Below are 72,089 nucleotides of genomic sequence, written 5' to 3'. Positions count from 1 at the left end.
TTTTCTATTTTATGGCTTTTGATATAAATCATATTTATATTAACTCCTCCAGTCAAATAATAATGTATCAAATACATCATAGCAATTATATCATATATAATTCAAGTAATTCAACTATATCAATATATAATCAAATTCCCTCTTGTTAATTTGAACATTTCAAACTATCCCAAAAATTGATTCTCAACTTGAATCCATTGAGCTACCAAAGAGACCTTATGAACCTGTGGCTTGAAGCTACAACGATATGTGAATAACTGACTAAATTCTTTAATCATATTATCCACCATCCGTTGACTATCAGGCACTCCACTAAAGACCGACAGCTGCACTCTTCGCACTACAGATATATTTTTGTGTCCACTAGATATAACCAATCAACAGCGCGATGACCCTTCACAAATTGCTCTAAGTACAACTAGGCCAAATTACCATTTTCCCCTATAGTTACATCTAACTCCTTAAGTACCACTGATTCCTCTAATGAACAATAAGTCATAGTCCCACTTGACTGAGTCCTCTCTTACTAAGAGAGGGTGTGGCCACTATGTTCAAGACTCGGAATCAACCCTTAAGGAAAAAATTTATCTACTTACCTCTACATCGGGGAAGGAGTGAATTCCGTCTTGTGAATTCCGTCATTTGTAGCACTTTACAACACTTGTAACATCTACAAAGCAGGTCGTATCCGTAGTGTCACAAGGATAAGATACCTAACCTTATCCATCTACTATAGACCATTTAGGTTATTATTTAAACAAGATCCACCTGTATGTCTCTACATACTTATTTAAATTTACATAAAATAACCTCGGATCTTAGTTTATTGGATTGAGTAAATGCTTATAAAATAACACTTATTCTATTAATAACAATATGTTTATACAGAGTTTACAAACTATGAGATTACAAGGAGATTTAGGACACCATTCCCAACAACATTGATATTAATTAGACCATAGAGGTCTGAATGTACTAGCTCTAGAGGTTCTTTGGCCCTGTGACCTTTTCCAATAAAAGGTCTTTTAGTCATTTTGCCTTAAGGCAAGACTCACCCACAGGTAAAGAATTTTCTTCTAACTCACTTAGAAGTCCATTCTTCACCAACCTCTCAATCCTATTGAAATTGATGTGTTTTAGTCATAGATGCTAAAGATGAGTATTTTTATTAGGAGAAATTTTAAGTCTTTTATGTTGAGTTACTTTGTCTTAAACATTTCAGTGTTATGGAGTGTCTTAATAGCTAAAGGTCTTAGCACATAAAGGTTGTTTTCACCCGTTAATTTTTCAGTGGTGAGCAACTTTAGAGTAGCGGTAGCCATTGTAATAAAATTTGCTAAAACCATTAAGACAACTAATTAGTTTTTAGCAAAATATTTTAATGTACCCTAAGTGATATCTAATTTGCTAAAACCATCGTAGAGTGATCAAGTTCCCCTTCACTGAAATAAGACATTCTCAACCATTAGACATAAACAACATCTTGTCACTGCAACTAATAGCCACCATTGTTCAGTCCAAAATTTATTAACTTGCTTAACAATTCTTGTAAGTGTAACCCTTCATTTTAGGTTCTAGAGTTCCGCCCCAATGAGCCAACCGTAGGGAAAAAAGTGATTGGGACATGAAACTAAAAAAAACCCTATCTATTTCTGGAGATTGAATTAAGCATTATGCATAACTACCATCCTTTAGGGGGACACCCACGATGCCACAAGGCAATGCATGAAACTTTACTTCAACCTAATGAAAGAGACCGAGGGATGTGTTATCACACGTCCGCTTCCATTTACTATAAACACTCTCTCCATTCACCTTGATATTGATTTATACAAATTCCACCCGTAGGGAAACACCCATGGTGCCTCGAGGCCGAGTATAGATCTCATGATGTGAACTTTAAGGGAGAAACATGAAGAGGATGAAATGAAGTATCAAATACCCCATTTTCCTCTCACTAAGCGTTTTACCTAGGGTTAATTAACTTAGAAAAATCCGGCTACTAATTTTTAACTAAGTGATTGTTTAATTTATCCAAAAACAACACTTATCTTTAGATAGTTAAAAAATTTTGATTAAGGTCCATTAAACTCTTTAATAGACTTCAATTAAACTTGCATGCATGTAATGAATCTATCTAATTCACCTTTCCAGGTAGGTTTCTAGGTAGGGGTGCAACGTTTCCATCATCTTAAGTATCCTAGCCTAGACAAAACCCGCTTTAGACAAAACGTCCCTTATAGATACCTTTGTCACGTATTTAATATTTTATTAACAATAAATTTAATCCTATTAAACTGATTAAAAGATTAAACTAAGATTTCTAATCTTATTAGAAATATGATCTTAGGTCTATCTCAGTCATATTTTAAAACAATTTTAAAAGATGATTATAACCTAATATTTGCATGCAACTCTTAGTTATTGATTTTAATTCTAATTTAATTTAGTTATAACAATAATAAATAAATGAAACAATTAAAACATTCATTGCATGCTTGACATACTTTAGTTAATCATAATATTTATAAATTAACCTAAGGTAGTATCATGCTTCATGTAATTTCAATTCATTACTAACATATATAACAATTATATAATAAAGCAATGAATCAAACTATAGCATACATCCATTCATTCAACCATATATTATAACAATTATAATATAAACGATGCATGAATATGCTATAAATGCATGCATACATATACTATATAATGCATGAGCATACTATATAATTTAAATCATGCATATACATATATTATAACACTTATAATATAAAATGATGCATTAATATAAATGCATAACCTATGGTGGATTTTAAATCTATATGACATACAATATGACATATAAGAAAAAACATACATCACATGTATATTTAAAATCAAAGAGTTAATGGAGCAGGATAGGACACCTAAAAGGAATTTAGAAACTAATTATTACAAGAAAAAGAGTCAACTGGTTAAAATACAAGGAAACCAAGACTTGAACTGCTCAAACCGGACCAACTAGCCACCGAATCGAACCCGAATTGCCCAAAATGAATGAATCGCACGCCCGCCAGTGTCTGTCTGTTTCGGTATTCACTCTTGTAAACGGTCGCAAACGGAATCTATATCAAAGCTCGAATACTAGACTAACGCAAAATTGGAAAACAAATCATAATCAGTTGGTTCTTTTTGCATCGCAGCATTGCAAAGCTACGGAAAGAACATAACATTGTTCTTCATCGTAGCCTTGCAACGCTAGGGCACAACGTTGCAATGCTGCAAGACAGTCCCTTCTAGGCAGTGTCGAATTCCATCAAAATTTCATCGAAAAATGTCTCGTTTTCTCCAGAAAACCACCAGGGACATTACAAATGACTCGAGGACTATTAATACATACTCTATTGAATATAATTATGCTCAAAACAGGGGCCTTTACAAACGAATTTGTAAAAGAATAAAGCCTTAAAACTAAGTATCCTATCCCGAAACATCCATCAATCAAACCACATTCATCACAAGGCTATTCATCACATGAATCATGAATATAATGCAGAAAGGAAAAACCCACAAGCACTGTAAAATTTAATTTAAAAAAAAAAAGGAATTTAGGATCATAACCTGGCTTTGATACTAATTGAAGGATCCCATAGTAAAGTGCCCTTGAGCGAAAGCGGGAACATCCCAAATCCCATTTTTACAGAGAAAGAAGTTTTTCAAAATAAACAAACAAATTATACAATTATAAAATTAACTACAACATGCTCAATAACAAAAAGTTTAGGGTTTCTTGAAACTTTACCTTTGAAGACCTTCTTCAAGAAATTCAAGAAATCCCTCTATCTGAAAATCAAGAACAAAGCCAAAATTCCTAATTGGGACACCACCAATTGAAGATCTTGGTATTCTCAGGTAGAAAACCTAGGAATTGTGGGCTCTGGCTAATTTGGATTAAGGGAAGGGAGGAAAATGAGAATTTTAGATGAAGAGAGAGAAGAGGAATTCAAAGAACCTTTCTCTATAAAAGCAACGTTCTACCCTATCTCTTTTCTCTCACAGGTTAAAGATAATCAAACTCCATAAATTGCCCACTTATGTGGGTGGAGCGCAAAAGGGGGGCGGGGGTGGGGGGTGTTGTAACTCCCTCTCTCATTTAATTTAAATTAATTTTAAAAATAAAAATAATATATTTAAATTATCATTTAATATATATATAAATATGATAACTAACTTATCAAATAATATATATATTAAACTATAAGTTATATCAAATATAACATATAACCTATAGTTTTAATATTGTATCATATACAATATAACCTATAGTTTCTTTTCTCTCACATATGACATTTAATATAAATCACATTTATATTAAATATAAAAATTATGAATCCAATTCATATTATCAAAATTTGAATCATATTCAAATATTTGCTTCCTCTCATAAATAATATAAAGTTTAAAAAACTAATAATAATCACATATAATTAAAATAACTTAATTATAACATATATAATTAATTCCCTCAATTAATTTGAACATTCAAATTAATCCAAATACTGATTCTCATTCTATTGAGCTACGAACTCATGGACTTGTAGCTTGAAGCTCTAACGGTACGTAAATAATTAATTAAACTCTTTAATTAAATTATTCATCATCCATTAACTATCAGGCACTCCACTAAAGACTGACAGTTGCACTTTTCGTACGACAGATATATTTCTGTGTCCATTGGATATAAGCAATCAACAATAAGATGACCCTTCATAAATTGCTCGTAAGTACAACTAAGCCAAAATTACCATTTTTCTCCTATAGTTACTTCTAACTCCTTAAGTACCACTGGTCTCTCTAATCAATAATAGATCATAGTCTAACTATGATTAAACCCCTTTGGGCAAGGAGAAGGTGTGGTGCCACATTATTCTAGCCCCGGAATCAGCCCTTAAGGGAGTAATTTATCTACTTACCCCGACCTTGGGGAAAGAGTGAATTCCTTTTTATGTAGTTGTGTTCCGAGCTCTCCAATTAGATGAATCCCAAAAATTGTAGGCTTATTGAGTTGGCGATTTAGCCACTCTCACCCATACAAATCAAAAGACCGCCCTCATAGGCAGGAGTTCACAACTCACTCAGGATTCAGATCATGTTACCTATGGTCATCCTTTGTATAGAATATCCCCGCTCACATGTCTCCACATGAATGATTAGGATCAGATCATTTATAGCACTTTACCACAATTGTAACACCTACAAAGCGGGCCATACTCGTAGTGTCACCAGGATAAGGTATCCAACCTTATCCATCTACTACAAACCCTTTAGTTTATCACTTAAACATGATCCACCCGTATGTCTCCACATACATGTTTAGGCTACAAATTAAGCTTGGATGTTAATTTATTGGTTTGTGGTTAATACAACTAATTTTTAAATAAAATATCATATATTTTATTAAATAAATAATAAGTTTGTACAATACAATTACAAACTATAGGACTCTATGAGATTTATGGCATCAACCCCAACACACCTGTATGTCCCTACATACTTGTTTAAATTATATAAAATAACCTAGAATCTTAGTTTATTGGATTGTGTATATGCTCATAAAATAACAATTATTTTATTAATAACAATTTATATAACACCCCACACATTTTTTTAGTAATGATGTAATTTCAACAACTTTATTATTTGGAATTTCAGTAATTTTCATTAGTTGGAGGGGTTTTTTTTATGGAATTTTGGACTTCAAGTATAAGTGCGGGAATTTACGTGTTGGCGTGAAAATTATTCAATTTTGAAATTCAATTTAAAAAATTAATGGCAGGAATTAATTTTCTTTTGAAAAGGAAAGAAATTAAATAGTATAAAGTTGAATAAGGAAATGATTTAAATATAATTATACTATTTCCTTTTTAATTATTATTATTATTATTATTATTTTATAAATTAAAAAGGGAACTTGTCTTCTTCCTCATGCACACCTCACACACACCGAAACCCTTTCCCCCAAATTTTTCCTACCGTTCACGCGCCCTTCAGCTTGTCGCCTCTAGCCACGTGAGTTTTGCCACTACCAGTCCGAGCCGTCGAAGACCGTCGGTTTAAACTGCCTCCACCAGCCGTCGAAGGCCGTAGACCGCACGAGCCAAGCCAGTCGCCCGCGCTGCCGCTACCGCCGCTCCAACTTTTGACCGCCGCGTGTCGCACCAATCTCGCCAGTCGGAGGAGCCATCTGAGTCGCCACTGCCTGCTTTGCCCACATGCCGCTCGATCCGTCTAGTTCCACTGCTGACCGTTCGCATGCTGCCAGCCCAACCATCGATCTCCATCGGTCACTGCCTCCCTTCGACGGCGTTTGTCGGATTTTGGCTTGTGGTTAAGTTTTGGGTAAGATATGAGTCTTTTAGAATTTTCTTGAAGATTTTGGTTACTCAGTTGGTTTTGGCTGAAATTGTTAACACCAATTATGTTTGGGCCATAGATTCAAGCATTGAAGGAATTTTAAGGTCGAAGAGTGTTGTCAGGCATTGCACATGATTAAGTTGGGTTCGCAAACAGATTTGAGTTTGAAACTAATTTTGGACCAAACAACATTTTGGTAAGTACATTAAGCCTTGGAAGGATTGAATTAAAATGTTGTTGCTGGAATTTGTTTGAGGTTCTAACCATTATTATTGAATTGCTTAGATTAAGATATTTATTTGAGAGATTGAAGACAATTTGGAACAAACTACACTTTGGGTTTTAGATTCAAGTTTTGGAGAAGTTTTGAATTTAGAGTGAACGACATGAGTTTGATTCCAACAAAATTTTGGTGTTAGAACTTTGAGGTGATCTTGGTCAAACCACTTTTGGGTAAGTTATGCTAGTAATTTGGGAAGGATTTAATGTTTAAAAATTGGGCTTAAAGGTTAAGATCGATTTTTATCCATGTTCTAGGATCTCATTCAAAAGTTTCGGAAAGCTAGAAAGGAGTTTGTTCGCTTGACTTAACTTTTGGACTTTATTTGAGGTAAGTAATCTTACCACTGGAACTGCCCATGGGCCAGGCTTTAGTTGTATGCTAGCATGGTGAGTGTATGTTATGATAAATTGTTAGCATGTTGATTGATAGTTTGACCTGAATCAAAGTATGTACTGGCACGAGTTCTGAATTGTTTAAATACACACATAAGCACTTGATCGTTAGTATGTGATGGTATGTGTTTTCATATGTGAACGTCTTATTTGTTGGAGTTGGGGCATACTTGTATGTTGTAGAATTATGATGTAAGGTTTACATGAATGTTGTATAATATGTTGTTGAGGATTATATATATGTGATGGAGCCATGGTACGAGGATTTCATGTATGTTTTAGAATTGTACGGTGTTGATTCTTTGAACGTTGAGTCTGTGTGAATATCCTCATTGATTAGTTAGATGCTCACCAGTTTTGTGTTTCCTTCGGGATTCACCAGTTTGTGTTTCCTTCGGGATTCACCAGTTTTGTGTTTCCTTCGGGATTCACCAGTTTTATGTTTCCTTTGGGATTCACCAGTTTGTGTTTCCTTCGGGATTCACTAGTTTGTGTTTCCTTCGGGATTTACCAGTTTTTTGTTTTCTTCGGGATTCACCAGTTTTGTGGGCATACTTAACTACAATAGGATATGACTCAGTCTCTTGTCTGTTTCATGTGTTTATGTGCCATATGCAGGTATCTAGAGGACATAGATGCCTAGCCTGACCCAAGTGATGGGGCTACTTACTGAGTATTTCATACTCATTCTTTCTTATGTTGATGTTTCAGGAAAAGGTAAAGATGTACCGGCGATAGTGCAGTGGAATTCATGATCGTGTCACTGGGACTAGACAATTTCGCTTCCGCATCTTGAAATCTGTTATTTGGTTTTACTATTTAAAATTTATTACTAAGGATTATTTCTTTTATATGCCTTTGATTAGCCTTTAAGAATTCTAGGTACCCTATTAACTGTTTTAACAATTGCATTTAATAAACGTCTTTTGAACTTTTCTTATTTAATTAGCATTTATTTCAAATAACTGAGTGTCGTTTTAAATTCTGTGCATGCGTTTATTTTAATAATGGTCTTACCTAAGTCTTAGGGGGTCGGATCGTTACAATTTATTTATACAATGTATAAAAACTACGAGAATACAAGAGATTAAGGACACCAATTCCAACAGTCTCCCACTTGTCCTAAAGCTTGGGGAGCCTAATGTAAATTACAAATAAAGTACAAAATACAATAAACTAGGACATACACTATACCCTAGTAACATCTCCCACTTGCCCTAGACAATATGTCACACATCCTATAGACCAAGACTTTCTAGATAACCCGTGAACACTTTAGTTGTGAGACCCTTTGTAAACGGATCAGCAACGTTGTGCTCCAAAACAATCTTCATGACAATCACGTCACCTCGATGCACAATCTCCCAAATCAAGTGATATTTTTGCTCAATGTTTTTGCCTCTACGATGACTCCTAGGTTCCTTAGAATTTGCCACAGCACCACTGTTATCACAATAAAGTGTGATGGACAAAGACATATTTGAAAAAACTTCCAAGTCAGTAAGGAACTTCTTAAGCCAAACAACCTCTTTAGCAACTTCACAAGCAGTAACGTATTCGATTCTATAGTGGAGTCTATGATGCATCCTGGTTTGATGCTTCACCAAACTATAGCTCCTCCATTCAGAGTAAACACTGACCCTGATGTGGATTTTCGAGAATTTCGATCAGTCTGAAAGTCAGAGTTCGTGTTTTCTATAAGAATCAAATCCTTATCTCCATACACAAGCATATAGTCCCTCGTTCTCCAAAGGTACTTGAGGATTATTTTGACCATTGTTCAGTGATCTAATCCTGGATTGGATTGATATAGGTATGGATCATAACATTACATTCATAAGGCTACCAATAGCCGATGCATAGGGAATTCGTCTCATTTCCTTAACCCCTTAAGGAGTCATATGACACTGCTCTTTAGACGATACAATTCCTTGCCTGAAAGGTAATAAACCCTTTTTAGAATTGTGCATCGAATATCTGATAAACATTTTGTCAATATATGATACTTGAGACAAGGCCAACCTTTTGTTCTTACAATCCCTGATGATCTGGATCCCTAGAATAAATTACGCATCTCTGAAATCTTTCATTTGCAATTGGGTGGCCAGCCATTTCTTTACATCAGTCAGAAAACCTACATCATTCCCAATGAATAAGATATCATCCACATACAACACGAGGAAAGCTACTAAGTTGTTGATGATTTTCTTGTAAATACAAGGCTCATCAATATTCTGATCAAAGCCATAAGATTTGAGCGCAGTATCAAATTTCATATTCCAAGATCGAGATGCTTGTTCCAGTCCATAAATGGACCAATTAAGCCTGCAAATCTTTTGCCCTTGATCTTGTACAATGAATCCTTCTGGTTGATTCATGTAGATGGTCGCTTCAAGATTACCATTCAAAAAGACAGTCTTGACGTCCATTTACCATATTGCATAGTCATAACATGTGGCTATTGATAAGAGAAATTCGATAGACTTTAACATAACAACAGTTGAGAAAGTTTCTTCATAGTTCACTCCCTCAACCTGGATATAACCCATTGCCACAAATCTAGCTTTAAAGATATATACCTTTCTTTCCACACCTCTTTTTCTCTTGTAGATCTATTTATAACCTATAGGTTTTATCACGTCAGTTTGATCCATAAACTCCAAGACAGAATTGAAATACATAGACTCCATTTCCTGATTCATGGCTTTAATCCATTCATCCATGTCAACATATTCCATTCCTTGTTTATAAGACAATGGATCTTCAATACTATCATCAACTATGATGTCTTAGGCTTCTATTATGCCCTTGTAACATATAGTGTTGGATTACAGAAACGTGCAGTAGAAGAAAATAGGATCATTAAGTATTCTAATTCCTTAATTTTGACATCAAAATAAGCATGTTCATAGGGTATTAAGAGGTTTCAACACATACATTTGAAGATCCTCTTCAAACATGAATTTAAGCTGCAATCTTTTCCAATTGAAGTCGTGGACCACCAAGAGATCTTCTCTACTATTCTCAACCTTGAATTTGAGTGGTGGAACTCACAATTAGGTTGAATTTGTGAAGGAATTGGAGTGGGTTTTCAAGTGAAGAAGAATACCTGCTACAGAAACAATTTTCCAGCAGGCTCTCACACTCAATCTAAAAAATTGAAGTGGTTTTTATTTTTTTTCTACATGTAGGCACTGAAGAGCAACCCCAATGACAGTTCAATTGCATGAGGTTCATAGGCAAGGTGTGTTTATTTAGGAGAAACACCTCCTTAATTCACCAAAATGTGGAAAAATCCTCTACGAAGTTTCAAAATTCCAATTCCCTTTTTCAATCTTTAATTTTAATTAATTCAAGATTAATTAAATAAAAACCAATATTTTAATTTCTGAAATTGAAATAAAAATGAAAATTAACGTTTATTTTTAATTAATTAAACAAATTTAATTAGTTAAATATTAATTTAATATCAAATATCAAATTAATCACACACCTAATTTTAAACATGAATCCTATTCATTTAATTAATATTTAAATATTACAAACTCTCCAATTTCATTTAATTTCGATAAACTAAATGTAAATTAATCATATCAAATATAATTATACAAACCCTAATTTGAGTTTCTACTATTCAAATTCAAACCCTAAATTCAATTTGAACATTTCAAATTGAAATTCATTTTGAACACTTCAAATTGATATCATTCCAATTTCACTCAATTTACTAATTCAAAGTGTTCATGTTTTACGATCTAGTAGAGGGACCTTATGGACCTACAAATCATGAGCTCTAGCGATTTGAGATTAATTGGCTAAAACTCTTTAGACCGAATTAATCAATATTTGTTAGCTATCGAGTTACACCACTATAGCTCGATAGTTACATTCTCCTCACTGCAGATATATTTGTGTCCACTTGATTTAACCATAATTAGTAAGTCGACCCTTCACAGGTTGTTCATAATAACGGTTGGGTCAAATGCTATTTTACCCCCGAATTTACGTCTTGCACCTTAAGTTCCATCGATCCTCTAATGAACAATTGGTTTGTGAACCAATCACTAAACAGGATCCCTCTTGAGCCAATGAGAGGTTGCGGCCTCTTGTTCAAGACCTGGATTCAGCACTTAAGAGAACAACCTTCCTCCTATCCCTAAATCGGGTAGGCATGAATTTTATCTTACACCCTATGTCCCCAACTATCTACCCGGTCTTACCCCTGAAATGGGAGGCTTATTGAGCCAGCGCTGTTGAGCCAACCCTCACTTATGCAAATTGTAATGAAAATTTAAATGAATGATGCGCTATGCCTCAAGTTTTTGTCCCCGGCAATGGTGCCAAAATCTTGTAATAATAAATTTAAATGCGTTTCGCTATGATTTATGATGTGATGATTCAAGTTCATGTCCCCAGCAATGGCGCCAAAAACATGTAATGAAAGAATTTAAATGAGTTGATTATGTATCGCCAATAACTTGTTAGGCTGCTGAAGTACGTATGCGCTTTGCGACAATGATAATGCGATACTACATTCTAAATGTATGCGATCGTAGTATGCGTTCGTGTAGTGCGTGTCACAAGTTTTCTTACGCTGGAACCAAATATAATTCCAAAGTAAGTTTCTCAGAGTGATCTGAGGTCGAACATGGGGATTGTTATGATTAATGCAATACTAATGTGGTACATGCGACTGGTTAAACATAAAGAATAAAGAATTAATTTGCGAAAAGTAAAATGCGATGAAAGTAAAATTGCGATGAAGAATAAAATGTGATGATAAAAAAAGTACGTTAAAATAAAATGCGATGATAAAATAAATTGCAGTGATAAGTAAAGTGCGATAAAGTAAAATGTGCAGATAAATAAATGAATAAACAAATAATATACAAGTTGAGGACTAGCTTTGAAGATGTGCAAAACTGTCTGATGAATGCGGTGGCAAGTCTTGTGAAATGAGTCAGAAAAAGAATGGGTTGAGGGAAAGGACATCGCAAGTTCGTCAATCTTGTTAAGGACGCAACTAAGGTTTCGCTTTCCCTTGGCTTACACCTTTCAGTGATTGGCCGCGTTCCCATATGTCTACGGTGAAACAAGGATGAACATGATGAATGCAAGGTTGTTTCCAACTCTGGAAATACTTCTCGCTTTAGTTAACGCATTCTTCCAATCTTCTTTCAAGAGGCGGAATAACATCTTCACTTCTACTCTCACAGGTGAAGATGACATCGAGCATGCGTTAGCTAAACTTAGCTAATTTCTTCAACAAAGATTAACTTACTCGCTTAATCCTTCCCCTTTACCCTAGGGGATGAGTTACACATGATGAAAGAAATGGATGATGAATGAATGGTGAAAAACAGAGAGATGATGATGAATACGATAATGACATTGAAATCTAAGGATAAGTGTTTGTTACAGGTAGTGAATGAAAGATTAGAGATGAATACAGTGGATGAATAGAAAATATGAACAAATACAGAAAAATTGTCAATGTCTTGACATGGATCCCGATCGGAGACGATTTGCTTGCCGGCGTGTGGTAGAAATAGAGTGGAAAGATTCCCTCTCAGGCTTGTTTTCTAGGTAGAAGTGACCCTTTGCATAGAGCTTCTTCTTTGGGAATGGAAATAATTGCTTGCTCCAAAGACTTACCTCTCGATCTTGTCTCGTCTTTCTCCCTAGATTTCTATGAATTGCCTCTTCAAACATGCTTCCTTTCTTTGAATTTAATGAAGCTATTTATAGACCTTGGCTTCTTCTGCATTAGTGGTCCCACTCTGTAAAGCTGATAATTCCTTCCATGGTATAGTGGAAACGTCTGCTCTGATCCACATTCAATTTGTCAGAATCATACAACAGAAAAGCTGTACAATATCAAAAGTCCTTGAGAATGCGTTGCTCTTTACATCTTCGATCGATCACCACATGCGATGTAATTGCTTTTATCTTTTATCGATTGCCACATGCAATGGAAATGGGTTGATCGTTTGTGTCCATGATCGATCGTCGCATTTGCTGCAATTGCGTTGTTCATTTTCGTTCTTGATCGATTGCCGCATGCAGTGTGGATGCATTGTTCAATTTTGTCCTCGAGCGATTATCGCATGTGGTGACCTGTTTTCCTACAAAACAAAGACTTGAACATTCCATTTTGCCATCGCAATGGGGTTAGCGGGTGAGCTTACGACACTTTACAATTTTCGGGTTTCTAAGCCAATTTCTATACGGTCGACACAACTTTTCCTTCTTTTGTACCGCATAATCTAAATAAAACGGTATAAATAACTTGTATTTCTACAAGTTATCACAAATCTAAGGATGATCTCAAATAAACAGAAGTTTATAGTGAACCCAGGATTAAGATCGAATTACCTAGATCATCTAAGGTCACCTAGGTCATGATAGAAGGTTGATCGCAAGATGGGTGGAATGCGTTGATACTTCAGGAGAAACGAGCATGAATACATACCTTGGGAGTATCAACAAGATAAGGTGATGCTGACATTTCCCATACCGCGTCAGAAGTAGCAGTGAGTTAGAATGGGATCATCAATGTTGTCGGTGTTTGAGCTCTATAAATAGAACCTTGGATCTTCACTTCAAATCATCCGAGTTTCTACCTGCCTTAAGGCAGATCCTTGTTATCATAGATGAGAGCATGAGTAAGAAACTCTTTGAGGATTCTTCACCTCCACAACCCTTTCCGAGTGACGATCGGAGTTCCGCTGGAGATAGATCTCGAGAGAGACTTCTCCACCATCCATCCATGGCACCTGAAGGATCTCAATACCGAGAGTTCCATGAGCAGGCTTAGATCGCTCTAATTTCACAGTGAATGGAATATAAATGATATATATTCTATACTAACAGTTATGCATATTGAAACTTATTATCGGATGCTCAGTATATAAGATAAATAACAAAGAAAGGGTTCTTACTAGTTGAAGACACTCTTCGCACTTCTAAAGCCAATGCAGCGGAAAACTTCCAACGATCTACCAGCACCCGACGAGTATGTCGACTACAACAACACGATCCGAACGTACACGAACAATGTCGTAAGGACGACACCACCACAAGAGAAACCCGAGAATTCTCAGAGTAAAAAACCCAAAGAGTGGGCTCTGGTAAGTTTGGTAGAGGACGGAGGAGAACACGGTCATGTAGACGATAAGCAAGTGGAAGATGAAACTCTGCTATCATACAGTGGAAGTGCTTATCGCATAGAGAAGCTACACGATCGTGGTAGATTTGCTGAACAATCGTTTAGGAAAAGGTATACGATTGTTTAGTTAAATCGGAACACTATACGATCGTTTAGAGAAGCTATCCGATCATTTAGGCGACAGTGTGCGATCGTTTTAGGCGTGAGGTATACGATCGTTTAGACAAAAACACTGTCGCATAGGCTCTCAAGCCGATTTGTTTTGAAATCACCAACACACGCATCACGAATTCTTTTGGGCGATCGAGCCGACTATGTAAAAATGAAAACATTTTTTATTTTAACCCATCGGTTACCATAACCAACACTGTCCAATAACCCACGTCCGAACGAGGAAAAGATGATTTTACATATCATATAATAATCAATTAATTAATTAATTAATATTAATCATATTATATTTATATCCTTAAGTTTGATTATTCATATATTCTACTATAGTATTTTCTCCCCTACTTGATATAAATCATATTTATATCTAATTTCTTCCAAAATAATGTATCTCATACATTTAGTAAATTATATCATATACAATTAATCAAATCCAATTATATCATATATAATTGACTTCCTTCTTGTCAATTTTGAACATTTCAAATTAACCCAAAACACTGGGTTCTCAAACATTATCCAAGCTACCAAGGTGACCTAATGGATCTTTGCTCGAAGCTCCAACAGTACGTGAATAGTTGACTAAACTTTTTAGCCAAGAGATCCACCATTCATTAACTGTCAGTGATATTCCACTAAAGACCAATAGTTGAACTCTTCTTACCACAATATATTTTTTGTGTCCATCAAGATATCACCAATCATGAGTACGATGACCTTTCACAGATGCTCGTAAGTACAGCTGGCCAATATTACCTTTTTCCCCTGTAGTTACATCTCACTCCTTAAGTACCACTGATTCCTCTAATGAACAATACAACACATAGTCCCAACTATGTGTGAACACCTCTCGGGCCGGACAAGTATGTGCCGCCACATTATTCAAGCCCCAGAAGCCCTTAAGGGAGCCATTTATCTACTTACCTCTTCTCGGGAAAGGAGTGAATTCCATCTTATGTAGCTGAGTTCCCACATCCCAAATCAGACCGAATCCCCAAAATGGTAGGTTTGAATCGGCGAATTGGCCACTCACACCCATACAAATTCAAAGGACCGCCCTCAATGGCAGGAGTTCCCAACTCGCTCAGGATTGAGGTTCATGTTACCTATGGTCATCCTAGTGAAGTGAATCTCTGTCAAATGAACGATGTATATATACGAGACATTAACACTTCGTGGTCAAGTTTTATACAAACTCTTTGTATAGGACGCCCCTGCTCGCATGTCCCAACACAAATGATCAGGATCAGACTATCTGTGACAAGTCATAACACTGTGACCATTCCACAAAGCGGGGCGCGTCCGTAGCGTTATCAGGATAAGGTTTCCTCCTATATCCAATATACTACAAACCATTTTAGTTATCACTCAAGACATGATCCACTTGTATTTGTCACCACAAACATGTTTGAGTTCACATACAGTAACCAAGGATTTTATGATTATGGTTTGTGGGTAAAGCAAATAAAACAAATAACAGAGCAAAACACAAGATGTGAATAAATATCATAATATTAACAATAGGACACGAGACTTTAGGGCATCAACCCTAACAATCTTCCACTTGTCCTTAAAGTGAAATGGGATGTACAAAACAATAAACTAGGGCATAAAAGGCCAGTACAATAAAATCTTCCACTTGCCCTAGTCCAACTGCGGGCAATCCTGTAGACCCATGCTCCGTAGGTGACCCTCAAACACTGTAGCCATGAGAGCCTTCGTAAACTGGTTAGCAACATTAAAATGGCCTAGGTTAGACTGATCCGTCTCATCTCCTCAACGTCTTGAGGTGTGTAAGGACACATTTCCTTAGACAAAGTGATTTCATGCCTGAACGGCAGTAGGCCCCTCTTGGAGCCCTGCATCGAGTACTTAAGCAAAACTTGTCAATGTACGATGCCTGAGACAGTGCTAGCACTTTGTTCTTACGATCCTGAAAGATCTGTATACCTAGAACAAACGAGACATTAACCTTCATGGTCAGGTTTTATACAAAATATTTTTTTGAGAATAACAACTCCACTGTCAACGCAATGAGAAACCCATGTTGATAAGAGTTAAGTTATGAAAGGCATTTACCTGTAGTTGGATGTCCGCATGACACACGTGGGGGCAAGCCAAAACGAAAGTAAGTCACCAGGATCAATGCATAAATCAATGACCGCAACTCCAATGCCAAATCGGTATAAGTTTAGTCTGAGGAATAGTGCATTACTCGTAGTTGGACATCCGCATGACACCCATAGGGGCAAACCAAAACGAAGGCAAGGCATTCGGATCAGTGCAAGGTCAGAGAAAAAGATATGGCAATAAAAAAAAAATTATGCAAGGACAAATCATTTGACACTCCGGTGGAAAATTTTCTTAGTGAAATAAATCATGCGATGTTCCAGAATTTAGTAAAGTCCTTTTGAAAGTTAAGCTTGCAATTCCTAAGTCTTAGAAATATTTTAGGAAGTGACTTGAATAAGACTTAAGGAAATTCTAGCATATAGGATTTGAACGAAGTATTCTTGAGAAATCTAGGAGAAGAACTTTGCGGTTGACTTGCTAAAAGAATTATTAGCTTATGCTTGAGGACAAGCATTGTTTAAATTTGGGGGTGTGATAACGGGCAGAAATGCACGTTATCATAGTGCTAAGTTCTTAAACAATGTTGGATTGCATTGATGAAATATGTTAAATTGCGTCCATTAAGCATAAAATCTATAATATTGCGGTCGCATTCGTCAAACACATTAGAACAGTTGACCTTTATATTTTTTTGCAAAATATGCGTTAACGCAATGCACAGATTGCGATCATAGGAATTCATTGATCTATCGCAACTTCACTGCAAAGCTTTGCGTTGATCTTGCTCGCAAACATTCGCTCCCTAGGAACACACCTCTTCAAAATTGAAAAATGAGTTTTTCAAATTCATCTTCAACTAGCTCACTAGGAACTCACCTCTTCAACCTTCATTTTCTCCAAACATGAGTTGTATCCCATGGAACAAATCTCTTTGCATGATAGTCTGCAATATATTGAAGAGATTGGAGTGAAGTTGGAATGATGAACCGATAGAATTTTTCTGAAAAATTCAGATGAAGAAGGTTTTCTTCATTTTGAGTTGTTGTAGTGAGTTATCCCCAATTCTCTTTGATTCCGGCTTATTTTGAGTCCTACAACTCAATCTACAGTACCAAGAGAATAGTAAGGAAGATCTTGTGGTGGTCTACACAAAGATTTGGATGATTTTGCAACTGAAAATAGAGATTTCAACGGTTCTTCAAAGATATGTTCTTGAAACTCATTAAACTCTGTTTAAGCATGTTTCTTTTATGCCAAAATTTATGAATTAGAGTGCTTATGGTCAGGTTCTCTTCTGTTGCGTGCTGGTACCTCTCCAACATGAGGGTCTTTGTAAATGGATCAGAAACATTGTGCTTCGAAGCTATCTGCGTGATGATCACGTCCCCTCGATGCACAATCTCTCAGATGAGATGATACTTCCGCTCTATGTGTTTACCGCGCTTGTGACTCCTAGGCTCTCGGAAATTAGCCACAACACTACTATTATCACAATAAAGTGTTATGAGTTTTGACATGTCTAGAACAACTTCCAGATCTGTCAAGAATTTCCTGAGCCAAATAGCTTCCTTAGCAGCTTCACAAGCCGCTACATACTTAGGATACAAAAGTAGTTGGATGCTCACATGACACCGTACCCGTGGAGGCAATCCAAAATGAAGGGAGTAACCAAGTCCTACGCATTGCCTACAATTTGAATAAGTAAAACGTAAAATATTCGTGGCTACAAATGAATACATTTCAGAATGAAAAATGTATATGAAAGTATTTGAAACGAGGAAAATATTTTTGAGCAAAAGTTTTCTAGATTCAAGAATAAGAAAAGATTTACTTAGAGAAGTAACCAGATTCGAAAGAAATAGGTTACTTGGAAAAGGATTGTCATTAGTTAAACACACTTTGAGAAGCTAGTCAGGCAATGTTATGATGTAAGGTAAGAGTGAATTTTCTTAGTATAAGATATGCTTGAGGACAAGCATTATTCTAAATTTGGAAGTGTGATAACTTGTAGAAATACAAGTTATTGTAACCTTTTTCTTAGAATAATGAAGGAAGGAAAGAAGATTACGCGTCATTCATGCTTAGAATTCATGCTAAATATCAAACTTGCGCTAAAGCATCTCAAAAGCACCCTCTGACCGCATATCATGAGCATATTGCACCAAAAGTATTTATTTGCATATGACCAGAAGAGATGCCGCATGCATTGATCTTCCAAAGAACAAACAGACGATCGCATGCCTTGGGATCTCTAAAATTGTACCAAAGGATCTTCTGTCAAGCTTTCAGAACGTTGACCATGATTGCAGTGCTGACGTTCGTACCACTGCGTCAGATGATGACGACTGATCAAAGCGAGAATCCCAACAAGGAATAGCGCCTGGCTCTATAAATAGAATCTTAATGACAAAAATAAGGATCATCATCATATCATTAGAAAATTTACAATCAGAGATTCTATGATTTACAAGAGAGAAATCCAACTCCATCTTTTTCACCTCTATTCATCATCGGACCTTCACCGGAGCAAAAGTCTGAGAGAGCCTTCTCCATCCCGCTCAACCATAACAACACCAGTAGCCTAGACATTCACCTGTTGTGAGCAAGAAAATGCTACCAACTACCTCTTCACCTTATTCTTTTACCATGTTGTTATTGTACTGCACTATAGTTTAAGAAATTATTCACCTGTATTCAACAACTATATCTTTATCTTAATATCATCATGTCTTCATTCATCATTTCCTCTATCTTTGCTTTCATTTTAACCTTTTCCACGACCACTAATCTCAATGGGGTAAGGGGGAAGGTTAATATCATGAGCTAAGTAGAATCTGAAAATGATGTCTTGTTTGCTTAATATATAGTCATTTAAATGCTAGCCTATGAACACTCATAGAGACAAGTAGCTATAACTAACCTCCTAAGAAGGAAAGCAGTTTTAGAACTCGTTAAACAAAGCAAGAAATATTTCTAGAAACAACCTTGCGCTCTTAACAACTTCATTCATGCATCATAGAGATATGGTAAGTGTGGCTGACAACCGAAAGGTGTGCAATAATTAGAAGTTGTGAGCCAGAATAAGTTCTTGTGATAATGCTTGGTAATGCGGTATTAATCTTCTCCCAGACCCTGACCTCATTCTTATAAATTTTTAACTCTATCGCATACTCATACTTATTTGTCTCGATTGGTACAAATCCCCATGTTCAAACTGACACCCTGAGAAACTCGTAATCAGGTTACACTTGGCTTGAGAACGAGAAAACTCGTGATCGATGCATACTCACTACATTTAGACGCAGAACATTAATAACACAAATACATCTTACAGACCAAAATCGACGCATATTTTGAGCGCAACATAGACCGACCGAACAAACTGTCGGTCGATTTTTCGTCTAGATGCCCGTCGAGGGCAGTTTGGTCATTTTTCAAATCGACCATGGTTGGTTCAATGTTGGTTTTAAATTAGTTTTCTAAAATTATTAGAATTTTATTTTGAAATTTTGAGGCCGAAACTTAGGCAATTGAATGATTTTGGATTTGTTCGATTTTAAAGAAATTTTGAAAGGGTTTAAATTGTTGAGTGATAATTGTAATTTAAAATTTGGAGGATTAATTTTGAGTTGGGCTCAGAAAGAGTTATGATATGAAATATATATAAGTGTATATGTTTGAATTTGGAATCCTAATAGATATGGATATTAATGAAAAGAAAAGGAATTTATTTTTATATTTATTTGGGGTTTTGAAATTTATTAAGGAATAGGAAAAGTGGTATTTTTTAAAAATTTATTTATAGTGAAGTTTAGGATTTTGAGGAGGAAACAAATTTAGGGGTTGTTTGGGGGCGTTAAGATGATATAGGATGTCTGGAGTTCTGATGTCTGTGTTTCGGGTGTAGAGTTTGTTTTCTGAGTTCATATGTCAATGTTTGGATGTGCAGAGTTTATATATCAGTCCTATCTGGTTTAGTTTTTTTACTCTAAAATAATTTGTCTAAATGAACAATATTTTTTTTAATCTTATAATTTAATTATTGTATCAATTCAGTGTTTTGTATTCAATTATTGTCTTTCAAATAATTCTTTATTATTGTTATTTAAAAAAATTCAGTCAAAATTTAGATTAATCATAATTAGTCAACGAAATACCAACATTTAAAAATACGAAATTTAATTCTAAACTAGGGATGGATGTACCAACTTTTTTTCTAAAACCTTTTTCCACTTTTTAATACTATATATATATATATATATATATACTTTCAATCGTGACTTGAATTTTAAAAAGGGTCTTCAAAAATAAGACAAATAAAATAAAAAATAAAAAATAAAAATAAATGAGTGAAAGTGGTATTTATAAATTTAATTTTTAAAAACTATCGAGAACTTAAGAGTATGAATGGTCAGTTAAATATTTTAGTGAGACATTTAAAGAAAAAAAAACTTTTGTTTATGTTTGATTTTAGGGATTTCGTTGAGGTTTTTTTCATATATATATTCATTTTCTATTGAGGTTTTATAATGGGCTTTTGAATAGTAAATTTTGAATATTGATGTTGTATATGAAGAGTTTTTTTTTTTTTTTTTTTAATTGTGTACAAAAATTTTATACAAAATATTATGAATTTTTTTATAGGTATTATACAGATAAATAATTGATATACTAAGCAAATAAAAATGAAAACTCGAATGACATAATTTATAGATATAAATTATTAATATACTCTATCATAGGACACTGGAGGAAAAAACGATATATGTAAATTGAAGGTAAAAAATGGATGCATGCAACTAGATTGAAATACCATGGTTTCTTAATAAAATGGATATAGTGAAAAAAAATTACACTGAAAGTATAATGAAATAAACTCAAGAAAAGAATAAAGAAATAAAAACATAAGTGAGCCATAGGAAGGGAGGAGAGAGTGACGAGAGTGACAATCGGGTATGAGAAGGGAGGAGACATAGGAAGTGGGGGTGGAGAAGCTAAAAGAGTTGTTAAATGAGAGTTACTGTGCACATGTTAAGAGATGAGACATAGGAAGTGGGGGATGGAGAAGCTGAAAGAGTTGTTAAATGAGAGTTACTGTGCACATGTTGAAGAAAGTGAAAATGGGAGATGATATATCAGTAGGCCAAACAGTGATATAGGGGCTATATCATCACCCCACATGGGATATTGAGCCTCCAAACAGGCCCATATAGAAAAAAAGAAATAAGAAAAAGGAGAAATCCTTATCTTCTTCTTTTTGACACGAGTGACAACCTCCATTCTTTTGTTCAGTGTTTTGAAGCTTAGCCACCGCGTTTCAGGCCGTCGCATCTCACCGAACCAACAGTGTCGTCAACTCGCCATCCAGTCGCACGGTTCATGGGTTTCGTTCGGCATCCGTGCGTCGTCCAATGCTGTAGACCGACCGTCGTTCCGGTGGATTAATTTCATTCACTCGTCACTTGGCTAGATTTGCGATTCGTTGGTCAAGAATCACTCGTGAAAATCTCCTTTCAGCCACCAACAATCGTGCTCCAACTTCACTGTTTTAACACCGTTCTTTTGGATCTTTGTTGGAATTTTGGTTTAGGTATGGTTGGCAATTTTGGGTGTTTTTTTTTTCCTTAAAGATCTTGGTTATCTATTGTAAATTTTTACCTGTGGTTGTTTTATTTTTAATTTAGACAAGAGGTTTGAGGCATTTAAGCAGGCTGTCCAACACTTGTATGGGTGATTTTGGTAAGATTTGGATAAGTTATTTGAAGATCATTAAAATGAGTTTTTGTTTGTTTCGGACTTGGCCCCAAAGGCTGAAATTGAATGGTGTGTTTTGCATTAGGGACCTTGATCCAAGATTTCTACGCCAAGAAGTGGACTATTTTGTCTGTTATTTGAGCTTAAGTCTTGAGGTAAGTAGTACTATTACTAGTGCCTTTGTGCCAGACGCCCTAGTTTAGATTTATCAAGTTATTTAATAGACTCTAGAAGCATGATTTAGAATATATGGTACACTTTTTGTTGCATGAAAGCTATGAGTATTATGAGCATGATTGGATTTACATAATATGTTATGATTTGTATTGTGGGATCATTAATGAAATTTATGTATGTGATGCATGATTAGACTAGCAAGGGTGATCTACCATCTCGCCTCGACGCAGTTTTTATTTCAAGGGACCGACGAATCCAGTTTCATGTTTTGATGGTTCACCTTCAGGCCACTAAACATGCGTGAGCCGACGAGTTCATTTGCATATTACGACTCCGTGAATCGACAGGTTCACTTTCATGTTTTTCCATGTTTTGACGGTGTGCCATTAGGCCACTAGATATGCAGGTCAAAACGAGATAGGTTATCTCCATAGTCTACCATTCAGAAACAATTACAGTTTACTTGACCCACTAGCTCAAGCATTCACTACATGAGAATGTATAGCCTGATCCCGACAATGGGATCACTTACTGAGTATTTTATTCTTATCCTTTATGTTTATATGTTTTTCACATAAGGGCAAAGATACTCGAGTGACTGACAAGAGGAATTCGTGACAGTGCCAATGCAACCAGAAACGCTTCTGTATTTGAGTTCATACATTTTTCCGTGTTTTGTGGTTTTCTTTCATGAATTTCATTTTGATAGAATTTAGGTGTTAAAATCTTCTTTTTTAGTTAGATTTTCTTATTGATAAGTTTATGTTTTAGGGTACCACAAATTAAATGATTGAAGTCATAAGTTGGGATTTTTCAAATTCTTATTTAATAAAATTGTCCAATTTTCTTATTTTTTTAATGTAAGTATTTATGCATGCATGTAGTAACGACCCTATGAGGTGTCTTAGGAAGTCAGTTCTTTACAGTCAATGAGACATAAGGAACTAGAGGTAATTATAGGGAAAATAAATGCCGACTCTTCCTTCTGATTGCATGAATCCCAAACTGCCTACGACGTTTTCGCCATACGGTCTTTGCTAGTAGTGTCATCCTCCTCGCTAGCTGTATGGGCAGATTGCCCCTCACTGTTGTGTTCTATTAGGCTATATGGTGAACAACTCGTAAAGGATTGACTTTTGGTAATGGTTATATCCATAGACACAAAAATACATCTACAATGCGAAGAATGCAGTTGTGGGTCTTTAGTAAAGTGATCTGTAGTTAATGAATGTTGATTAATTTAATTAAAGAATTTAATTAATTAATTACGTATCATTGAAGTTTCTAATCTGTAGGTCCATTAGGTCTCTCTGCTAATTCACTAAGGGTAAAAAATAGAATTCTTAAAATTTTAGATTAATTTGAACTGTTCAAATTATTTAGGAAATATAATTGTCTATGATACAATTAATATAATGTACATGGATACATTATATTATAAAGTTAATTTTAAATTAGATTAAAATTTAAACTTTATTATATGAGAAAATTAAAATATTTGATAATGTTCAAATATTAAATAATATAAATTAGATTTGTATCACAACTATATGTTAAAATTAATATGAATAAAATTCATATTAAAACTATAGGTTATGAGAGAAAAATATATTTAAATATGATTTAAATATAATATTAATAAAATATATGATAGGTAATTAAATAAATTTAATAAATTAGATTTATTAAATATTATTTAATTATTTTAAATTAGATTATGATTTAATTTAATTAAATATTAAATAAAATAACTCCCCATATGCGGAATTATGAGGAGTTAGTGGGAGAGAGGGGTAACTAACCCTCTCTCTCGACTCAATGTAAAAAAGAAGAAAACGGGGTGATTTTGTTATGTAGCTTCCTCTGTGGCATTTACAAAAAAGGAAAATTCTCAAAAATTCCTTCCTCCCGGCACTTCCAAAAGGGCTTCCACAAGCCACAATTCTACCCGAGAATAGAAGAGATTCATTAGTGACAGTGATCGAAACACATTTACAGGAGATTTCACTTGAAGAAAGGTCTTCAAAACTAAGTTTTTCAAAACTTTTTTTTTTAATTTAAATTGGTTTCTGTTTTTGTTTTCTTTAACGAATTTTGAAGCTTGAGCATTCACATGTTTCTGTACGAGATTCAATCCCTTCAATTAGTATCAGAGTCATGTCTTGCTTTTAATTTTTCGTTGTTAGAAAGAAAGACAGAAAAATGGTGGGTGTTTTATGCATTTTTCTTGAAAATGTATGGATGGTTTTTGCATAACAGATGAATTTTGGAGTTTTAGCATCAGATTTCCTGCAATTTACTTTAATTTGATCAATGTAAGGTCCGTTATTTTTGGGAAAATTGTTTATAATCAGGTCATATAAGTTTGTGTCGGTCATGGAATTTTTTGGCTGAGCTGAAAATCAGAATTCGGAGTGCAGACCCAAAAGGATTTTGTGCAGGGTACTGTCTAACCGTCATCTTTTGTACGACATAAAAACATCTGACATCTAACCGTCCTTATTGTCATGGATTTTCCTGGACATAGCAATTTTATCTACGCTGTAAAGAAACATCAATTGGCCAAAATTAGGGTTTTGGGACTAATCTGACAAGTTGTTACTATATTGATTGCATTCTTTAGGATATATTAAAACTATTGTAATTTTATTTATTTTTCTAGTTTTTAGGATGCCAAAATTCCGGTCTATCGTTATTATAGAGTTAAATAATGTATTTGATGTATGTTTTAAATTATATCAATTATATGTTGCACCAAGTATGTCATATCGTTTAAAATCTCATCATAGGTTAAGCATGATCATGCATCATATTTAAATATAATTGTTATATTTAAAGTTTATGTTACATTTAAAAGTATGTACAAACATGATGTATACTATATAGTTTGCATGATTATAATATAGTTTGTATATTATAATATTTTAATGAATGATTAAAAACATGTATACTATATAGTTTTGATTAATATTAATATAACAGTTATATTATGAATGTTAACAAAAGTAAAATGCATATAATAAGGTTTTAATTGTTTATTCTTAATATAAGAGTTATTGCATGATTAAATAAATTATGCATGATGCATTACATTAATTAGTTTAAATATAATTGTTATATTGGTAATGTTTTAGATGCATGTTATAGGTTTTAATTTTATTAATTATATAAAAGTTATATGACATAAAAATCTATAATAAATAGTTACATGCAAACACGAGGTTTTAATTCATGATTTTTAAAAGGTTTAAAAATTGGAAATTAAAACTTTATGATAAAATATTTCTAATAAATATTAGAAATTAGGTTTAATCTTTTTATTTTTTTAATATGATTAAAAAGAGTTAATAAAATATTAAATTTATAAAATAATTTGGCTATAAGAGATCTTTATCTAAGGAATGTTCTGTCTAAAATTGAGGTACTTAAGCTGACCGTAAGGAAACACTCAGACTTGGGAATTGACTTGGAAGGTAAATTAGTCAAAAGATTTTATAAGCATGCAATAAAGTTGGTAGTTTATTAAAATGTTTAATAAATTTGATCTTATTGTTAAACTATCCAATATAAACGTTATATTGCAACAATTAACAAATATTTAGATAGATGACTTAACCTAAGATTACCTAAGTGTGCACCCTGGGTTTTAAAATACTTAGTGAGAGAAAAAAAGATTTATATGATATGTCATTTTTCTTCTTAGGCTCTCCCGAAAAATTCATAATGCTTGGCTTCGTGGCACCTAGTCCTCCCTTTGAAAAGTGTTTGTATAGGTCGATATCAAGGTGAATGGAGAAAGTGTTTATAGTGAGTGGGAGAAGGACGCGTGTCAACATATCCTACGGTCTCCTTCATTAGTTTGCATAGTGAGACTTCATACTCAGCCTTGTGGTACCCTGGAAGTGTCCTCCATTCGTAAGGTGTTAGAATCAATATCAAGGACAGACTCCAGAAATGGATAAGATCGCTTTAGATTTTGCTCCAATTTGCTTTTCCCTTCAGCAAGCTTATTGGGGCAGAACTCTAGTAAGTGAAGGGTCACACCTATAAGAAATTGTTAAAGAACTTAATAATTTCTTACCAAATAATGATAATTAGTAGTCGACTACATATCTTCTGGTACTTCTAGAAATACAGTGTATTTGAATAATGAGTTTACAACAACAGATCATTTTTCCCAACAGTTTGATCATAATACTAAAATAATTTACCCTTGTTCTTCAATTTTCTCTTTTTCATAAGATTAATCCTTCTTTGAATGCACTTAAATAGTTGATTATTTTTAAACTTGATAGTTAAAAGACAGAGATAAATAATAAAATTTCATTTCTATTTTGGAATCCTAAAAAGTAGGGGAAAATATTCTACAGAACGAAGATTCTTTTGTTTTGCCTAAAGATTACAATTAAAATATTGTTTAAAACAAAACCTTATATATATATTTTTTAAAAAAAAACTATTAGAAATCTTTAATTATCTTTGAAAAAAAAAATGAAAATATCTATATATTAATTCAAAGATTTTTTTTTCAGCACTTATTTCTTACTTTAAATGGGGGAAACAAAGTGTAGAACAGATTACATTGCATGATGAAAAGAAAGATCGTGCAAGGTTTTAAGTTTCTCTACTTGCGAAACAGACTTGATAGTGTCGATTTTGTTGTCCGACGATAGAAATAGATGAGATTCATTCTTCATCTTGCAATCCTTAATTTGGTTTTGTGTTGGGGTAGAAGCTTTTCAATTTTATTCCAATTAGATCAGTTCTTGGTCGTTTTGGTTTTAATTATTTTTTATTTTTATGCATGTCTAGTTTAGTGTAGTAATCATACCTTATAGATGTAGATTTGATGTATGTTAGGGCGTATTATTTAGCGTGATAGTTGTTTAGTTTATAGTGTATTTGTGGTTTTTTGAATCTTTTACAAACTCTCTAGATTCAATTTTTTAATGTTATTTATTTTAAGGCAAATATCAATTTATACTCCTGAACTTAGGATATTGCATCGATTTAAACCCTATACTAATAATTGTATCGATTTAAATCCTGAATTTTGGGGATTGTATTAATTTAAACTCTAAACTAATAAATGTATCAATTTAAGACCAGAACTTTTATAAGTGTATCAATTTAAACTCTGAACTTTCATAATTGTATCAACTTAAACCCTCTCTTATGTTTTATTTGGATATACTTATGAAAGTTTAGGGTTTAAATTGATATATTTATGAAAGTTCAAGGTTTAAATTCATACACTTATGAAAGTTCAAGGTTTAAATTGATATAATTATTAGATTGAGGTTTAAATTAATACAAATTTCAAAGTTGAAGGTTTAAATTGATACAACCTCAAAGTTTAAGTTTTAAATCGATACAACTTCTAGTTTAGGGTTTAAATTGATGCAATCCCTAAAGTTTAGGGGTATAAATTAATATTTGTCATTTATTTTATTTTAAGTGATGGCAGTTTTGACAATTTCTCATCATTGTTTTTTATTACTTAATTCAAAATTTTCATTTTCACAACACTTAAAACATTTTGCAATTTTTCTAAATGAAATCTCTAAAATTGCTATTTATTTGTCCCATCTATTTTTTTTTTAGTTTAATAGCCTAATTCACAACTAATATTTAGTAAATATTCTAAGCTTTAGAAAATTTTCGTATATAGATTTAAGCTCTATCTTCTTAAAGCTTTTAGTGGCTATTTGAGGCGCAAAGTTCAGATAGGATGTATGAAGTTCATATGTCTATGCTTGGGGTGCAGAGTTATTTGGTCTGAATTCATATATTTGTGTTTGGGTGCAGAGTTCATATATATGGCTATTTGATGCATGGATTGTAATTTTTTCTTTCTTTCTCTTTTTTTGGGGGGCAATGAACAAAAATTAAGTCATTACATTTCTTGTAGAAATATGTTCATATAAAATGAGAAACCAAAGCGAAATCAAAACTTTTAATTCTAGCTATTTTTTCTCCATAAATTTCATTATCTTCTTTTTTTTTTTTTCTTCTTCTTCTTCCTATTGTTGCTCTATATTTTTACTATGTCATAAATTTTTTTAATTAAATATTTCCCATCATCGTAACAGTTAATGGAATTTTACCACATTTCTTCTACAATTTCAATTTCATTTCTTCTAAATTTGGAAGATCATCAGAGAATAAATCTCTATTTTTCACTCATTTTTGTTGAACAAATGTTCCAAGATTTTGTTTTCATTTTATGGTTTTTTTTTTTTTTTTGGTTATATGTTACATACTTTTCAAGTACATACATAATTTTCGTCTAAATATTCTAAACACTTGTTTGATATGTAAATTCAATTAAATAAAAATATTTTTTTTATAATTTTTTACGTATAAATATTGCACTTAATGTAGACAAGATAATATTTTTTATATAATCAACAACCCTACAACATATTTTAACAGTCATCAATCTTATATTAGTCGAAAATGGTTGTTGAAGTTGATTATCAAAAATGATTTTTGCTGGAGTTTGTAGTCGAAGACTAAAGTTGGTTGCATGAAGGTGTACTAGAGTTAGTTGTCAAAGTTTTTCATCGGAGGTGGTTTTCGAATCCCAGAGTTGGTCAGGCGAAAGTGGTCGACAAAGTTGATCATCAAAGATGATTTTTGTTGGAGATTATAGTCGGAGGTGACTGTGAAGTCTGAAGCTAGTCGCAAGAAGGTGGTATTAGAGTTAGTTGTCAGAGTTTGAGTTGGTCATCGGAGTTGCTCACTCAAAGATGATCATCGAAGGTGGTTTTCATAGGAGTTTGTAGTCGAAGTTGGGTTGGTCATCGAAGATTGTTGTCGGAGCCAATTGGTCATCCGAGTTGGTAGCACAAAGGTGGTCGTCAGAGTTTGATCACCGGAGGTAGTTGTCAGAGGTCAAAATTAGTTGTCAAAGTTGGTCGCACAAAGGTTGTCGGAGCTCGGAGTTGGTCATCGGAGCTGTTATCGAAGGTGGTTTGTCGAAGTCCAGATTTCGTCATCAAAATTGTAATTGGAGGTAGTTGTCGAAACCCAGAGTTAAAAGTTATCATCGGAGGTGGTTGTCGGAGCTCGGAGTTAGTTCTCGGAGTGTGACGGGTAAAGCCATGGGAAGAAGGGAGAGTTGCGGTGAGTTGGGGTGAGTTGGTATCAACTCAACTCCACCAACATTTGAAATTGGTGGGCCAAGCAATGAAGTTGGTATATTATACCAACTCAACTCAACTAATGTTGGTGAGCCAAACACTCCCTTAGGATTGACAAAAAAAACCTGTGGGGGCGGGTACCCGTTCGGGTCAAGGATTTCTCAATTTGAACAAGGATGGGGTCAAACTGGAGAATTTTTTCAAGGCCCAACCCCGACCCCGACCCCGTCCTCAACCTCGACCCCGATCAATCCTCGACCCCAAAGTTTATATATTTTTTTATATAAATCTATATATTTATATATATTTAAAATAATATAAACTTATTAATTTGTATATATGTTTATAAAAAAAGCCCAAAATGAAAAAGTAAAAAGCCCAAAATTTTCTTCTTTCCTTCTTCCTTGTACTTCTGCCAAAAATATTAAACCCTAAAACTAAAACCCTACTGCTACTGCCCGCGTCTGCCGAATCCAGCTCCAGGTGAAAATAGTCTGCCACTTCCGTCCGCGTCCGCCACTTTCAGGTCCACGTCCTCCATTGAAGACAGTGAAGACCGCCACTTCCAGCTCTAGGTGAAGACAGTCTGCCACTTCCGATTGTTGTCCGCCTCCGCTTCCGTCCGCGTCTGCCACTTCCAAGTATGTATCCGCCTTCGCGTCTGTGTGAAGACAGGTCGGTGTCCATGTCCACCGGCACCATTGAAGACTGAAGACAAATCCGCTCCGCGTCCGTCCAGGTCTGTGTCCGCCACTTCCAGGTGAAGACAAATCCGCGCTATTGAAGACTTCCAGTACCAACACCATGAAGACTGAAGACTGAAGACTTTGAGTGTGAAGACTTGTTTAGGGCAGAGGAATAATATAAAATAATTAATTTTTTAGCTATATCCAAAATTTATTTAGATCATGAGTCTTTGTTTTATATATTTTGATTGTTTCGTGTTATTTTTCTTTTGAAAAAAACAGACTTTGTGCTGTTTCGAGAGGCAAGATCTGTCCGTTTAACTTTCAAGGCTTCAAAGTTCAAGCCAGTGCTGGTAAAAATTTCTTTTCGTTCTCTTGTTTAGCCGTTTGATATTTTTGAAAAGTATGCTTGAAATTAGTAAATAATATGTTTGAAAAATATATTAGTATATGTTTGATATTTGAATGTTTTGAATTTTAGACTTGAATATGTTTGGAAAATATATTTGTGTATGTTTGGAATTTGAATGCTTTCAATTTTGGGGTTGAATGCTTTGAATATGTTTAAATGCTTTGAAAATGAAGTCCAAGTCTAAAGAGGGGTCTTTAAATTAAATTTTTGGTAGGTTGAAAACAATGTCTTCATCACCTTCTATAAATGAAGATTCTCCAAATCCAATTCCAAGTCCAATCCTAGATCCAACCCCAGATTCAACCCCAAATTTAACTCCATGCTCATCGAATGATGATAATTTGAATGTTGATAATTGTGTTATTCTTGATGAGGATATTGGGAAGGGATCTTTAAAGAGGAGATTGACATCGGTTGTTTGGAACCATTTTAAGAAACAAAAAATAGATGGAGTAGACAAGGCAATTTGTAATTATTGCAAATGAAAATTAGGGGGTGAAAGTAAAAATGGAACCAAACATTTGCATGATCATATCAAGATATGCACATATAAAGGACAGAAGGACATACGACAATCACTATTGAATCCTAATAAAGAGAAGAACAATACATTGAATTTATATAACTTCGATCAGGAAGCTGCAAAAAAAAAACATTAACTAGGATGATAACAAGACATGAATATCCTCTCTCAATAGTTGAGCATGAAGGTTTTAGGGAATTTTGTAATGTCATCCAACCATTATTTAAAATAGTGTCAAGAAACACAATAAAGAAGGAGATTTTGAAAATTTATGAGACTGAAAAGTTGAAAACCATGGCATTGTTGAATGAGATCAAAGGAAAGATTACCCTTACAACGGACATGTGGACTTCCAACCACCAAACAAAAAGTTATATGGCTGTCACTACTCATTTCGTTGATGATAGTTGGGTTTTGCAAAACAAAATAATCAGGTTTATATATGTCTCTTCTCCACACACTTCTGAGATACTTTATGAAGAAATAATGGAATGTCTGTTAGATTGGAATATTGATCGAAAATTGTCATCAGTAACTGTAGATAATTGTAGTACCAATAACTCTATGGTTAATATGCTTGTTGATAGTTTGTGTGGAAACTTAATATTGGATGGGAGTTTATTTCATATGCGGTGTTGTGCTCATATTATAAATTTAATTGTGAAAGATAGGTTGGCAATGATAGTAGATGGGATTGAAAGAGTACGTAGTAGTGTGTCTTTTTGGGTGCATACACAAAAAAAGAATGAGAAATTTGAGGAAACTGCTCGACAGTTGAATGTTTATGATGGTCAGATGTTGAGTCTTGATTGTTGTACTAGGTGGAATTCTACATATTTTATGTTAGCCACTGCATTAAAGTACAAAGCTGTTTTTGATCGATTAAAACAACGAGAATCAAAGTACAAGTGTTTTCCTTTGGATCAAGATTGGGTATTAGCAAAAGAGATATGTGAGAAACTGAAAATATTTCACCATGTGATTGAAATATTTTCTAGATCCAAATATCCTACTGCTAATCTTTTTTTCCCAAAAATTTGTAAATTGAAATTGGCTATTTCTGAGTGGACTAATTCTGGCATTCAAGATATCAGAGACATGACTTCAAATATGATGTCAAAGTTTGATAAGTATTGGAATAAAATTCATGGGGTAATGGCCATAGCTGCAGTTTTAGATCCACGTTATAAATTAAAGTTGATTGAGTGTTACTTCCCTAGAATTTATGGAGATAGTTTTTTTTTTTTCTTGATGTGGAAAGGATTAAAAAAAATTGTTCATATTTGGAAATAGAATATCAGCTGAAGCATGAAGGTGAAGGTGATGATTATCACGCTAGAAATTTAGATGGAACCTCACAGAATATAGAATTTGATGATTTTAATGATTATGACTTGTTTGTATCAAATTCCAATAATATGAACCAGAAGCAATAGTTTGATGCATATTTAGATGAACCTGTCTTACCTCGAACATCCAATTTTGACATTTTCAGTTGGTGGAAATTGAATGGTGTCAAGTATCCAATTTTACAAGAAATTGCAAGAGACATATTAGTCATCCCGTTATCTAGTGTTGCATCAGAGTCTGCTTTTAGTACCAGTGGTAGGATTGTAAGCCCACATCGTAACAAATTCATCCAAAGATGATAGATGCTTTGATGTGCGCTCAAAATTAGATTGTAACTGAAGTTTTGACAGGTAGTTTGTTTATTTTGTTTGACATCTTTTTATCATTTAATATATTAATAAATATTTTCTTTTTTTACAAATATTTGACAATGTAAGGTAGGAAAAGAAATGGTTAAACATTTAGCAACTGTTTTAGAAGATGTAGACGATTCTGATGAAGATGGCGTGGTGACTAAGGTATGCTCAAAGATTAACATTATTTCGTGGTCTATTTTTTTTTTTTTTTTTTTGTGACATTATTTGTTTATTACATTTTAAATTTTGTGGTCTAGTAGTTTGGATAAAGTCGAGAACCAGTATTTGGGTTAATTTGAAATGTTCAAATTGACAAGAGGAAGTTCGATTATATATGATATAATTGGACTGGTTAATTATATATGATATAATTGGCTAAATATATGAGATACATTATTTTAAAGGAAACTGGATATAAATATAATTTATATCAAGTAGAGGAGAAAATACTATAGTAGATATGTGATATCAAACTATAGGATAAAATATAATATGATTATATTATTAATATTTTAGTTGGTTAATTTATATGATAATTAACCCAAAAATCGTGTTGGACGTGGGTTAGTGGGAATGAGTCGGTTATTGTAATGATGAAATAAAAAATGAAAAGAGTTTTCATTTTTAAGTCGTCCGTCAATCGCCCAAAAGATTTCGAGAGCGTGCGTTGATGAACATTCTAAGCGATCGCTTAAGAAAATCAAGAGACTATACGATAGCTCTTCTCCACCTAAACAATCACCCACCTCGCGCTAAACGATCGGATTGCTTCTCTAAACGATCATATAGTGTGCCGATTTTACTAAACGATCGTGTACCTTTTCCTAAACGATCGTTCAGTAAATCCTACACGATCGTGTAGCTCCTCCTAAACAATAAGTATTTTTGCTATGCGATAGCATTTTCTTCCCTCCCACTTGCTTATCGCCTACACGATTCGTGTTCCTCCTTCCTCTACCAAATTCACCAAAGACCACCCTTTGGGTTTTCACTCCGAGAATACCTGGGGCTCTTTAGTGGTGGTGTCGTCCCTGTTGTGGTCGTGAGATCGCATTGTTCGTGTTGCTGCAGTCGATGTTTTCGTTGGCCGTTGGTAGATCGCGTGGAGGTTTTCTACTGTGTTGGAGTTCCGAAGTGTGAAGACTGTCTTGAACTGGTATGGAACTCTCTCCCTTGTTGTTTATCTTGTTCGTAGCATGCCGTTAATTAAGATTTGTTTGCATAACTGTATGTATTGAATGTATAATATGTATTTCTGTCACTGTGAGATCAGAGCGATCCAAATGTGCACATGGAACTCTTAGATATGAGATCCTTCATTGCCAACCCTACACCCCTTAACATTTTTATATCTTCTCTCATCCATCAATATAGAATTAATATATATTTTGGATCCAATTTGCCAATTTGGTAAGATTCGTTGAAATTAAGAATCAGATTATTTGCATTCAGAAATTTTCTTTATTAGACTCGAATTATTTGTATCTATAGATTTTTTAATTAAATTTAACGATTTGCACATTTTTCATTTATTCCATATTTATGTATGTTTATGTAGATTTGGCTATCATACCCATGATATGATCAGATAATTATTCAAATATACCATGTAATACTTGGCCAGAGACATACAATATATTCTCATATATATTTAGGGTTAGGTGATATACATGCATATATATATACATACATATGTATATGTATGTGCGTATCTAGCTATATATATACACACACTATATCTTGTGCATTTGATCGTATTTTGACATTAGTCAAATATACAATGTTTTATTTTATATTTAATAGAGATATATGAATATATTGTTGTGTATACTGTCTATCTGTTAATTATTATATATCTTATATTATCTAATATACAATTATATAGGTGTAATTGAAGCTATATGTGGTTTCTCTCTACAATGAAAGTAGGGTTATTGTCATTAATGATGAGAAGGAAAATCTCGCATAGTTTGAAAGGAAAGCTTTCCTTTTTGGATTCAATTTTGCATCATTAAGGAATGCATTATTTCTAACTCTTAAATTTTTTATTCTATTGTTATTATGAATGAATGAGAATGGAGCTTCTTAGTAGGGGTCTACTTTTGTGAAAATATGACACCCATTAGACCACTCAGGTAAAATATAACCATTTTAAACAATTATGACAACGGATTGCGGGAAAAAAATAAGATTATCCTAAATTTTAGGGACCAAATTGGGAAGTTTAAAAATTCAGTGACTTTTTTCTGCAAGTACAATTGAGAGTGAGAATATTCGAATTAACTATAAATCTCGTGGTCACTAATGTATCCACATATTAGTTGAGTTTAGGGGTATTTATGGGTTAGGTTAGGATTATAAATTTCTTCAACCCAAATAAGGAGATGAACCCAACCTAACCCGTTTGGGTTGAGTTGGTTCAGATTACTCGGGTCATTTATTTAAATTATTGTTCTAAAAGGAAGTAAAATGTTAATATATAAAATTTGATTTAATTATTTTCATATATTAAATTAAGATTACCAACTCAATTTCAATTTATATAAGATAAAATCTATTTCTAAAGTGCTAAAAAATTATTTTAAAGAGTTGTTGGAGGATAAATTATCCAAAAAAACTAATGAAATTAAATAAAACTAAAATAAATATATGTATATCTAATTGTATCATAAGTAAAAATTTATATATACATTTTAAAGTTAATAATAAATTCAAGTTGGTTCGAGTGGGTTTAAGTTATTTTAGGTGAACTCATGAACCAATCTAATCCATAAAATTTTTATTTATTTGAACCCAATTCAGCCTAAAAGAATTGATAACCCAACTCAAGCTGCACATATTGAGTTAGATTGATGGATTTTTTCGGATCATTAGGTTTTTTAAATACCCCTGAATTAGGCTTGCTTTGATAGAAAATTTGAGAGATCTAAGTGTAAATGTCAAACTTCCATAAACCATAAGACAATTTTTCTTAATTATTGTTATTTCTATAGAAACCGCCTTCATTTATAACGTTATCAGAATAATATTTATTCAAATGTTGGGCTGTTAAATAGTTACAAGAGTGTAACTAATGTATTGGGCTTAGTTGTTTTGTTAAAACTCATTTCTGTTAAGTCTTTTAGTTTGATATGATAAGAGCCCATTCATTTTGTATAAATAATTGGCCATGACCCTTTTTATAAAAATGAGTGAGGACATTTTTTAAATCCATTGTTAATAGACGTCACTAACAAATAAAAGTTCTAAAAAAAAAAACCAACAAACACTAACGTTTCAGGTGCTTAGGTCATTTAGTCTATGAGTTATAATAGCTTGTGTTTGGGTACATACTATTTTAGTCTAAGTTATAATAGTATGTGTAAGTATATACTATTTTAGTTTGGATTAAGAATGGTAAACACTATAACAAAGTGGATTAGTGGAAAATAGTAAATACTAGGGAAAAATACTTTTTGGTTCTTGAGTTTTGAAGATTAGGTGCTTTTAGTCCTCATGTTTTAATTAACTAATTTAGTTCTTGAGTTTTCATTAGGGTGGGCAACGAGGCGGGGTAGGGTCGGGGATGAAGGAAATCGTACACGATGATTTCCATGAGTAGTGGAAAGATCATTCCAAATTACAATCATAAATGAACTTTACAATTACAGTCATAAACTGAAACATACGGTTATGCATTCATTACAGAAATTACAGCATGATATTACAAATGATCAAGAAGAAACTCTACACACATTTGTAGATTCATCTCCATGCTCCTTGATCACAAACGCTCGAATACAGCAACCTCAAACGCTCGTCCAACACAACCGCTACACTGCACGAACACCGCGCACTCGAACTCAACGATTGCCTTGATCACGAATACCCCAATAGCACGAACGACCTCCATAGAACCTCGACAGTTTCGAGTTGAGTATGACACCACAAAGAAGGCTACCTTAGTATTCTCGGTGTGAGAATCCAGAGGATGGGCTCTGTGTGAACTTGGTTTAAGGCAGATGGAGGAAACAACAATTGTATAACTGATTGAGCAAGTAGGAGAAGATTGAACCTATCGTATAGGTCGATGCCCAATCGTCTAGCAAAAGCTAAGCGATCGTCTAACAAAAGCTAAGTGATCGTTTAGCTCATCGCTTAGCTGCGTGTTTGTCGCCTACAAATACTACACGATCGTTTACCTTTCTCCAAGTCGTTGTTTAGTAAATCCTATTTACCTGACAACTTCTGTGAGATTATTTTGCGAGAGAGAAAATCTCAAGTTCACAATTTTGCAACATTACTAAAATTAGGAAAACAAATTTCATTTTTATCTCACAGTTACCATGAAACTACCAATAACCTCTCACTCAATTGGTTATTAGAGAAAAAGAATTAATTATCCAATAATTAATATTATTATAAATATAAATAATAACCAACTTATCATACTATATTTATAACCTATAGTTTTAATATTTCATTTTATGAAACATATAAACCATAGAATTTTTTCTATTCCATGACACTAAATGTAAATCTCATTTACATCAATCCTCCACTAGATGTATCTCATACATCATACCGATCATATCATATATAATCGAATTACCTCTTTGATGGAACACGAGACATACGCAGCAGAAAAAGGACCTAATTACACTCTAATTGCTTTTAATTAAAAGGAAATTAGCATGCAATTGAAGGAAAAAACAGTAAAATAAAAGGATAGCATACAACCTTTGAAGCTCCCGAAAAGCGGTTTTCCTCGTTGAATCTCGACCCCAACTCTTCTAGACCACCACTAGAGTTGACCTACTATCCTCTGGACTTAGAATCGAATTGTGGGACCCGGTGGATGAAGAAACCGAGAGAGAGAAAGAGATGGACAAATAAGAATGAATTTGGGTTTTGATTTTTAATTTTTTCAGCCCAATTATGAAAACTAATTTTTTTCAAAAATGGCAAAAAGTCAAAACCTTTTTCATCCAAAATGAAAGCCCAATTTATAGAAAAAATCATGCAACAATTGCATGAAATAAATTCATAAAAACCCAACACCTAGAATCCTAATAAGTGGGCTTAATGTCTCCACTATAAGCCAACACCTAGTCCACTATTTTGTTAGTGGAATTATCCAACAAAAGTTTGGATTTTCTCACTAACTTTAGTCAAAGGGAAAAATAGTCATTTGATCAAAGTCAAACTTTGACCAAAAAGTCAACATTTTGACTTTTTATGTTTTTTTCCATGTTGACTAATCAGGTAATCCGAGGTCGAACACAGGGACTTGTAACTATATGTTTGCAGTGATTGTGCATACGGCAGTATAAATAAAAGAATGAAGGGATGTTGCTACGTTAATCCAACTCCTACTTCTATTTATCAGACAACGACTGGGAGTATGCATGAAAGGTAAAAATGCGACAAACCTTGAACATGAAATAAATGGATGGAAAAATAGATAAAATGTGGAGATATTCTTCATTGCAACCCTTAGGAGTGACTGCAAGGGAACCTTAGTCAGGTCAGACTATGCGATCATGTTACAACCATACGCAAGTCATTTTCCAATGGAAATGCGGTGCTCCTAATTCTAGGACGCATGTGTTGAATGCAAAGTGTCCATAGAGCTTATTCCTAAGTCTCTACTCTTGTCCTATGCGAATGATGCAAAATGTATGAAGCAGGTGACCGCATTCAATCATATCCTATCTCTAGGATGCATGTAATGCGTTAATAATAAATAGTGCTCATTCCTAAGTGCCTATCTCTTGTTTTATGTGTCCTAATCTGGCTCTCCAGCCTAGATTCTGACTTGACCTTCCCAAGCCTAGATCCTGTCCTTAGACTACCCTTCCGAGTATCCCTAATGGACGAATAAAGCATACATAATACAGGACAATCGCATAAACTTCGCTGACCTACGGTTGCTACAACCCTAGTGAACAACGCATACTTGCTTAATGCGTCCAACTACTTACCCTCTCGGCAGTTGATTATTGCTAACTTCACTCATAGACAAGCATGCGTTAGCCTATAGACAGGCGTTGCAGCAGCTTCACACTAAACAAATAAGATTACTCACAACCTCGCACAACGCACACCTCTCGGTGGGTCTGCTACATGCTTCATATCCCTAATCCACATGACTAAGTATGCAATACCCAAGCAATCCTACTAAGTGTTGCAATGAAAGTAAAGATGCTAAGCAAAAGATGGAGATGGAGTCGAAGGAATGAGAAATGCATTGAAAAACATATTGTATTAATTCTTAATTCAAAATGTCATACAATACAATATAGAAAAAGGAATGACCTGCTGGGAGCAAAAGATTTGCTTCACCAATGTGCGTCAAGCCTGCCGGTGGTGCATGGATGGGTGGAGAAGCTGACTCTATCAAAATCTAACTCCAGTCAAAGGCTCCGGTCGTCACTCGGAATGGATGAAGGAGGTGAAGAACTCTCAGTCGCCTTCTCACGCATTTTTCTGGATCGCAAGGAACCGCCAATTGGTGAACTTAAGCGAAAACCTTGGATAAATGAATTTGAGCTCATCGGCTGCTAGATCGCTGACAGCATTAATTGGACTGCTCTGAGTCTGACATTCGGCGCGTCAGTCCTTTCTGAACCTCTACCACCAACGGCGCGGTAGGTGAAATTTCAGCATCAGCTTTGGATTTTTCTCGAGGTAGATGTGTTGATGCATTCATTCCACCAACCTTGCGTTGATCCCTTTAGAATGCGTTTCGCGTAGCCGCAATCATTTAATGGCTGCATTCGCTTAACACCGCAATCCAAGGGATGACTGCAATCGCTTGACGAGTGCAACTCCCATGCGATTGACGCATATGGCTGATTACTGCAACATCCATGCGTTGATCGATGCGTTTACTTTGCGATGGAGTATTTCTCCACATGCGGTCGTCTATGCGATGGTCCTGGTTTCGCGTTTGCGTTCATTCTGCATTGGCTACAACAATAGAACATTGAACGCATAATTAATGCAAAGTAATGGTGTTAGTTGAGATTCGACATGCTGATCGATGCAAACTCTTTTTCTCATGAATTCTTAGCATGATCGACGCAATTTCTGCTAACAACCTTCATAATTCTAAGTAAAACGGACTAAGATGGTATGCATTTCTGCATGTCATCACAATAAACTAGGGCATATACCCAAAAGTTTTAGGTCTACGGAGTTTGTAAACTAGGACAAGTGGGAGAACTTTTGGGTATATGCCCTAGTTTATTGTATTCATATGTTTATTGTACTCATATGTTTCTCACTTAAATTCAACATTGTGATACTCCACTAGGAGTTTTAGTCCAAGTGGGAGTCAGTCTGTTTCATATGTCTATGGAGTTTGTAAACATATGAATACAATAAACTAGGGCATATACCCAAAAGTTCTCCCACTTATCCTAGTTTACAAACTCCGTAGACCTAGACTCTGTAGGTGACCTTTAAATACTTTAGCCGTGAGAACCTTTGTAAAAGGATCAGTAATATTTTTCTCAGAAGTTATCTGGGTCATTAAATCGTCTCCACGATGTACAATCTCCCGGATCAGATGGTATTTGTGCTCAATATGCTTGTCGCGCTTGTGGCTTCTTTGTTCTTTTGAATTTGCAACTGCACCACTATTATCACAATATAGGGTGATAGGAAGATGCATACTTGGAACGACTTCCAAATCTATCAAGAATTTCCTCAACCATACTACTTCCTTCGCTGCTTCACAAGCAACTACGTATTTAGCTTCCATTGTGAAGTCAACTATACAGGTTTGTTTTATGCTTCTCCACACTACTGCTCCTCCGTATTATCATCAGAATAACTCTTATCCCTCCTATAGTAACTCAGTTATCACTACTTTGGTCAAGAATTTACTAACACTTAGTAATTCTCGTAAGTGTGACTCTCCATTTTCATACCTCAAAGATCAGAATCATTATACTCCCGAAGTTGGAAAGACAAGAATGAAAACGAACCTGAGAGACCCTATCTATTTCTAGAGTTCGCGGAGTTCCAAATCCTATAATACAACCCTCCGATTGGTACGATCGCTTCAAGGCAGACTTGCAGGCACATTATAGGAATCTCACGGTTCGACCTAATGGAAGAGATCGTAGGATGTGTTGACACACTTCCTTCTCCTACTTACTATGAACAACTTCCCCTATTCACCTTGGTATTGACTCATGCAAACACTCTCTGAATGGGGTCCGCTCCCAGGGCAGCTCAAAGTCAAGCATGAATCTCACGGTATGAACTCTTAAGGACACTAGAGCTAAAAGTACATTACTTCTCTCCAGCTGAAGTATTAGACGGTTAGGGTATAAAATACTTAGCGATACATTTCGGCTAACTAAACATAACCTAAGTTTAGGTGATTCATCCGAGTATAACTTTTATACTGGATTTTTAACCTACGATGTCTAGGTGATAAACAAATTTTATTACCTCACACCGCTCACGCATGCTCACAAAACCGGTTTAACCTAACTCAGACACCGGCTCGATCTTCAGGTAATAGGTGTTCCGTGAACCGTCAACTTAAAAGCCTTCAACCTTAGTCATCTTATCTGACTTTTTATTACAAGTCATTTATGCCATATAGTTTTGACATTAAAAACAAATAAATAACTAATTTATTACACAAAAACAGCAACCGGCTTCCCAGAACCGGCTTCAAATACTTTGAACCATCGGGAATCGCTCAGAAACCACTCGAACCGGTCCAAAAACTCCAAAAACCAAGTTGAACCGATCGACCCGACTCAACCAAGTCAAATGGACCGATCCAGACCATCTGGACTGGCAGGTCAACACATGCTGGCATGGTCAACAGAGGCGTGGGCGCGCGGATCACAAGCAGGTGGGCACGCGAAGCTACACGAAGTGAAGCGGACGCACGGGTCGAATCCGGGTGGGGCAGGCATCGAAGCCAAGTGCGCGTGCGAGATAGCTTCGAACTGGGTCGGACGGCTACTCAGGTCGGGTCTAAGAGCTCTCTTTTCGGGTTTGGTGGCTAATTCTGGGTCTATGATCAATTTTTCTCCATTTTTGCTGTTGTCCTCTCTCTCGGAATAGAGCAATTACAGCCTAATTTCAACTCTAATGACTCCAACAAATTTACAGACCCTTTTTCACACACTAATGCTTATAAACATGTGAGCAATTACAAATTTCCACAAGAAATTTAAAGAAAAACAATACCAAAATCATAATAAATCCACTTTCGTCCACATTTCATTCAACACTTGAATAGAAAGGAAAAAAACACCTACCAAAAGCAATTGAGCGTAATTAAAGTATGCTCTAATACCACATGATGGAACATGAGACATATGCAGCGAAAAAAGGACCTAATTACACTCCAATTGCTTTTAATTAAAAGGAAATTAGCATGCAATTGAAGGAAAAATAGTAAAATAAAATGGATAGCTGATGATGGGAACAATCTTACTCGACACCCAACTTCCCTTGGATGCATTATGTGATGCTTGTTCCTAAAATATGCGTTGATAGCCATGCGTCTATAGTCATGCGTTGGAATGAAAATGCGCCAACAATGTATGTGATGACCATGCATCCTGCCACAAGTTTTCTTGCGTTCACGCCAAGTATAACATGAACGCAAGTTTCTCAGGTAATCCGAGGTCGAACACAGGGACTTGTAACTATATGTTTGCAGTGATTGTGCATACGGCAGTATAAATAAAAGAATGAAGGGGATGTTGCTACGTTAATCCAACTCCTACTTCTATTTATCAGACAACGCAATGGGAGTATGCATGAAAGGTAAAAATGCGACAAACCTTGACATGAAATAAATGGATGGGAAAATAGATAAAATGTGGAGATATTTTCATTGCAACCCTTAGGAGTGACTGCAAGGGAACCTTAGTCAGCGTCAGACTATGCGATCATGTTACAACCATACACGCAAGTCATTTTCCAATGGAAATGCGGTGCTCCTAATTCTAGGACGCATGTGTTGAATGCAAAGTGTCCATAGAGCTTATTCCTAAGTCTCTACTCTTGTCCTATGCGATGATGCAAAATGTATGAAAGCAGGTGACCGCATTCAATCATATCCTATCTCTAGGATGCATGTAATGCGTTAATAATAAATAGTGCTCATTCCTAAGTGCCTATCTCTTGTTTTATGTGTCCTAATCTGGCTCTCCCAAGCCTAGATTCTGACTTGACCTTCCCAAGCCTAGATCCTGTCCTTAGACTACCCTCCCGAGTATCCCTAATGGACGAATAAAGCATACATAATACAAGACAATCGCATAAACTTCGCTGACCTACGGTTGCTACTAACCCTAGTGAACAACGCATACCTTGCTTAATGCGTCCAACTACTTACCCTCTCGGGCAGTTGATTATTGCTAACTTCACTCATAGACAAGCAATGCGTTAGCCTATAGACAGGCGTTGCAGCAGCTTCACACTAAACAAATAAGATTACTCACAAACTCGCACAACGCACACCTCTCGGTGGGTTGCTACATGCTTCATATCCCTAATCCACATGACTAAGTATGCAATACCCAAGCAATCCTACTAAGTGTTGCAATGAAAGTAAAGATGCTAAGCAAAAAGATGGAGATGGAGTCGAAGGAATAGAGAAATGCATTGAAAAACATATTGTATTAATTTCTTAATTCAAAATGTCATACAATACAATATAGAAAAAGGAATGACCTGCTGGGAGCAAAGATTTGCTTCCAGCAAATGTGCGTCAAGCCTGCCGGTGGTGCCATGGATGGGTGGAGAAGCTGACTCTATCAAAATCTAACTCCAGTCAAAGGCTCCGGTCGTCACTCGGAATGGATGAAGGAGGTGAAGAACTCTCAGTCGCCTTCTCACGCATTTTTCTGGATCGCAAGGAACCGCCATTGGTGAACCTTAAGCGAAAACCTTGGATAAAATGAATTTGAGCTCATCGGCTGCTAGATCGCTGACAGCATTAATTGGACTGCTCTGAGTCTGACATTCGGCGCGTCAGTCCTTTCTGAACCTCTACCACCAACGGCGCGGTAGGTGAAATTTCAGCATCAGCTTTGGATTTTCTCGAGGTAGATGTGTTGATGCATTCATTCCACCAACCTTGCGTTGATCCCTTTAGAATGCGTTGTCGCGTAGCCGCAATCATTTAATGGCTGCATTCGCTTAACACCGCAACTCCAAGGGATGACTGCAATCGCTTGACGAGTGCAACTCCCATGCGATTGACGCATATGGCTGATTACTGCAACATCCATGCGTTGATCGATGCGTTTACTTTGCGATGGAGTATTTCTCCACATGCGGTCGTCTATGCGATGGTCTGGTTTCCGCGTTTGCGTTCATTTCTGCATTGGCTACAACAATAGAACATTGAACGCATAATTAATGCAAAGTAATGGGTTAGTTGAGATTCGACATGCTGATCGATGCAAACTCTTTTTCTCATGAATTCTTAGCATGATCGACGCAATTTCTGCCTAACAACCTTCATAATTCTAAGTAAAAGGACTAAGATGGTATGCATTTCTGCATGTCATCAATAGCATACAATCTTTGAAGCTCTCGAAAATCGCTTTTTCTCGCTAAATCTCAACCCGAACTCTTTCGGACCACCACTAGAGTTGACCTGCTATCCTCTGGACTCAGAACCGGATTGTGGGACCTGGTGGATGAAGAAACCGAGAGAGAGAAAGAGATGGACAAATAAGAATGAATGTGGGTTTGGGTTTTTAATTTTTTCAGCCCAATTATGAAAACTATTTTTTTCAAAAATGGCAAAAAGTCAAAACCTTTTTCATCCAAAATGAAAGCTCAATTTATAGAAAAAAACCATGCAACAATTACATAAAATAAATTCATAAAAACCCAACATCTAGAATCCACTATCTAAGTGGGTTTAATGTCTCCACTATAAGCTAACACCTAGCCCACTATTTTGTTAGTGGAATTATCCAACAAAAGTTTGGATTTTCCCACTAACTTTAGTCAAAGGGCCAACATAGTCATTTGGTCAAAGTCAAACTTTGACCAAAAAGTCAACATTTTGACTTTTTATGATTTTTTTCCGTGTTGACTAATTTTGACCTCCGAGCATGAATTCACATTTATTTTCTCGAAATTCAAATCATTTGAATATAAGGTCGGTCAACAGGGGATACACTCCCTTCCCTGTCCCCGTGGGGATTTATAATCCTGTCCCCGCCCCATTCCCCGTTTTGGGGAGTCGGGATTGAGGTCGGAGAATCTTCATTCGCGGAGAAAAATTCTTCGTTTATATTTTTTATTTTTAATTATTTATTTATTTAAAAATAAATTAAATTTTGGTATTTATATTCAAATTTTAAATATTTAATATAACAAAGTATTATTATTTATTATTTTATTATTTAAATTAATAATTAAAAAACATTTTAGATTTAATAAAAGGTTTAAGATAATTATATTATTTGAAATAAATTTTAAAAAGTTAAAATCTGTATGTATGTATGTATATATATATATATATATATATATTAAAAATTATTAAAAAAATTTCGGGGCGGGGTCGGGGTCGAGGACGGGTGGGATATAGTCCCCGTCCCCAGTCGAAAACCCGTATTTTTTATCTCCAATTTGATTCCCATCCCCGATCAAACTGATGATTTCTTGTATCGATCGGGATGGAGACCCGATCCCGCAGAGAAGTAAAAAAAAATCATTAAATTTGAACAAAGGTTAAGTATATGCATAAGTGGTAAGATAAATTGGAAAAAAAAAAAAAATACTATTTCTTAATTTTATCTCGTCTGTCTTCTCTCTCTCTACTCTCCTCATCTTCCCTCTTTCTCATCTCTCTTTTTCTCTCTTATCTCTCTCCTCTCACTTCGTGGCTAGACTTCCAAAAAAGTTGAAGAAAACAATTGAAAATAATTCCATCCCTTCTCCCTCAAATTCTCATCACTACTAAACTTCAAAAAAACTCAAAAGAAAGAAAAAACAAAACAAAACAAAAACAAAAACAAAAAAATAAGTTTTTATTTTGATCAATAGTTTTTGTCGATTAGAAGCACATTTCAAAGTTGTCATAGCCAAGGAAAGAGAGTGGAGAGAATATGAGAGAAAAGAAAGATTTTCAATTTGTTTCTTTTTTTTCGTTTCTTGTGTAAGTTTAACTCTTGCGAGAGACGAGAGAGAAGAGAGGAGAATGAAACTTTTTTTTTTTCTTTCAATTTTTTTTGAAAGTTTAGTAGAGAGGAGAGAGAAAAAGAAGAGAAGAGAATATGAGAGAGAAAAGAAGGAGGACCAAAGGGAGGGGAGAGAGTCAAAGAAGAGAGATGAGAGAAATTTTAAAAACTATTATTTTCTTTCCAACTCATCTTTCCGATATATAGTCAACTTTTTATTCAAATTTAATAACTTTTTATTAGAGAGACCTTTTAAATCTATTCTTAAAAATTCAGGTACTAAATGGGTCAAATTAAAATATGAGGACTAAACACACATATTCTTCAAAATTCAGAGATCAAAAAGTATTTTTTCCTGGATACTAAAAATAAATAAATATTGTAGCAAAAAGGATTTTGAAATAATATTTCTATATTTAACCATAACTTATAAATAATTATAAACAACACAATTATATTTAAAATTCTAAGTATAAAGTTGAGCTATACTAACGAACCCTTCCAAGCATCAAGTTGAAGTTCCAAGTTGGTGTTCCACTAAAGTAAATTCCTTAAATTCTGCAAAAATCAACCCAACTTTGGGCATATAACTGTTTTATAATAAAAATGCTGTTAATTTATGCCACGGGACAAGTGGTAATAGGCTAATTGGCTTATATCAATTTTGATTTGATATGATACATATCTACGGGGGAACATCAAGTCATACCCAATCGCTTCTCTAACAAAATGGAGTCTAACCTGCCAATGGTTATCTTATAATTGGATGTGACATTTGAAATGCAAATTATTATTTGATTGTCCATTTAATCAAGTTGTCTAGAGAGACATGCACATGCTATTTTGAGAGTGTTCCAATAGGCTCTCTCATTGAGATACCCGAAGCATAAAGTCTAGAGACTTGTAGCACGAGCATACTCTTTTTTGTCTATGAGTTATCTTGTGTCCTTCCCGAGTGGTTAGTCAGATTGTATAATCTAAGGTATTTCTTTGTTGCTCTAAGTAGTTGAGACTTCTATTAACGGGACTTAGGAGGGATTCTAATATTGACATTTATTTAATTGAGTAGTAGGTGTTTGTTCTTTTGGGTACTTGGTTTTTTATCCTTGTTATTTTATAAACTTCTTTGTTTGCCTTTTGATTATTTCTTAATCTCCCGTTCTGAGGTTCAATGTTCTTTATTGCAATTTAATATCCTTGAAAAAAGATATAAAAATTTAAAACTACAAATTATTATTATTATTGAACAAGCTTATAAATATAAGATTTTTTGTTTGTTTGTTTTTTTACCTTCCCCTAGTTTGATTGAGATTTTATATATTGTAAAATCAAAAGCATCATTAAATCTTATTGTAAAAGAGAAAAAATTAAAACCAAAGTGTCATTATCAAACTAGAGAGTTATCTTAAAAGTTGTCCAATCAATTAAAAAACATGAGGAGCGTCAAATATAATCTACAGTATTAATTAAAAGTAAAATCATTAGGTGGTTCATCAGAACCCTACTCAATAACTCTTCTTTTAATTTGAAGATAAGATTGAGATCTCAACAACAGACAAAACAACACAAATTTGCATTGATTTGTTTCTGCATTTTCAAATCATAATTACCCTATGAGGAAGAAAGGTATTGGAACTCAAAACCACTTTTTTATGGCCACTAATCAGCTTATATAAGCTTTTTAAGATCTTTCAACTTTATTTATTTCACTTTATGCTTAATTTATTGTATTTTAGGTATACTTCATGGGGCTTGTGCAGTTGGGAAATCCTGTTGATTCTTTTCTTGATTTTCAGATCAGTCAATGGCTTTGGGGATTGGGGGCCACTAATCAATGAACTTTCCAACAAAGAAATCAGGGACAGTTTGATAAGTTCTAAACATTGTATAATATCTATGTTAATTTATAAGAATCCAGCTTATCTCTTTTATTGAAAATGTAATATTTTCTTATTCCTCTGTTAAATCACTTATGTCAATATATAGAAATTGGGCAGTTATAGTAATATACTTGAAAATCAATTGAGTGGATATTTCAAATACAAAACGACTCTATGAATTTAGTTATATATTTTCGATCAAGATATTAGGAGTTCAAATCTCCCAAAACACATGTGTTGTTGAAGTATGTATGTGTATGCGTATGTGCAGTAGGTTTTGATGTTCTCAAAATGAAAGAAAAGTTTTTGTAATGTATAAGCTTTTATATTTTATTTGGGGTTAGCCTTGTAACGAAAAAATAACAAACGAATAGAACAAGAGATAGAAACAAGAGAAAAATATGATCAAATGCTTCAATTGAGTATATATATATATATATATTTTAAATAAAAACTTATGTTTACATGTATTTATATTTAAATAAGAAACTAACCACTAAAAACCAACTCTTCCATAATCATTTCCATGGGCCAGTTTGGATGGCCGACTTTGTTTCATGAGTATAGATATTAAATATATGAGATTTGAATGTCTAATTTTGAATGTTTAAGATAATTAATATTTGTGTTTTACAAGATAATTAATATCTAGAAATTAAATATGTGTGTTCAATTTACTAATTTTATATATAGGAATCAAAAATAAATAATTACTTAAATAAATACAAGAGACCAATTATTGTAATCATGAAATAAATTTAGTATTATTTAATCAATAAAAATAAAAATAAATGAATACTTTTATACTAAACATTTACTAAACATAATTAATTAATTTAAATAAATAAAAATAAATTATTATAAATCAATTAAAACATTGATAATCATCATCATAATAATAATAATTTATATTAAATAGTTGAGATGACATGAAATATTAATGGTAAAGATATTAGCTGAAATTTATTAAGTCTAATTAATATATTTATATTTAATAACTAATTAAAATTAATAACAATGAGTAATTGATATTAGCTTATTAATTAATTAAACTCTATTTTTATTGGTCATCTCCTAGGCATAAAAATATCACAAGTATTAAAAAACTCATGCCAAATGGTTTTTGAAGTTCTCTAGATAATAATATCCTGTATTTTAGAAATTGAAATTTGAAACAGATATGGATATTAAATCTCATAGGAAAATAAGCCAACAAGAATATAGCTCAATTGGTATAGAATTCTTACCATCCACCTCGAGATTTGAGATTTGATTCTCCACCCCACACTTTAATTACAGTAAAAAAAAAAAAAAAAAAAAAAAAAAAAAAAAAAAAAAAAAAAAAAAAAAAAACTTCTGAGACAAACGAGCCCACTGATTAGGCCACTACTCTCCTATTTAGGATGCACAACCTTAAATTAAACTCATTAACATAAATTAAAAGTAAAAACTAATTTAATTACTTGCCAATTAAATTCGTACAAACTATAATTCTCCAAGTCATAACTTCAAATCTTTCACCTTATGTATTGTAAAAAGAAAAAAAAAAAAATTCAAGGTTTTTATATTCATGATTGAAATTATAGAAGATTCATTGGTTGTTGCAATTACAAAATTATTTGAAACAACTTTAGAAACTATTTTTAACATTAAAGTTCCTCTTTTAAGTACTTGAAAAGTCTCCAAATTTGTCTGGACAAAATGTAATAAAATGACATTTACTAATTAGTCGGAATAAGAACCATATAATTTAAAAGTGGAAAAATAACAAGGAAAACGAAATGTGCGATATCAATAAAATTTTAGAATCAGAAAATGACATTGGCATTATTGTACTCTTCACTTTAAATAGAAAATGACAAAAATATTTCAAAATGAGAGTGTTCTCAACCACTCATTTCCCATTCACTTTCAAGCAAAATGTATAAGTGTAAAAAGTTTAAAAATCAAAATCAAATTTATGATACCAAAGTGAAAATATAGTTTTAATGGTAATTGGTATATACTACTATCCTCGAACAACTTCGAGGTTTAAATCTTCCTATACTCTCACTTGGATCGCCAACATAAACATAGTTCAATTGCAAATAAAACATGCTTTGTCAATTAAGAAGTCAAAAGTTCAAATCTCCCTCTAACAAGATATTGAATTAGATATTACAAAATGTATATATAAATATTTGTCCATTTGAGCACGTTAAGAAATCAATTACCATCCTCACGATGGGAAGAAACAAAACAAGATCAGCTTCTCATACTTATAGAAACGAATACAAGAGAGGTAAACAACTGCATTATTAAAGCTGCTACATAAATTTACAGTGTTTCTAATGGACTCTGCACAATCTAAAAGAGACAGATAGAAACCTCCCACGAACAGAAATACACACCATCATCCCACTAAATAAGAGAATTTGATTCCCCAACCCAACCATTAATTCCCTTTTTATTTTGTTTGGCCAAAGTTGGCCTGACCTTCTGGAAAAGGACTAGCACTCCAAGGCACAAACAAAGTCACCACTTGCCTCCAAATCATCGATATCAAGATCTGTGTCCAAGTCATCCATGTCCAAGCTGCCCCCAACAAACTGCCCTTGTCCTCCAACTATGAGCCCCTCTCCTGCCTTTCTAGCCTCTTGAATTATGGACAGGATCTCTTCGATACTCTGTGATGCCTCATTTTCTCCATTATTCTGCATCCCTCCCAACCCTTCGTCAGTGAACTCTACAGGCAAGTTCTTCAAGAACCATGGGTGCTTCTTGATTTCTGGGATCGTTATTCTCTGTAAACAATTCATACTCAGTTGCAATGCCTAAGTTGGAATAACTTTATGTAACAAGAGAACATTCGACAAGTTCGAATACCGTCTCCGGATCTGCTACGAATATTCGAGATAGGAGGTGCTTGCATTCCAATGAAATTCTAACATAGTGTGGTATTGAGTAATGGACATTAAGAATCCTCTGCTTGTAGTGTAAACAAACGATACATTGCTTGTTAATTACGTTGTAAAGCAAAGCAACTGGAAATTAACAAATGAAAGAAAAAAAAAAGGAAGGCAAAGACTAACCTGGAGCGTCTTTCTGAAGTTTTTGGGATCTTCAGGATCTTCAAAAGGATAAGCTCCAACCAGCATCACATATAAAGTGACCCCACAAGACCAAACATCTGCGATCTGCAGCTCAAGAAATTAAAAAGGAGATCAGAGATTGCTGGAGACAACAGTTGGTGGTAACGCAATAGATGTTGACACAGGAGAAGAAGACCAGGGCGGTCAGTCGGGGCAGGGAAAATAGATTGGCACTACCTTCCCATCGTATTCTCTTCTAGACAAAACTTCCGGTGCAATGTATGCTGGGGTTCCAACAGTAGATTTTGGTTGGGAGTGCAACACAGATGACTATAAAGTGAAACCAATAAGTCAGAGACAAAACAGCAACTATCTAATTAATCTCGATTTGGACTAATTAGACTGTTTTGAAGTTCATACCTTGGAATAGCCGAAGTCGCAAATTTTGAGCCGCGGGGCTGAGCTTCCATCTAGAAGTGTGTTCTCTAGCTTAAGATCCCTGTGGCAAATTTGCTGAAAATCAAGAGAGAGAAGAAACAAAGGAAAATTAGCCTGAAATGTGACTTAAAGAGACCACATATAAATCAGAAAACAAGCCAAATAGACAAGTAGAGCCCAGTACCATTGAATGGCAGTAGCTGACTCCTGAAATCAATTGCTGGAAAAAATATCTTGCCTGTACAATTTTAAGAAAGAGAAGGAGAACAAACATAAGATTCAGGTAATCATCCAGTTTTATGTAAATCAAGGACTGATTGGCCTATAACCAACCGACCTTCTGCAAAGTCATCCATTAAACCGTTTTGAGTCGTAACAATTCAGTTTCTCATCAACTTACCAAATTATAGCTTTAAAAAATGCTTCATTTAAGAAAGTCATTTTACCAAATACAAAAAAGAAAAGCGATAGTTGTCAGGTAGCAACCTAATTTACCTCATCTTCACTGAATCTTCCGGCGTTGCATATTCTTTCAAAAAGTTCTCCCCCAGCTGCATATTCCATGACTATAGCCAGATGTGTGGGAGTGAGTAGGACCTGCATTTAAACAGAAATTTAACAAGAAAATGTGTTTCATAAATAAAAGTGAAGTTCCTGAATAAAATGAGATAGCTAGTACAACATTCAATGGTCAGCTACAAGAAGTCTTGGCCAAGAAAGGAAGGTCTAGATGAAATAAGAGATTTTACAAAGCATAGAAATTAGCTAGAAAACAATTAAGCCAAAAACGTTTTGCATCCACGCGGAATCAAAAAAATGCTTCTGGAGAAGACGCTCAAAAATGTGTACGATTTTACAGAAATTAAAGAAAAACGGAATGTACTTGAACTTTTTCTTAGTACATAAATAATCTGATTCTTTCTTTCATATTTTTCAAATAAAAACAAACCACTGCATCCTACCCATCAATGATTAACAATTAAAAAAAAATCATGAATATTTAATGTAGAGGTAGGTGGTCAAGTGGTGATGAACACGCTCTGATTGAGCAAAAAAAAAAAAAGTTGACCACCGTGGAGAAATTGAACAACCATCAAAAACAAATTTCACAACTTTAAATCACATACCTCCTTAAATCTTATGATATTGGGATGCTTCAAAGATCTGTGATTCATTATCTCCCTCTGAACATGCTCATCGATCTGCAAAAAGAATAAGAAAACTAGCAACCATCAGACAGGCCAAGATCCTCTGAACTTGACCGACATATTACACAGCATAAATCCCAAATCACTGGAGCTCAGTTTTTGTATCAATTGAGAAGGGGTCCGAATGAAGATATGAAGATGATAGAACAGTACCTTTTGGCCCCTCTCAATATACTTGACAGCATAAAGCTCGCCACTCCATTTATCTCTCACAAGTTTAGCAACACCAAAATTCCCAGACCCAATATCCTTGAGTGTCTCATAGCGTTCCATTTTGGGTTTTTCAGTTCAGTTTGGAATATCAGCAGTGAAAACTTTAGCAATCTCACAGAAGCAGCAGCAGTAGAGTTGTTGAGTTTTAAATTGGTTGGGGCTCTACTTTTCCAGTTGGGCAATTTATCGAGCATGTGGTGTGCAAGTTTAAAGACATGGAAAGTAAGAAGGTCGTGGGTGTATGGAGGAATATTGGTTGGCACGGCGGGTTGGGTTAGCACTCAGCACTCAGATCAATGCTGCCAATATCCAAAGAGTCTTTAAGAAGGGAGGGAGGGAGAGAGAGAGAGAGAGGAGACGACAAGTCGATTAAGGAAAAACACGTGGCGTTTTTTTATACGTCCAATGTTTGAGCGAACTGCAGCCACCTCTGCCCAAACGTGGTCGTGAAATTCGAACTAAGAAGGCCTAGATATTAATCAAACAAACATATGATCCCTATTTCAGCGAGTATACATATATCTTACTCGAGCGCGTGAGGTTTGTGCTAGTCCGCAAACTTTGCGCGGAAATACGATAATTATTATTTCAGAGGTCATCGCCACGTGGCTCCTAATTTTGCAAGATAAATAGTATTATCTTTAGCTAGTACATATTCTTTGAAAATTATTAGAAATATTCCTATAATTTACATAGTTGATATTAGAAAAACGGGGGTAAAGGTACATCAAATTTATATTCATGTTTGATGCTAATTTGTAACTTTGTCGACTGAACTAGGTTTGAATTTGCAAAAATTTCAAGCATGTTGTGGTCATATGTAGTTTTTTTTTATATAATTCTAAATACATTTTGTGTATTATCAAAACTCACTTTACGAAGATTTCTTTGGTAGGTAACATCGATGGAGCTACTGCAAAGGTTACGAACTTAGAAATGGAGAGCAAATTGAAGAAATGACCTTAAATCTTAGTGTCCTGAGTGATAGCTAGTTTTGGTATGTTGGGAGACATCATTATTGTCGAACCTAATGCCTATATCGCATTTGTGTGTGTTTGCAAGGTCCCAGGTTATGACACCGATCAAGCTTAAGAATTTGTGTTGGAGGGTAGATGTTGTAGTTCCAACGTATGAAGAAAGATCCGAAGATAGAGATGCAGACACCTAACCAACAGAATCTCTTTCCCCTATCATTTACCAAGAGAATTCAACTTCTAATCTCAAAATCGATAGTACAAATTTTATCCCGTTCGAACTATGCTCATTGTTTTTTATACCATAGATTCTTTTGGGAAAATAACAAGGCTAAAATAGAGTGAAGCATTGTTATTGGAAGAAAGTGTGGATATTTACATCAATATTTTTAGGGTAAACTATATTTTTGGTCCTTCAGATTTGAAGTGGTTTCTATTTTGTTCATGAAGTTTAAAAATTAATACGTTAGTCTCGGGGTTTGAGAAATGGTTTTCAATAGTCCTTGAGACTTCTTGATTGGCGACAACAGTAACGAAAAAGGAATGACAATATTGGTGGAAGGTTTGTATATGATGATGGACTATATATATAGGGGAAAAAAAAGAGGGAGGTCACATCATTAATTAAATAAATAATATTAAATTGATAAATTTACCAAATCAACTATCTAACTACATTTTTTCTCAATCAACTAGCGGTCCAAGAAGCCTCACTAATCATTTAGAATTAGTACTCAAACCTCGGGACTAAAATGCGCACTTTTAAATTTTAAGGATCAAATAGACATTAACTTCAAACCTCACTAAAAGTGCATTTTGTCCATTATATGCTAATAAATGTGACGTCAATATAAGTGGTGAATTTACATTTTCATTATTAGAATGAACTTGGTTTAATAATAATTCGCATGACCTTTCTCCTTATAGGTTGAAGGTTCGATTCTCCATCTCATTGTAGTTTGAAATTTTTATTTACTAATTTAAATATTATTTTAAAATATTTTTAAAATGTCAATACTTTTATTGATATTTATGTAAAATTAAAACATCAACCATCGCATTTTAAACCTTCCATATATAATTTGGACTCATGTGGAGGAACGTTACTTAGAATTAGGCTTTCATTCAATAATTGATGGAGACAAAATATATGGACAAGAAAAAAAGATTAATACAATGATTTTGGGCGGCAACACACTCAGCTTTTAAAGTTAATTGTGCAAACTCCATAGAATAGCCTCCCTTAATTTAAAATAATAATAATAATAATTATAAAAAAAAAAAAAAAAAAAAAAGATGAAATGGAAACAAAAAGAGGAGAATGAAAGTGATGTTTGTAGGAAAAAGGAAAGTTCAAATGTCATTTTACTTCTCTACTTTCAACATGTTTGTTTTTGTTCTAAACAATGACCATAAGTTTGGTTGTTATAATTTGTTTTCATTTAAATAAAATTGCAATGTATTCTTTTCAATATGAACCCACAAAAATGTATCGGTATGCAGTTAATAACATTCAAGCAAAACGATATTAAAGTTGTATTTTTCATTTAGTATTGAAAGTTGTATGTTTTGATAGACTTATTTAGTATTTAATTTTATACATTAATCAAACAAATCTTGTGCAAAAGCTTGTTTTGCATTAAATTAGTGAGTTTTTAGAGTATTTTTAATATTTTTGTAGTCAAAATTAATCGGTAAAATTAACAAAATTATTGGCTGCAAACAATATAAATATAACATTTTATACATTTAGAATAAAAATCGGTGAAGTTGAAATTTTTTGAGAGTAGAAATTAATGTCACTTGTCAAATTGAAGGGTGTAAAATGGTTGCGGGAAAAATAAAATGTAACCAACAAAATACTTTTATTAAAAAAACAAATCAGGGATATCATGACGAATAGAATTAGCATATAATTTTGTTTCTCATATTTCTAATGATGAAACTACGAACTTTTTGAGCCCACTCTAACTGCTTGGATCAAATAAGAAAATTCTCTGACTCAAGAACATGGCCTAATACTTTTATCTTGGTGAATTTGGTCTAACAACATAGTGTCACATACTTTTAACTTAAGTGCATAATATTCCTTAAAAAGAAAATCTCAGTGCATAATATTAAAATTGATTTTTTTAAATAAATTATAGATTATATAATTGGAAATGGATTTGTATTCTTTAATAGAGTACAATTAAATTAGAAATGTCCGCAGGACGAAACGGGGTCGAGTTGAGGATGTCATTCCCTATTTCCATTCTTGTTCCCTATTTCATTTTTCATCCTGAAATTCTCTAGAAGGATCGGGATGAGATTCTTGTGGGAATTTTTGTTTGAAAAAAAAATCAGTTAATTTAAATCAATAATATAAACAAATTTTAATTAAATAGGTAATTCTATCACTAAATTATTTATTATGGTTAATTTTACATGAAAATTTGAATTTAGAGATAAATTATTCAAATTTGGACTAAATAACTAATAATATTTTTAGTATAAATAAATATAAATTAAATTATTTAAATATATAATCAAAATATAAATATATTTATTATGTTGATAAATAAATAATCAAACGTAGAAATTATATAATAATAACATAATATTAAAGCATTGAATGCATATGTGGTTGGACATGTGTTTAAATAAATAGAAATATATGTTATTAAGAAAGAAAAAAACATAGGAATGAGGAAAGCATTGAATGCATGTGTGGTCGTCCTAAAGAGAAAGGAAGATGAAAGTGAAGGTGACGTGGGCGGCGGAGAAGGGAAGAGAAAGAGGGGAGTGGGGCCGAGGGAATTAGTGTGGGGGATCGAGTGGTGGCTCCCTTTTTCTTAAATAGATATTGATATTGGATGAAAGCCAAAAATAAATAAAAGGCATCGGGAAACCAACAAAGAATGGGGATCTCATCAAAGTGAAGTGATGGCACGAAAGGGGAGGTGGCATTTTGTTAGGGTGACACCGTTTTTGATTTCTACAATATTTTAATTGGCTAAACCCACCTGCTCCCCCTCTTCTGCCTTCTGCCTTCTGCCCATACAGTCTCCATACTCCCATGCCTTTTCCTTTGCACCATTTACAATGACATAACTGAAAACTTTTGGCCTCGAAACCCAAACCCAGCACTGCATTGTTCGAAATTCCTCCATCCAGTTTGATTACTTCACTTCCAAGTATCCTTATCCCACGCTCAATCCCTTCCTTTTTCCTACCCACCCGACTCTTATCGTTTTATGCAATGGCCGTTTCTCCTTCTTTTATTTTCCAAAACCATACCACACTAACCAAAAGCTTATTCTTTTCTCACTACAATTATGCAATTTCATTCACTTGGATATAATATGTGTTAAGGATAGATTTCAATTACTAGCTGTAATCTGACTTTTTGACAAAACTCGAGTTACAAAACCATCTCCTAGAGTCCAATTAAGCATGGTCCAAACTAGCTTGTTTGGCCTCGACCTCAACTAACAATGAGATAGTGATTGCCTTGAAGCATGTCATGACTTAATTTGGGCTTCAAGAGGAAGATCGTAATTTGGGTCAAAAGTCCAAATAACCTCCTTGACATTGAGCTTCCTTATTTGAGGTACAAGTCGTGCTAAATACATTACCTGACTTATTTTGCTCAAGATTTAACTTAATATAACTCGAAAACTTTAAAATGAATGTCCTAGATTAAGATTTCACTATAAATATATCATTATGACTTCCAAAGAAGTAAGTTCATTCATATACCTAAACTTTTTACTACAATCTAAAATTTCTTTACTGACTTGGGTATTAGAGATGTTGAATATCACACCGTTGTCTTTTTTTTTTTTTTTTTGTTCGGTAGATTATGTATCTTTTTTAAGTTATAAATTTATCATTGTTGTAATGTGATGGCTATATTTTAGCATTAACACTATGTATTCTTTACGTCGAGAGAATAATTTTCATGAAAAAGACAATAATGATGGGATTAGAAAGATGAGATGAAATATAATGGTTGGACCCTCTGGTCTCTTTCTCTCTTCATCTAGCGTTGTGTCCAGTCGTTCTCTGCTACATTCACTGCGGAAAATATGATTGCTGGATATCGACTTGTATGCAAGGTGAACTGGAAGATATGACCCAATGGTTAGAGTTCTCACATTTTAGCGAACTATTTTATGACTATTTTGATGAAATTTGTTATGGTCACAAAAGCTTATTTTTATGAATAATTATAATAGGTAACATTTAAAAAAAATTAAAAATGTAGCAAAGTCTATTAGCGATGGACTTCTATCATCCTATCACTAATAGACTCTTACCAGCAATATGATCTATTACTAATAGACTCCTATCAGTGATATAGTCTACCACCGATAGACTATCTAAATTTTATCATATTTGTATTTTTTTTTCTTACATTATGTTATAGTTGCTAATATTTTGAGTCTAACTACTATGAGTTAATACTCATAGATTTTGGAATTTGGAAGCAATTCCTCATATTTTTCTAATAGAGCACCTCATGCCTCTTTATATAGAGAAAAGCCCTAATTTAGGGTTAATAAATGATAAATATAAAATAATGAAATAATGGTGAGGACCATTTACATATGGTACACTGTAGTAAGAGGAATAAAGAATTAAATAACAACTTCCATCTAGAACTTTTCTTCCTAGGTGGCATCCCTAGCTATCGTGGTATATCAAAGTGTGAGTTGGAGACCTTTGACTTATTGACCTCTTCCAGTTGGATTTTCTTCCTCACATCCTCCCTCAAATTTGGAGGTAGTTCAACAACTCCAAGTTTGTCTCAATGACAGAAGAAGTGTGAGTGGGGCAGAGGCTTGGTGAGAACTCTGAGCTGATTATAGTTGTTGGCATATATCTGATTTCAATTGAGCCCTTTAGGATCACTTACTAAATGTACATCAATTTCAATATGCTTGGTTCTTGCGTGAAAGATCGAGTTGGTTGCCAAGGCACTTGCACTTAAATTATCACACCACAAAATCGGCTTGAGGGGACTTTTCATGTGCATCTCTCCGAGAAGCTGTTGTAACCATATAAACTCCGAAGATGCTTAGGCGAGGGCTCTATATTCTAACTCTATGCTCGATCTTGCTAATGTTGTTTGCTAAAAAGCACAGATACAAATATGGATATAAGATACAGATGCGATACAATATGACAATATGCTCATTTCTAAAAAACTAAGATACGGATGCATTGAATATACGTTATTATATGTGTGTGTGTATGATAATGCCTAATTAATTGTTATAATACTTATTTTAAGTTTGATTAAAATAGATTCAAGAAGAGAGTGAAAACTTAAAAAATAAAATCCAATAACGTTGAGTGTTGGTTGAGCGACTTGAGCAGACAGTAGGAAAGAAGTAGAGGATGAAGATTGAAGAATGAAGTTGAGAATGAAGGGGTATGAATCATGATTTAGATAGTGAGGGAAAAGAGAAAAATGAATATTTAATTATGTTTTAGGTTTTTTTCTTTTAACTTTTTATGTTTTTATCATTTAAATTTATTTTGTTTTGGATTGCTCGATTTAATTGAACTTTTATGTTTGGAAGTGATTTTAAAATGGTTAAAATCACCTTTATCATTTTCAAAATCACTGTGAAACATGTTTAATTCTTCAAAACTAATTTTGATGATATGAAAATTGTATTTAAAAGTGTAAAATTGAAAACTAAATTAATTTTGAATAATTAAAATTGTGTTTTCGAATGATTTAAAAAATGAAAAAAAAAAGTGATTTTGATGATTTTAAAATCATTCTGAAACATACACTTAAATAAAATAGTTTGTGAGTAGGGCCTTTTAAGTGGCTAGGCTTAAATTTGAAAAAAAAAAAATGACCCAACGTATCCCCTTCATGTATTTGGAAGCAAATACGCATATCTGAAAATTAAAAAAAAAAAAAAAAAAAAAATTAGGTACTTCAAATCATGTATCTGCCATGTATGTGGATGTATTTGTATCTAATACATATCTGATACCCATTCTTTGCACAATTAGAAGTATCTGTGCTTTTCTAGGCTATTTGTTTCTTGGATGATAAGACACCAGGTTGTTTCCAATGAAGACACAATATACGAAGATAGATTTTCGTTCGTCAATGTTAGATGCACAATCAACATCTAAGAAGGCAGATACTTGGAGATCAGGGCTTGGTTGAAATAGAAGTCCAAAGTGTTTGGTACCACTGATGTAACATAACACTCTCTTTGTGGCTTGCCAGTGCACATTTGTAGGTTTTTGCAAAAATTGACTCAGATGATTGACAATGTAAGCAATGTCCGGTCAAGTATGGGTGAGGTACTGCAATGCACCAATTGTACTACGATAGATGAAGGGATCCTCGAGGGGTGTCCCTTCGCTGCTTGATAAGTGATTGCCTTGAGTACATGGGGATGTTACTAGTTTCAAGTCGTTAAGGTCTAATTTTTGGAGTAAGTCATCAACATACTTCACTTGATTGATAATGAACCTAGATTTAAGGTAATGTACTTAGATCCCCAAGAAATAGTGAAGCTTTCCAAGAACGTTCAAGGTAAACGTGTTGTCTAGAGCTCGAATTAACTTAGCAATCGACATGGATTGTTCCAGCTATTATTAAATCACCTACATATATAAGAAGGAAATTCACACTAGCATCAATTCTAAGTATGAAAAAGGGAGGCGTCTAACCTTGAGTTGTGAAATCTCCAATCTAGGAGTACGCTGCGTAGATTATTGTTCTAGGTTCTCGGAACTTGTTTAAGACTGTAAATCGACTTATCTAGCTTGTATACATAGTACGGATAACGTGAATCGACATAGCCCGACTGTTGAGTCATATAAACATTCTTAGTCAATTTTCCGTTGAGAAAAGTATTATTAAAGTCGAGTTGACGAAATGAACGTCCTTTTGTAACAGTAATTTCGAGAATAACCCGAACCGTCGAAGCTTTGGCGACAGGACTAAAGATTTAAAAAAAAAAATCAATACCTGGATGTTGGTGTAATCCTTTGGCCACTAAGCGGGCCTTGTACCTCTATATCGTTCCATCAACATTACGTTTCAAATGAAATATCCTTTTGTTTTCAACTACATTGTACTCCGTTGAGGGTGGAACTAGATACCAGGTTTTATTGGAAATCAGAACGTGGTATTCACTATCCATTGCTCTTTTCCAATGTGGTGTGGCAATGGCATCTTGACCGTTGTGGGTTTTGTGAGTGTCCAGTCGGGGAGGGCTTTGGAAATCCACACCTTTGGTTTAAAGATACCGGCTTTGCCTCATGTTATCATTGGGTGAGATGTGAAGGAACCGATTAAGGTTTGCGAACAAAAGCAAAGATCAGACCCAAATCTCAATTTTACATAACATTACAAAATTACAAAATCATACAGAAATATTATGTATCAAAATAAAATTTTACAGCATGCTAATTATGAATAAAGGGAAGGAGAAGAATATTACTAACTCTTGAAGATCTAATCTTCTTGTATGATTCCTCTTCTCCAAAAGGTCATGAACTCGAAACCATAATTTGACCACCACCACGAAAGCTTCCCCTTTATTCTCTAGAATGAGAATCCAATGAGTTGTAGGCTCTTGGTATTTTGTAAAAGAGGAATAGAGTTTAAGAGAGGAAGAGGGGAAGAAAAGATAACTAATTTCTCATATGAAATACTTTTGTAAATCTTTTATAACCAAAGGGAAGAAGATGACAACTCCCCTCTGCACTCCTTCCCACTTTCACGTAGTAAAGAGAAAAAAGGGAAGGGAGTTACAACTCCCTCCCAAAATTATTTTAATAAAAAAAATCAATATATATTTATATAATAACCATATCATATAATATATATTAATTTATACGTTATTTCAAATATAACATATAATCTATAGTTTAATATTGTATCAAATACAATATAACCTATAATTTTTATTATCTCATTAATGCATGATATTTAATATAATTCCAATTTATACTAAATTTAGTTATATGAATCTAATTCACATAATTCATATTTAAATCATATTCAAATATTTATTTCCTCTAAAATAAAATTTATATTATAATGTATCAAATATATTATAGCAATTATATCATATATAATTAAATTAAATTAATTATATCACATATAATTAATTTCCTCAATTAATTTGAACAATTCAAATTAATCCATAATTGATTCTCATTTAATCCCTGTTGAGCTACAGAGAGGACCTCATGGACTTGTAGCTTAAAGCTCAAATGACACTTGAATAATTAATTAAACTCATTTAATTATATTATTCAACATCCATTAATTGTCGGGTTCTCTACTAAAAACCGACAACTGCACTCTTCGCACTACAAATATATTCTGTGTCCATTGGATATAACAAGTAAACAATGCGATGATCCTTAACAAATTGCTCGTAAGTACAATTGGGCCAAAATTACCGTTTTGCTCCTGTAATTGCATCTAACTTCTTAAGTACCACTGATTCCTCTAATGAACAATATGTCATAGCCAACTATGACCAAACCCCTCTCGAGCTAGGAGATGGTGTGGTGCATATTGTTCAAGCCCCAAAATCAATCCTTGAGAGAGAAATTTATCTACTTATCCTGACCTCGGGGAATGAGTGAATTCCGTTTTGTGTAGCTGTGTTTTCAACTCCCCAATCAAACAAATTCCCAAAATGGTAGGCTTATTGAGTCGACAATCTGGCCACTCTCACCCATACAAATCAAAGGACCACCTTCATAGACAGGAGTTCACAACTCACTCAGAATTCAGGTCATGTCCCTATGGTCATCCTAGTGAAATGTAATTCCTAATTATGAACGATGTTATATAATAAGACCAATCACTTCGTGGTCCGATCTTATACAAACACATTTACCTAAAATACCCTCGCTCACATGTCTCCACATGAATGATTAGGATCATATCCTTTGTAGCACTTTAAAATAATTGTAACATTTACAAAGCGTATCGTACTCGTAGTCTCACCGGGATAAGGTATCCAGTCTTATCCATCTACTACAGACCATTTATGTTATCACTTAAACATGATCCGCCTGTATGTCTCTACATACATGTTTAAGCTATGGATGATAACCTTGGATGTTAGTTTATTGGTTTGTGGTTTTAATGCTACTAAATTTCAAATAAAATATCTCATATTTGATTAAATAAATAAAATTTTTGTATAATACAATTACAAACTACAGGACCCTACAAGATTTAAGGCATCAACCCCAACAAGATGGTGGTGGTGGTAGAGGATGGTTGGTTAATTGGTTTGGATTGGTTAATAGAACATTGTCTTCAAGGCTTTCAAAGTTCAAACGAGGAGAAGAGTCGCTTTCTGAGATAGGGTTTGAGAAATGGGTTCTTAGGTTGTTGGTTGAAAGGAACTCATTTCTAGGTTGGTGAACAGGTGGACGTTCAATATTAATGCGAGACGGGCTAAAGTATGGATAGGTTGGGTTTGAACTGGGAGACTCATTATTGGTAGGTGGTTCAATGGGTTGCTGTTGGGTAGGTTCTGGTTGGGTTTGTGAGTGATGTTGAGGTGAGTTTGGGCGTCGAAGTGGTATATTGTTAACTATAGGCTAAAAGTTGGGTTGGGCCGTAGGGATTGTCGGGTCAATAGTTAAGTTGGGTTTTTGGATTGAGGCAAAGGGGAAGTCAGACTCATTGAATTTTACGTGTCGAGATACATATAAACGACCAGATTAGCTCAAGCATTTATAGCCCTTGTGCATTGGACTCGACCCAAGATAAGCACACTTATCCTAGTGAAATTGGAATTTGTTGTGTTAATATGGTCGTAAGCATGGGTAGCACGCACATTCGAATGCCCAGAGTCCAGTGAGATCAATTTTAATTTTAAACACCTTGTAGTAAAGTGTGGGTAGCCCATTAATTAGATACATTGTAGTTCAATTAGAATCGATGTCGTTAATTCAGCTCCAACACGAAACAAAAGAAACTTTGTAAAAATAAAATTATTCCTATTATTACAAAGACGTAGTAATAGTGGTAAGCCTGAGTTGATCCGGAGGGAAGCGCGATTTGTTTCGTTTAGTCAATTTTCTAACCGGGGCGATAAATGGGGGTTTTAATGTGGAAGAGATAAATGCGTGAAATTGAAATAAAAGGGTAAATATAATCTATAATAGGAGTCTATCTAATTTCTAAGGCAAGAGAGAGTTTCCTATATAATTTCTTTTATTAGGCATCAATTAATTACACTAAATTTGTCAATCCCTCAACCTATTAGAAAATCTAATAGCCCAATAAGCCAAATTCGATGTTAAATCAAATTAGCCCTAATTAAATTTACTAACTCTTTCTTCTTAGCGACATACAAGTTAAAATTGAATTGCATTACGAAAAGTTCAATTATTGAGACATACTACAAGCCGGAAAGCCATATCTTATAGCATGATTTATTTGGAAAAGATTATATAGGGCATACATACATTTAGTCAGAAAAAGTCTAGACTTTACACATGCGATCCTAATATGTGCAACTTAATCAATCAATATTGCATAGGCTATAATGATTTTGCAACCAAGAACTTCGATAAATTAATTTTCAGATCAATTTATAAAAATTCCATCAAGAATAAATTGAATCCACCCAAAGGATTCACAACAATTCAGTTAAATTAATTAAAAATCCTTCTAGAAATTAAACATAGGGCACTTGCTCAAAAGAAATTAGATAGGAGTTACCTCTTAATTTATAAATAAATCCGAGATATACATTCAATCCATCGATTACAACCCAAAAAAAAAAAAAAGAAAAACTAACCTAAAGATACTAAAATCTGAAGTGAAAGGAAGAAGATTGAAGTTTAAATTCGGCCTCCATCAGTTCATCCTCCAAAAGTTAGCATGGTTCGACCTAAAATGAAGAGGAGTATTTATAGAAAATGAGGCAGCGTCGCAACGCTAATGCAGCTGAAGGGAAGTGTAAAAATATGTCAATTGTCGTAGCTCGAAATGCTCTAGAGGAGCATTGTAACGTTGGACATTCTGTCACTAAGCGTTGGAGTGAAGCGTCAGGTTGCATTGCAATGATGGTGAGGTTGAAATTCAGAACGTTGTGACATTCGGGGCAAAATTGCAACGCTGAGCATTCTGTCAAAAACTCGATGCACAATGCACGATGCTCTTTTACTCGATGCTCAATGCTTGTTTACTCGAAAACATTTTACTCGATTATACTCGACAACCTTTTACTCGATGGCTAATTATACTCGGTGGAACTCGATGGAATCTTAGTAATTTCAACTCCTTTGAAGCCCGGATGTTCAAATCAACTTCAAGTTACTTCAAATTAACCTCGTTCTTCACCAAATGGTTAATTCTACCTCTTGATTGCTCAGTACCTACAAAATAGGGAAATAAACACATAAAATTTGATAACAAGCGCGAATTAAGCTAGGAATAATAACTCTTTTTTAGAGTTATCAACTGTCGTTGTGAATGCATCCCACCAAAAAGACAACTGTTGGAAGGTACCAATGTGTAGCGGAAGTGACCAGGATCCATAAGCACTCTAATTCATTAATTTTGGCAGAAAAGAAAACATGTTTCAACAGAAATAAATGGGTTTCATGACATACCTTTAAAGAACTTTCTTTAAGCTTTAAACCAACTGCAAATCTCCACTAAATCTTGTAGTAGACCACCCAAGATCTTCTCTACTATTCTCTTGGTACTCTAGATTGAGTAGTGGGACTCAAAATAAGCTGGAATTAAGGGAATTTGGAGAAACTCATAGCAACAACCCAGCAGAAGAACAACTTCTTCTCTCACAAATTTTTCTCAAAAATTTGTTCGGTTGCATTCCCTTCAAAACACTCCAATCTCTTCAATATATTGCAAACATTCATGCAAAGAGATTTGCTGCATGAGTTGCAGCTCATGCTTGGAGTTAATAAAGACTTAAAGTGGGTTGTTAGTGAGCTACTACATGAAGACAATGGAAAAACCCATTTTCCAACTTTGTGATATTTCCTCTTTTTCAATTTTAATAAATTGATTTCATAAACCAATTTTATTTAATAAAAACTAAAAATATTATTAATTTTTTAAAATTAATTTCATAAATTAATTTTCATAATAAAATTAATAAATAATTATTTAAACAATTTAAATAATTCTAATTAATTTAATATAAATTATTAAATTAATTTTTACAAAAGTCCATCTTCAAATATTTAAATATTATTTCTCTAATTTCCTTTAATTCTAATTTGAACACTTCAAATTAACTTATCACGCTATTTTAAAGCTAATCCATTTACGAGCTAGTAGGGGGATCTCGCGGACCTACAGATCAAGGGCTCCAACGATCCGAAATTAATCGGCTAAACTCATTAGACCGATCTAACCTCCATTCGTTAACTAATAGGTGATTCCACTAAAGTCCATAGCTGAAATCCCCCCACTGTAGATATATTATGTCCACTCGATATAACCATGATTAGTAAGTTAACCCTTCACAGGTTGTTTGTAATAACAGCTGGGTCGAATCTCTGTTTTACCCCCAAAATTACCTCTTATTCCTTAAGTCCATTGATCCCCTAATGAACAATTGATTTGTGATCCAATCAACAAATCGAATCCCTTTCAGGCCAATGAGAGAATGAGGCCTCTTGTTCAAGACCCAGAATCAACATTTGAAGGGAACAACCTCTCTACTAACCCTAATCGGGTAGGAGTGAATTCCGCCTTACACCCTATGTTCCCAGCTATTCATCCGGTCTTATCCCCAAAATGGTAAGCTTATTGAGCAGAGGCAGTTGGTCTACTCTCACCGTTTGCAAAACAAAGGATAATCCCCAACAAACAGGAGTTCATAGTTAGCTCAGGATTAAGGTCAAGTTACCTAGGTCATCGCTTTGAAATAGTCAGTCTTAAACAGTAAACAATGTTATGAAGTAAGAGTGACTGGTTTCGTGGTCCGATCTTGCACAAAACTCATTTGCATAAGACACCCACACTATTCATGTCCCAATATGAATGAAATAGGATCACTTCGTTTGTAGCACTTTACAACTCTTTCTAATAACTAAAGAGTAAGCCACATCCAATAGTGTTACCAGTATAAGCCACCCAACCTTATTCATATCCTATAGATCATTTTGATTATTTACTCCAATCTGATCTACTTGTATGTCTCCACATAAAGTTCAAGTACTCATGTAACAGTCAAGGGACATAGGTTTATTGGATTTCTAAAGAACAATATATTCAATAATAACTTTATTGAAATCTCAGAATAAGTTCTATTGTTTACAAACCACGAGTTTTAGGACATAAAACCCAATAACAATGACATAGATACCCGTGCCAAGAATGTAAGCCCTATTTCAACTAAGTGTCGGTGTTTTCTTTCTACTATTCCATTTTGGGCCGAAGAATATGGACATGATCACCTAGTGATTATTCCCCATTTTCAGACTGCAATGTCTTAATACGTGTATTAAATTGTGTTTTGATCATTTGAATAAGATGATGAGATGCAGATATAGTATCACATTTTTGTTTGAGAGGGTAGATCCATAAATATCTATTGTGATCATCTAAGAAATATATAACCATTTGACGACATTATTGGAGTTGGATTGTAAGCCCTAAGCTTGTTTTACTAAATAGTTATGTTTAAGTCCTCTTAAACAAGTGTTTAATGCCTTTACAAGTAAGTGTTTATGATGATAGCATTGTGCGTAATGTTGTGAAAATATGATGAGCTTGTAGGTGTTGTTAAAGAAGAAAAATTGTCTAAGTGTTAAAGGTAAGGCTTTCGGGTTCTTTAGAAGGCAGGAAAATATTCTAAGTATGGAAGGTTAAGCTTGTTGGGGTTGATGCCTTAAAACTCGTAGGGTCCTATAGTTTGTAATTGTATTGTACAAATATTTTATTTATGTAATAAAATACATGATGTTTTATTTCAAAATTAGTTGCATTAACCACAAACTAATAAACTAACATCCAAGGTTATTTTGTAGCTTAAACATGTATGTAGGGATGCTGAGATTGGTGTCCTAATTCTCCCGGAGTCTTGTAGTTTGTAAACTGTATAAATTGTTATGAATAAAATAAGAGTTATTTTATTTTGCATTTACTCATATCCAATAAATAAAGATCCATAGTTATTGTATGTAAACTTAAGCATGTATATGAGATATACAAGTGGATCATACCTTAAGTGATAACCTAAAAAGGTTGTAGTATAAGGATTAAAGAGGGATACATGATCCTAGTGACACTATGAATACAACCCACTTTGTAGAGGTTTATCAGTATTGTGAACTACTACAGATGGTTGATCCTGACCATTCATGTGGGGATATGCGAGCGAGGGTGTCCTATATAAAGAGTTTGTATAAGACCGGACCACGAGATGAATAGTCTCTTTATATAACGTCGTTGATACTTGAGACTTACATCTCACCTAAACGACCATAGGTGACATGACCTTAATCCTGAGTGTTTTGGAAACACATACCTTTAAAGGCAGTCCTTTGATTAGTATGGGTGAGTGGCCAGATTGCCAACTCAACAAGCCTACCTTTTTGGGGATTTGTCTGATTTGGGAGTTGGGAACTCAATTACACAAGAAAGAATTCACTCCTTCTTCGAAGCAGGAGTAAGTAGATAGATTGCTTCCTTAAGGGCTCATTCTGGGTCTTGAACATAGTGCCCACATCTTCTCTTTGGAAGAGAGGAGTCAGTCATAGTAGGACTATGACTTACGTTCATTAAAGGGATCAGTGGTACTTAAGGAGTTAGATGTAACTACAGGGTAAAAATGGTAAATTGGTCCAGCAGTACTTACGAGAGATCTGTGAAGGGTTATTGCACTGTTGATTGGTTAATATGGATACAAAATATATTTGTAGTAAGGAGAATGCAACTGTCGATCTTTAGTAGAGTGCTCGACAGTTAACGGATTATGGATCCCGTGACTAAAGAGTTTAGTCAATTATTCACGTACCGTTGGAGCTTTAAGCTACAGGTCCATAAGGTCCCATTGGTAGCCAATGCATTCAAATTGAGAATCAATTCTTGGGGTTGATTTGAAATGTTCAAATTGACAAGAGGAAATTCAATTATATATGATATAATTGGTGTGATGTATGCTCATACATCAAGTAGAGGTTTAATGTAAATATGATTTAATTAAGTACCATAAAATAGAAAAAGAACTATGGTTTATATGTTTCATGAGATGAAATACTAAAACTATAGGTTATAAATATAATATGGTAATTGGTTATCATATTTATTTATAATAATATTAATTATTTGATAATTGTCTCTTTTTATCTAATAACCAATTGAGTGGGAGGTTATTGATGCATTTATGATAATCGTGAGATAAAAAGAAAAATATTTTCCTAAAATTGAAGGTTTGTACTTTCGGAAAGAAACTCACGGCAAGGCTATCAAGTGAAATTGTTTCACTAAGCGATGGCTCATAGAGAGACTAAATGATCATGGAGTGTCACTATACGATAGTTCATTCAGCTGGTCGAAACTAAACGATCGCAGAGCATTGTCTATACGATAGCCTGCCATCTTCTACATGATTGAGCACATTGTCTTCACGATAGACTTCTCATCTCCCACTTGCTCAATCGTCTACACGATTGTTGTTCCTTCAGTCTCTTCCTCTAACCAAGTTCATACAGAGCCCACAACTTCTGGATTCTCACACGAGAATACCAAGGTAACCATTGTGGTGATGTCCTCACTCAACTCGATTGATATTGAGGTTTTGGAGGTCGTTCATTGGGTTCGTGATCGTTGAGTTCGCTGTGTTCGTGTTATTATTCCGGTCATTGTGTTTGAGGGTTGAGGTGCTGTTCTTGGACACATTAGAGTGACAAGGGAGTTTGAAGAATAGTTCTTCAGAGGTATGATACTCTATCCCTTGATTATCTTAAAGCATGCTGTAATTTCTAGTTGTTGCATGATCTGTAAGTTTTCGTTTCTTGTACTGTAATTGTTTATGTTCAATTTCGAATGAAATATGGAACAATCCTTCCGCTGCTAAAGGAAATCCTCATGTCTGATTTCCTTCAATTGGTATCAAAGGCAGGTTGTTCTGATATTCCAAATTTCACTTCTGTTTTGAACTTCTTTTACAGTCGTGGTGGGTTTTCTGCATTGCGTTTAAAAGTTAAATACTTCTGTGGATGGTTGTTGATGAATGTGTACGAGTAATTACCTCTATTTAAAGCTTTCTTTTGATTATAAAGTGTTAATTTGTAAGGGCCCCTGCGTTTTTGGGCATAATTAACAAGCGATCGAGTTTGTAATTCAAAGTGTTTGCGTTTGGTGATCGTTCGTGATGAAGTTTCGAAGCATGGAGATGCGATTCTCAACGAGGAAGAAGACCAAGGGTTAGTCGCATCGTGTAGCCTCTGGTAAACAATCGTTGGGATTTGGCTAAACGATCATGTAGAATTTTCTACGCGATCGTGTAGTATTTACTAAACCAAACGATGGGGTAAAGTGTTTGCTCTATCGCGTAGTATTGGTTGCCCGATCGCGTAGACGCTGGAGGTAAACGATCGAGTGGGAACATTTGATGCTCATCGTTTAATAAAAGGCATGCGCACTAAATGATTGTGTAGTTAGCATGCCTCATCGCATAGTCACTTACTACACGATCACCCGGTATGTGATACCTCGCGCTTGCTCAGCGATCATTTAGACGATTGTGCTTCACCGCATCATTGTCGTTTAGATGATCGTTTAAGGCTTGCATTATATGTTGCGTGCTACACGATCGCATGCATCATGCTTCATCACATAGTAAAGGTACACGGTCGTTGCTAAACGATTGTTTAGCTCATGAAGCATTGGTAAACGATTGAGTAAAGTGTTTACTCTTTCGTGTAGGCGATCACATGGAGTTTTGTACATGATCAAGGAAATGTGGACTTCGACCGGATGGTTCAAGACCCGGTTCGCCTATTTGAACCGGTGGCTCTTTGCTATTTGTAATAGTTAGCATTGGTTTTGTGGATTTGAGGCTAATTATCCTGATTCATCAAATTTTGTTTAATATACATGATATGGCATAGTGTATGACATATAGATTTGAAACCCACCTTAGGTTGTGCAATTATTCATGCATCATGTATTATAAGTGTTATAATATGGCATGATGAAATTACAAGAGAGTATGCGCACTCATCATGAAATATAAGAGTTATATTTATGCATGCAGTAAGCATATTCATGCATCATCTTTATATTATAAACGTTATAGTATAAGGTTGAATGGAAGCATGTTTGCTTGGTTCGTTGCTTGCTTATATAAGTATTACATAAAAGTAGCAATGAATGAACAATGCATGGAGCATGACACTTAGGCTAATTTGTAAGCATTATGAATGCCTTGTATGTGTTTGTTTCACTTTGTGGATGGTTTTGGTTGTTTCTGTTATAAGCGTTATAATTGAAATTAGAACTAAAATGGATAAGAAAGAGTTGCATGTGGACTTAGGTGAACTCATATTTTAAAAGGGTTTTAAAATTGGATTGAGATAGACCTAAGTTCAAGGTTCTAATGGGATTAGCAACCTAAGTTTATTCTTTTTAAATAGGTTTAATAGGATTGAATTGACTGATATAAAAGATTAAAATTGCATTAAATCTATCTATAAGGGACCTTTTGTGTAAGGCGGGTTCTGTCTAGACTGGGGTATTTAAGCTGACGGAAACGGAATACCCCTACCTAGAAACCTAACTGGAAAGGTGAATTAGATAGATTTTCTGCAAGCATGCGACAGTTGATCAAAAACTCCATTAAAGAGTTTAATAAATGATGATCAAAAGTTGTTCAACTATCCAAGGTAAAAGTTATTCTTGGGTAAACCTAAAAAGTCACTTAGTTAAAATTCTTAGCCATTTTTTTTCTAAGTAAACTAAACCCTAGGTTATAAAATACTCAGTGAGAGGAAAAAATATATATGATATATCAATGATTCCACTCACGTTTCTCCCCAAATGTTCACGTCGTGAGATTCATGTTTGGTCTCGTGGTGCCCTGGAAGCATCCCCCATCGGATGGTGTTTTCATGAGTCAATATCAAGGTGGACAGAAAGAGTATTTATAGTAAGTGGGTGAAGGGTGTGTGTCAACACGTCCTTCGGTCTCCTTCATTGGTTCACACCGTGAGATCATTCTTGCACTCCCTCGTGGTGCCCTGGGAGCGTCCCTCTTCGGAT

General features: G+C 34.3%; 2 protein-coding genes across 2 annotated transcripts; one reads left to right on the top strand and one right to left on the bottom strand.

The window, feature by feature from the left end:
* The first annotated feature begins 31,477 nt into the window (after nucleotides 1-31,477).
* Nucleotides 31,478-47,893, top strand: LOC120073492 (zinc finger BED domain-containing protein RICESLEEPER 1-like). Its single transcript, XM_039026335.1, has 5 exons — nucleotides 31,478-32,366; nucleotides 32,477-32,579; nucleotides 32,679-32,796; nucleotides 32,971-33,051; nucleotides 47,792-47,893. Exons 1-5 carry the CDS (start codon nucleotides 31,478-31,480, stop codon nucleotides 47,891-47,893), a joined length of 1,293 nt encoding a protein of 430 aa, XP_038882263.1.
* A 2,213-nt stretch (nucleotides 47,894-50,106) lies between these two features.
* LOC120074609 (serine/threonine-protein kinase SAPK2-like) lies at nucleotides 50,107-53,214 on the bottom strand. The gene is made up of 9 exons (XM_039027776.1): nucleotides 52,806-53,214; nucleotides 52,572-52,646; nucleotides 51,940-52,041; nucleotides 51,629-51,682; nucleotides 51,427-51,519; nucleotides 51,244-51,336; nucleotides 51,007-51,111; nucleotides 50,801-50,899; nucleotides 50,107-50,718 (listed from the first exon to the last, which is right to left on the bottom strand). The coding sequence occupies exons 1-9, from the start codon at nucleotides 52,923-52,925 to the stop codon at nucleotides 50,425-50,427; spliced, it is 1,035 nt and encodes a 344-aa protein (XP_038883704.1). The 5' UTR covers nucleotides 52,926-53,214; the 3' UTR covers nucleotides 50,107-50,424.
* Between the last annotated feature and the right edge of the window lie 18,875 nt (nucleotides 53,215-72,089).

The sequence above is a fragment of the Benincasa hispida genome, chromosome 3, assembly GCF_009727055.1.
Source record: "Benincasa hispida cultivar B227 chromosome 3, ASM972705v1, whole genome shotgun sequence".
NCBI lineage: Eukaryota > Viridiplantae > Streptophyta > Magnoliopsida > Cucurbitales > Cucurbitaceae > Benincasa > Benincasa hispida.
Note: the sequence above shows the minus strand (reverse complement) of the source record. Positions and strands in the feature narration are given on the sequence as shown.

What these genes read in the sequence shown, in the direction of transcription:
- LOC120074609 (XM_039027776.1), bottom strand. Translation starts at nt 52,925, where the DNA reads ATGGAACGCTATGAGACACTCAAGGATATTGGGTCTGGGAATTTTGGT. An exon ending in TCAGCTACTGCCATTCAATG is followed by an intron (nt 51,520 to 51,628) that starts GTACTGGGCTCT and finishes CTTGATTTTCAG; the next exon opens with CAAATTTGCCACAGGGATCT. An exon ending in GCGACTTCGGCTATTCCAAG is followed by an intron (nt 51,337 to 51,426) that starts GTATGAACTTCA and finishes TTCACTTTATAG; the next exon opens with TCATCTGTGTTGCACTCCCA.
- LOC120073492 (XM_039026335.1), top strand. Translation starts at nt 31,478, where the DNA reads ATGGCATTGTTGAATGAGATCAAAGGAAAGATTACCCTTACAACGGAC. An exon ending in GATTTTAATGATTATGACTT is followed by an intron (nt 32,580 to 32,678) that starts GTTTGTATCAAA and finishes TGACATTTTCAG; the next exon opens with TTGGTGGAAATTGAATGGTG. An exon ending in AAGATGGCGTGGTGACTAAG is followed by an intron (nt 33,052 to 47,791) that starts GTATGCTCAAAG and finishes ATTGTATTTTAG; the next exon opens with GTATACTTCATGGGGCTTGT.